This window comes from Zea mays, chromosome 9, assembly GCF_902167145.1.
Source record: "Zea mays cultivar B73 chromosome 9, Zm-B73-REFERENCE-NAM-5.0, whole genome shotgun sequence".
In the NCBI taxonomy this organism is placed as follows: domain Eukaryota; kingdom Viridiplantae; phylum Streptophyta; class Magnoliopsida; order Poales; family Poaceae; genus Zea; species Zea mays.
In genome coordinates, this window is record NC_050104.1 from 35,120,956 (window position 1) to 35,191,947 (window position 70,992).

Genomic DNA, 70,992 nt, shown 5'->3' on the forward strand with positions numbered 1-70,992 from the left:
ATGGAAAATATATATTTTATACTATGTAGATTCTAAACGATAGAGATTACTCATACTTATCTACAGATACATGGTCCATTGGACCACTTGGCCATACTAGGTTGATTGACTTCTAGATAAAAATTGAGCCCGTCGGCTAGCTTTTTGTTGCACCAATTCGGTCAGGATTTGGCGGCAACACATACCTCGAGCACTTCGTTTCTTATTAATCAATGACGCGAGGGGTCTCGACTCTCAAGGACTTGTACTAATAGGTGCCCTAGGCTACAAGGTGTCTTTAGAACTTATTTATACCACTATATAATCCACCACTTTAAATAAATCTAGAGCCACACCAACAAACGCACCCAAAAACCAACACATTAAAAATAAACGGACAAGATCCTACCTAGACTTCTCCTTTCTCTTACTCACTCACATCCAATGGACGATATTCTTCGGATCATCACTCATCCCACCCTCCGACCCCACAAGCACCGCATGGATATGATAGTTTTTTCTTTCTTTATTTTCTCTTTCTTTCCTTTATTTTCTGTCTTTCCTTTCTTTCTTTCTTTCCTTTATTTTCTTTACTTTCTTTCTTCTCCGCCTTCAATCATGTAGACGACGTCAACTATATACATTTTTTCTTTATTTTCACTTTCTTTCCTTTATTTTTTGTGGTTTTTTCTTCTTTGATTTCATTATATTTTAAAAATTTTATTTAATTCTCTTATTTTATTTTTTATCGACATGTTGTCATTAGTTGTCATGCTTCATAGGAATGTAAATGGTATGAATATTATCAGTACATATCAAAATTCGATCCATCTAAAAGGCTAAGATCCTATCTGTATCCGAGTCCTAGCATTTAGTAACCGATTTGTATCCAATTTATATTTATGTCCATATAATCAAATTTAGGCATTTAAGATGTCGATATCCATTCAAATCTTATCCGACACAATTTAATAATATTTGTATCTGATATAAAGAGTAAAAAAGAAACAAAAATGGTACGAGAAATATCCGTCCATATTTGATTCGATTACAACCCTATTGTTGTGTATGGTGTGTAATGTGGGTGGAGCTGGTGCAGGTTCGATCGGTTCGACTGGGGTGCTTGGTTTTCCTAACTAAAATTTAGTATGTATCACATCGAACATTTGAATGTCAAATATGGGGTTTAAATATAGTCTAATTATAAAACTAATTACTGAGATAGACTAAACGACGGGCAATATTCTAACAAATTCTTTTGTTTAGCCGTCTGTTGGCATATATAACTATCCTATCAGCTATGAGACAAAATCGCATGTGTAATGCTGCTACTCTGACAGAAAAGGTATAATTCATGTAAAGTTATAGCTGATAATCTAAAATACCTTGATTAAAAAATTGTTATTCTATTTTGTTACTTTAGCTAACAATAATATCAGTGCCACAGGTGGAAATACGCTGCCATGTCTCACGATTTTTTGCGCCCTTGTTATCCTTATCATTTTTGTCATGGTTCTTAATATGCCTTCACTTCAATATCTTTTAGATTTTTCGTATCATTAGCACACCTTACTAGTACTAACAGGTAGGGATGAAAACGGACGGAAAAAAGTCTCTCTTGTTTCCGTATCCGTATTTTATCATCGAAAAGGAGCAGAAATAGGAGCGGGATAAACGAAATTGCGAAAACGAACGGAAACAGAAATACTAACAGAAACTCATAATTTAATACAGATAGAAATGATATTTTTGTTTGACTAGTGATTGATTGGCAGAAAAATAATATAAAATAAATAGATATATAGAGGCAACGTTCTATTGTTGTTTGGTTGCTAATAGTGTATATTTAGCTACATTAGATGTTGTTTAATACTTTAGACCACTTGTCATTAAAAAGAGCCGACGGTTACAATGACCATTTATGCTATAATTTATCACTTAAAGATAAGAGGCTTTAGTTTATATACTAATGCATATTAGGCCCGTCCCATATTTATCAGATACGGAATAAATACGGGTTCAATCCGGATAAAAACATGATCCCGCAAAAATAGACGGAATAAATCATCGCCCGTTTCCGTTGTATTTCTATATTTTTCGTAGAAAACGATCGGAGCAAATATAGAAATTTCGTAAATACGGAAACGATCAGATCAAATATAGAAAACGGTATGGATGGGTAACAACCCGTCCGTTTTCAACCTGTTGGGCACCAAATTGAGCACCGGACGGTTCGGCCCTGAGGCCGGACGGTCTGCGGTCCGGACGGTCCGCGCCTATGGGCCAGACGGTCCGCGCAAGCGCAGAATAGATTAGGGTTCCGAGTTTTGTGCTACGGTTGTTAGCTAGATTCGCGGGATTCGCTCGGAAATCAGTTTGCAAAGGGTCCAGCCCCCCTCCTCTATAAATAGAGAGGTATACGACCGATTTGTAATCATCAATCGAATCAATAACATTTCTATTTCGCATTTATTTCTAGTACAATTAGGAGTAGTTCTAGTCTAGTTCTAGTTTAGCCTCTCGATCCCCGAATTCTCCGCTTCTCTTCGACTCTACGTCGATTAGAGGAGTCTAGGTCGGCCTGCCCGAGCCTAGACAACTCCTAGGATCTCTCCTCCCCGACAGGGTCCCTCCCGGGAGCGAGATCCAGGCGTCGCCGGTGATCTTCCACCGCCCCTGCGCACGCGTGGACCATCCGGCCCCAGGGCGCGGACCGTCCGGCCGTCAGGCAGGGAACCCTAGCCTCGTGCCAGTCCGCGGACCGTCCGCCCATGTGCAGAGAGCACCGCCACTGGTTCGCGTTGAGTGATTGGCGCCCTAAAAAGGTGTCAACATACTTTTTGGCGACTCCGCTGGGACAACACATCTAGACCTATCAAATTGGCCCTCAATGGCCGGTTCAAGGGAAAGTTCTGAAGTCTCTCCCAGCAACATTATAAAGTCGACTTGGGAAACCTTGCCGGCCGACGAACAGCTCCAGTTTGAGGAGCACAAGGAGCAGCTGATCTAGGAGGCGAAAGCAAAGTTCTTGGCCAACTTTAAATAGGAACAACAAGGTCATCCGACAACGGGCGACGGATCTGGCTTCCACTATACCACGGAGGATTTTTACCGACCTTTGTTAGCTACCAAAGGTTGGTCGGTAAAAACAGCCGACACATGGTTGGTTGGTAATACCAGTTTTTGCAACGGCGGGACGGTCGGTAAATCTCTTATATTTAGCGTTGGGAGATCCGTCGGTAAAAATGGTAAAGACATCGCTCGTTCGGTCGGTAAATATATTGGCGCAACCCAACCGCGTGCCGCCAAATTATTACGCGCGTTCCTCCCAACCAAATCGCCGCGACGGCCCCCTCCAAAATCCAGCCGCCCGCCCCCTTCTCCTAACTCCCACCGCGCCGCCCGCACGCCCCCTCCACAGCGCCGCCCGCGCGTCCCCTCCATAGCGCCGCCCGCACGCCCCCTCCACAGCGCCGCCCGCGCGTCCCCTCCATAGCGCCGCCCGCACGCCCCCTCCACAGCGCCGAGCGCCGCCCGCGCGTCCCCTCCATAGCGCCGCCTGCGCGCCACAAAATCCCGCCGCCATCGTCCATCCTGCCACCCCCTCCATAGATCTGCCTGCCTCAATAATCCCGCCGCCACCTCCATCGTGTCGCGCCCCTCCATCACGCTGCCCCCTTTGGTGTCATTTGCCTGTGGAATCGTGATTTCCCTTCCTGTTTTTTGGTAAACTTTGGGGGAATTTCTGTTCGTAGGATTTGAGTGTGATTGAAGAAATTTTCCTTGGGGGAATTCATGCTGGAGCATCACTGAACTCGTCTATGGCTATTCCCTAGCGATTTCCTCTCTCAAATTTGTGTTTATCTTGGAGCATTGATTTAACATTTTTGTTCTTTCTTATCTGCAGGATTTAAAGGTTGTTCTAGGTCCTTGCAGGATTAAGCCTAACAAAACAGAGATTTGTGTGAGTCCACAACAAACTTTATTCCCTTCCTGTAGTTATGTAGCAATTACTCTGATCTTTTTATCTTGCTGATCTACTAACATAGGAAGAGTCTGCACAACTTAAATGTTAGGCTTCTTAAATAGTTTTCTTCTTTTTGTAATTCAACATTTTGCTTGATGCCTTATGGGCATAATCTGTTTTAAAATGCAAAACTGCTACCTTAAGAAACAAGCTTCATCTTTATGGCAGTACGTGTTCTAAGCTTAGTCTGAGCCAAAGCCAAGAAGGCTGTGCGTTGCACTTCCACCTGACCTGAGGATTTCATATATCGCCTAGAGAGATGGACATTGTCCTGGCCTTCAGCCTTCATGGTCTTAGAACTGAACCAGCATGGACAGGCAATGAACCAGACTACCAGACGTTGAACACTAATGTAATTTCTTGCAGTGAGTATAAGTTCCAGTAGGTCATGCTTATTAGTTTCATGTTTGCCACTACTGGTTGGTAGTGTTAAAGTACTGAGCACGCACTACTGGTTTTGATTGCCACTGATGCAACACGAAATGTAAGGCAGTGATTGAAGGATCATGAGGATAGTTGCATATGTTCTTCCTTAAGCTTAATGATGATAGCATGAGCAAGATTACTGATGCACTACTGGCTGTATTTTTCCCTCTAGTCTAGCTTGTAACCTTCAGTTCATGATGGTACCAGGATCAATGTATGTGTTGGTGACTACATTTTTTCTCTAGCTTATAACCTTCAGTTCATGCTGGCTGCATTTTTTTTCTCTAGCTTGCAACATTTTTTTCTCTAGCATGTATTCAACATTTTTGTTCTTTCTTGCATGCAGGATTAAAAGTTGGTTCAAGGTTCTTGCAATATTAAGCCTAGCAAAACAGATTCGTGTGAGTTCACTGCAAACTTGTTTTTTCCTTCTTCTTGTTATGTAGCTGATATGTTAGCATAAGAATAGCTGATAATAAACACAAGATCCTACAAATCTTTGGTACGGCAGGGGCAGCAAGGAAAGGAAGGTGTTGTAGTTCAGAAAATCCAAAAACAACTAGGAGATTGTCGAGCTCTAGTGTAAGGTAAGTTCAACTAATTTACCTTGTTTCCGGTTCAATTGTGTGTTTGTTCATTATCTTTGAGTGTATGCAGCAAAGTTTTTATGCTTGTTATATGTTCTTAGAAGCTCTATCATATCCGTAATAACACACATGGATAAATCGTGGATCGACAATGTGGCTAGGTACAATACAACTTTTTTTCACAATAACTAAAAAAATGTGCTACGTGGTTATCTTGATATTTAACATAGAAATTGCATGTAGGGAGACAAAGGCCTATACACAAGGGGTGAATAGTTTTCTAGCTTTTGCATTAAAAAATTCAGCGGTAGGAAGCAAGATTTTATGCCCTTGTAGGAAGTGTGTCAACTCATTTTGGCGGGAGGCTATTGAAGTTCGAGAACACTTGATTTGTGATGGATTTTTAAAAGGGTATAGAACATGGACCTTACATGGAGAAGCTAGTTCCTCTGTATTGAACAATGAAAATGGTGATGTCCCTGAGTTCATTGAGGTGCATGACGAAGAAGATGACATATCTGAGTTGATTAAGGATTTAGCATGTGGTTTAGATGATAGAGGAGATATGGAAGATGATGGGTCTTTTGATCCATTTGATAAAGATGTAGCTACCATTCGTAGGCTAGCAGCAGACAACAGTCAAGAATTGTACCCAGGTTGCAATAAGTACTCAAAGCTACGCTTTCTAGTTCGTTTACTTCACATAAAACTTCTTGGAGGATGGACGGATAGAAGTTTTAATTTGTTGGTTGATCTACTTGTTGATGCGTTGCCTAAGGGTTCAGCACTTCCTAGAAACTTTCATGAAGCTAAGAAATTAGTGAAATCAGTGGGAGTTGGGTACACTTCTATCCATGCATGCGAGAACGATTGCATTCTTTACTGGAAGGAGCATGAAAACTCTAATTCATGTCCGAAATGTAATGTTTCACGCTGGAAATCAGAAAAGATGAGTTTGGACGGAAAGCGTGAGTACAAAATTCCTAAGAAAGTTCTTCGTTACTTTCCTATCAAGAAAAGACTTCAAAGATTATTTGTGTCCTCCAAAACTGCAAGTCTCACAAGGTGGCATGATGAACACCGAATAAATGATGGTTTGCTTAGGCATCCTGCAGATTCCCCCCTATGGAAGGATTTTGATAAAAAACATCCCGAATTTGCTGCTGATAGCCGAAATATCCGTCTAGCATTTGCTACCGATGGTTTCAATCCCTATAGGACTATGAAACTTAGTTATAGTATTTGGCCAGGCATTCTGATTCCATTCAACTTTCCACCTTCAATGTGCATGAAGGATACAAATTTTATCTTGTCTGTGCTGATTCCTGGCCGATCTTCTGCTGGAAGTGATATGGATGTATATTTTCAGCCACTTGTTTATGACCTGCTTGATTTGTTTGTTAATGGTGTGAGAACTTATGATGCTTCGAAGGGTGAATACTTTCAATTGCGTGCTGCAATACTTTGGACCATCACTGATTTCCCTGGTCTAGGTAGTGTATCCGGATTTGTCACATCTGGTGAAGCAGCGTGTCCCGACTGCCACTCCTTGCTCTATTCCCTTAGACTTGGAAATGGTTGCAAGTCTTGTTACATGGGACACCGCAGGTTCTTGCATCCAGAACACCCATTTAGGTTTGATGTTGATTCATTTGGTGGCGAAGAGCTAAGTCCGACACCTGTTCCTCTTTTAGGAGAGGAAATTTTGGAATGCACCAAAGATCTAAAAACAGTTTATGGCAAGGACCCATCTCGTAAGCCCACAAAATATCAGAAACGTAAGGACGGTGAACCATTAGTCTTTTTGAAAAGGAGAACTATTTGGTTCATCCTTCCATATTGGAAGGATTTGATGGTCCGATATAATTTTGATGCCATGCACATAGAGAAGAATGTATGTGACAACATAATTAACACTTTATTGGACATTGCTGGAAAATCTAAGGATGATTTGAATGCTCGCTTGGATCTTCAAGAATTAGGAATTAGAAGTGATCTTCATCCAGTTGAACTAGAACATAACCAATTTTATTTACCTCCTGCACCCTACTCAATGAGTCATGCTGAGAAGAAATTATTTTGTCAAGTATTAAAAGGGGTCAAGTTTCCCGATGGCTATGCAGCTGATATACGACGTAATGTTTTTGTTAACGAGAAAAAGATAATTGGTCTTAACAGCCATGGTAGCCACGTTCTTCTACAAGACTTACTGCCACTTGCTGTGAGGAGAGTTCTCCCTAATGAAGTCAGTGCTGTTTTGATTCGTTTAAGCAACTTCTTTAAGAAATTGTACTCCCCTATCATTCGAATAAGCGACATGCAAAAGCTACAGTCTGAAATAGCTGAGATCTTGAGCCTTCTAGAGACTATTTTCCCTCCATCATTTTTTACTATTAATGTACATTTGATGGTACATCTTCCTGCCCAAGCGATGGTGGCAGGTCCAATTCACTTTCGCAGCATGTGGCCTGTTGAGAGGTAATTTTCTTATGAATATTGCAACATAGAAAACAACTGCCTATATATTTAATTATTTGATGAGTGTTGTTGTATATATGTATAGGTTTCTTAAAAAATGTAAGGGCCATGTTCATACAAAATGTCACCCGGAAGGATCAATTATGGAGGGTTATATGTTTGATGAGGCTCTCACATTTTGTTCTCGGTATTTACAAGATGAGGCTCAATTTAACCATAGAGTTAGAAATCATGTTAGGCTCCAAACAAAGAATGTTGTTACAACTCCTTTCTTTGAAAATATTGGTCGAGGATTGGCAGGCAAGTGTATTGTCAATCTTGATTACAAGACATGGCTGCAAGCACATAGATATGTCCTGTTCAACTATGCTAATATAGAACCATACTTAGAGTAAGTTTTCTCTCCTCAAGGACATAATTATGTCCTTTTTCAAATATGCTAATGTGTCCTTTCCAACTATGTCCTTTTCAGCAAACATGCTCTTTATCTCTCCTCAATTGGTGTTAGAAACAAACGTGAGATCAACCGCATGCAGCATAAAACATTTCATGACTGGTTTAGGTTGCATGTAAGTAGTAAGCAAACCTGTACATTTAGAATATGATAGAAGAAAGCTTTTACTCTATTAAAGTACTAATAATCTCAGGTTGAAGAAATATGTGAGGAAGCTCCAGAAGAGATCAAAATTTTAGCTAAGGGACCAATGATGATTGCACATCAGTATAACAGCTACACAGTAAATGGGTTTGCCTTCCATACACAGTCCTATGATGAAAATAGGCCTGTCCAAAGTAGTGGTGTAGCTCTAGTTGCAGATACAACATGTTTTGAAAGAGGAAATAATGACAATCAAATAGTAGATAAAATCATCTACTATGGTATCATAAAAGAAATTCTGGAATTGAACTATCACCACAACGGAAATGTTATGCTTTTCAAGTGTGATTGGGTTGATAATCGTGTGCACAACAAATGGGTTAGAACAGATCAATTTGGGATCACCACAGTTAATTTCAAACATTTATTCAATACTGGTCAAAACATATCAGATGAACCTTTCATATTAGCATCACAAGCAGCTCAAGTTTACTATGTTGCTGATCCTATTGAGACTGAATGGGTTGCTGTTGTTCAGCCAAAATCTCGAGATTTGTATGGAAGTCAAGATGCTGAAAATGAAATTCTAGGTCATGTTAATGATGTTGCAGAGGTAGTGGCTGATCTAAACCCAAATGTGTGTGTAAGTGTGGTTGCTGGACGAGTTCCATGTGCTAGAACAGATATAGATGGTGTAATTGTTAGTGGAATAAAACAGGGAAATAAGTCTAGAAAGTAAGTTTGTTATTACTGCCTTTATGCTTATTTTATCATTTTGCTTATTTTATCATTTTGACGAAACTTAGATGGTGACTGATCTCATTCTCAATTTCTCAGGAAACAAAATGTCAAGCGCAAGAGGAAACAATAATTCTATCTCATGCAATGCTTATGCACAGCAAAGGATTGAAAATATTGAAAAAAACAAAAGGAAGTTGGCAGCTCTAAACATCCCTATAATGGCACAGCAAGTTCAGCCTAGGAAAAAACAAAAGGTATGTTGCAAGAATCTTAGTAATGGCAGCCTAGGAAGTTGGCAGCTCTAAACATCCCTATAATGGCAGCTCTAAACATCCCTATAATGGCACAACAAGTTCTTAGTAATACCGTTTGCTTGCAGAAAATTCATGACACAAATACTGCAAGAATTGAAGGACCAAACTTGCGCCCAAGACCTGAACGAAATAGGGCTCAGATTGAGGAGGAAAGAGTGTTTGATGATTTGCATCTAGATGGAGACTTGCTCAATAACTCTGGAGGTAATTGTTTTCATTTTACTTTAATAGTAGTACTTATATATAATGGGCTATAGACTTAAATCAATTACTGCTTCAGGTCATCAAAACAGTAATGTAAACAATGGTACAAAGAATAGGAAAGGAAGGGGCATAACTAAGAAGGATGACATATTCTCAAGGACACCTGACATGCCAAAACTAAAAATTTTACTCAATGGTTATGGTCAACCTATTGGTGAAAATGCTAGGCAACTTTCTAGTGTTATTGGCTGTCAAGTTAGAAAGAAAATATCAATTGCTTGCAAGGATTGGAGGCTTATTGATGTTGAGAAGAAATATGAGTTGTGGGATGATATAAAGTCATATTTTGATATTGATCCTGCTGCCTTAAACTGGGTTATGCGTACTGCTGGGAGAAAATGGAAAGAATTCAAGTCAACCATAAAGGAGTTGTATTTTGATCCTGATTTGTCTCTAGATGAAATTGAAGAATGTCCAGATAAAAGGGTTAGTGACGCTGATTGGAAATTTCTCTATGAATATTGGTTGACTTCTGAATTTCAGGTAACAAACATCTTTATATGTGCAAAGTGTAGCTGTCAACATGTATATTTTCAGTTCTTAAACACTTCTGCTATGTCCTAGGCTCGTTCGAAAGCTGGAAAAGTAAGCCGGCAAAAGGTACAATTGCTCCATACATCTGGTAGTGTGAGCTTTGCATGTTCAGAGCATAAATTGGTATGTTTAATCTGTCTTACTAATTATTGTACTCATATTTTTGGTAATTATCGAACTCCGATTTTTTTGCAATATGTCCAGTAGTACTAATTATCGAACTCCGATTTTTTGATATGAGCAATCTATCTAGTACTACTCAGACTTTTGTCTTAACCATTTCTAGGCTATGAAACTAGGACGCCCCCCACGAAGAGATGAAACCTTTATCAAAACCCATACAAGAAAAAATGGTGTTCCTTCAATTCAGGCAGAGCCAATTATCGTAAGTCTTTTTCCTAAGTGTTAGTAATACTATTTAGACAGAATAAATAACATGTGTTTATTTCATAGAATAAACTTAAAGATGTTGTCCAAGTATATCCAGAGTTAAAGGAGAAAACAATTCAGGAAGGTGATGTATTTGCTCTTGTTTGTGGAGAGAAAGAGCCAAAAGGATATATCCGTGCTGTGGGTTTAGGCCCAACTCCTCAAGATATTGGCACCCCTGGGTTGAAGGGTTATGCACCAACAAGACTACAAATGGAGATTCTGGCTCGTACCAAAGCTGAAAAGGACAAGGCTGCTCTAGAAAAACGCATACTTCAATTGCAGGCAGAAATTGAGGAAAGGGCACAACTAGACAGGGCAAGTGAAGGGCCCATGTCACAGCATGGTTCCACATCACGTCAAAATGTGGTATAAATTTTCTTTGTTGTTACACAAAGTAATGTTTATCTTCCGATTTACTCATAATTCACCAAATGTTTGTAACAGAATTCAAGGTTAGAACATGGTGATGAAGATAATGCATATGGAGATGACGATTGTAATGATGAGGACACAATTGCACCAAGCACTGCACCAGGCACTAATGATGCTTCTCATTCTAAACATAATTCTTTGGTAATACTTTCATCCTTCTAACCAGTATTATCCTTATCATGCTTCTAATTTTGTGTTTATCGCTTGTATCAGGTTGGAAGAGAAGCCATATTATATGCTTTGTTGAGATCGGATCAACCTGTGGCCAAAGGAATAATAGTTTCAACTAATCCGAGTACCATAGTTGCAGATCTGCCCATTGGAAGGCAATTTTGTGAAGTTGTTGTGACTTGTGTCCTGAAAAGAGATGCAGTGTTGGCTCGTCCCTACGATGATATGCAAACTATGGCTACTGCTCACATGATGTCGCTTGCATGGCCATACAAGAAAGTAATAAACGAAACTTTGATATCTTTCTTTTTTGATTAATGAGTACCTACTGACAGATCCTAACTTTGACAGCTGAAGGTCATCAACAAGGCATCAGCAACACCTAACACATCACCTAACATTTCAGGTATTTGACTCTACTACTACTCTTAATGGCCCTAGCTTGGTGACTTATTTGCTGTTTTTAACCATATCTGTTTGGCATTTTCTTTCCTGATATAGTGTAGAACCGGATCTTTGACTCTACTACTACTAACCATATCTCCATGGTTTTTTCTTTGCTGACTTATTTGCTAAGCTTATTTGAACGCCAAACGGATATAGGCAGATATGGTTTGGCGTTTTCAAAATAGTAGTACAGTAATGGATTTGGTGTGTGACTGTGTGAGTGTGACTGTGTGTTATGCAATGCTGGTGAATTGGTGATCTGGTGTGCTGTCTGGTGGATAAGACAGGTGATCTGGCGTGTGAGTGTGTGTGTGTGTGTGTTATGCAGTGTGAGACTGTGAGTGTGTGTGTGTTATGCAGAATGGCGTGTGAGTGTGGACAGGACAGGTGATCTGAACTTCTGAAGGTCTGATTGCTGAGTGCAGACTGAACTGAAGTGCTGAGTGTGTGTGTGCAGCAAGATAGCAAGCTTATGGTCTTTATACTCTTATGGCTATGGTCTTATGGAGTTATGGACTTATGGTTCTGTGTGTGTGTGCTGTGCAACAAGCTATAATGTTTATGGATGATTGATGCTGCCTGCTGGATGTTTTTTTTTTGAATTATGAGCTACACTTTTGGTATTATATCATGCTCTATCCTCTATGGCTGTGTACTGCTACTATGCTGCAAGCTATAATTTCAGTTTATAGTTATGGTGTGTGTGCTGTGCAGCAAGCTATAATTTCATTTTATAGTTATGAACTTTCAAATTTTATCATGGGCTATGGTTGCTGCATTTTTTATTTCATTTGGAGTTCAGTTTTTTGGTTACTGCAATGTACCAGTACCTCTTGTTCCCGGCAATTGATTCATAAGTTTCTTACACATGGTTATATTTTTTCAGGAAATGGACAATGTTAGTATCAGATCATGTTACAACCAACCGTGGACATGGTTCTTCGGTCTTGCATTTCTTTTGGAGCTTTTGTTGCGTATGTTGCGTACAACAACGTGAAGGAATTGAGTTATTGTAATACCGTGGACTAGCTTTTGAGTTATGTAATGTGATATTGCAACCTATGGACTAGTTCGATGTATTGCAAACATTATGTTACTAATGATGTTAATATATGATCGATGGATATTGAAAGACCATTAATTTGTGTGCAACATGTGCAATATGTTACCTCATGAAAGATTAGTGAAGTGTATGAGCATTAAGTGTCCTTATAATAATCTATTTGTATGAATGCAATGGATTGTTGGTTGGTAATATCTGCGGCAACGAATTGTTGGTCGGTAATCTACACAATTAGTGACTCTTAGAGAGTCGGTAATACTATTATTACCAACTGATGAAGCGTCCGTAAATCGTGGCAGCTGCAACTCTTAGAGAGTCGGTAATACTATTATTACCAAATGATGAAGCGTCGGTAAAACTTCTCTTTTAGCGACGGAAGATAAGTCGGTAAAACAACGGTCGGTCGGTAAAAGTTTTACCGACACAGCTTGCAACGACGTTCGTGGTCCGTCGGTAAAGGTCTTTACCGACCTATAGTTCGTCGGTAAAACTGATTTTACCGACAGACCATAAGTTGCAAATAATGTTCCGTGGTATAGTGTTCGCTTTGACCCACACCAGATATCTCCAATGTAAGTAATACAAATGAGCTACAATATCTTAAGAATTATGTAGATGAACAGCGAGAACAAATGCAAAATATCATAGGGGGTATGCAAAACGATTATAGGAGACTAGTATGTGCATTTGATAAATCTAGTATTACAAATTTTCCTTCGCACGAGGTTGAATTAGGGGATAACCACTATACCACGGAGGATTTTTACCGACCTTTGTTAGCTACCAAAGGTTGGTCGGTAAAAACAGCCGACACATGGTTGGTTGGTAATACCAGTTTTTGCAACGGCGGGACGGTCGGTAAATCTCTTATATTTAGCGTTGGGAGATCCGTCGGTAAAAATGGTAAAGACATCGCTCGTTCGGTCGGTAAATATATTGGCGCAACCCAACCGCGTGCCGCCAAATTATTACGCGCGTTCCTCCCAACCAAATCGCCGCGACGGCCCCCTCCAAAATCCAGCCGCCCGCCCCCTTCTCCTAACTCCCACCGCGCCGCCCGCACGCCCCCTCCACAGCGCCGCCCGCGCGTCCCCTCCATAGCGCCGCCCGCACGCCCCCTCCACAGCGCCGCCCGCGCGTCCCCTCCATAGCGCCGCCCGCACGCCCCCTCCACAGCGCCGAGCGCCGCCCGCGCGTCCCCTCCATAGCGCCGCCTGCGCGCCACAAAATCCCGCCGCCATCGTCCATCCTGCCACCCCCTCCATAGATCTGCCTGCCTCAATAATCCCGCCGCCACCTCCATCGTGTCGCGCCCCTCCATCACGCTGCCCCCTTTGGTGTCATTTGCCTGTGGAATCGTGATTTCCCTTCCTGTTTTTTGGTAAACTTTGGGGGAATTTCTGTTCGTAGGATTTGAGTGTGATTGAAGAAATTTTCCTTGGGGGAATTCATGCTGGAGCATCACTGAACTCGTCTATGGCTATTCCCTAGCGATTTCCTCTCTCAAATTTGTGTTTATCTTGGAGCATTGATTTAACATTTTTGTTCTTTCTTATCTGCAGGATTTAAAGGTTGTTCTAGGTCCTTGCAGGATTAAGCCTAACAAAACAGAGATTTGTGTGAGTCCACAACAAACTTTATTCCCTTCCTGTAGTTATGTAGCAATTACTCTGATCTTTTTATCTTGCTGATCTACTAACATAGGAAGAGTCTGCACAACTTAAATGTTAGGCTTCTTAAATAGTTTTCTTCTTTTTGTAATTCAACATTTTGCTTGATGCCTTATGGGCATAATCTGTTTTAAAATGCAAAACTGCTACCTTAAGAAACAAGCTTCATCTTTATGGCAGTACGTGTTCTAAGCTTAGTCTGAGCCAAAGCCAAGAAGGCTGTGCGTTGCACTTCCACCTGACCTGAGGATTTCATATATCGCCTAGAGAGATGGACATTGTCCTGGCCTTCAGCCTTCATGGTCTTAGAACTGAACCAGCATGGACAGGCAATGAACCAGACTACCAGACGTTGAACACTAATGTAATTTCTTGCAGTGAGTATAAGTTCCAGTAGGTCATGCTTATTAGTTTCATGTTTGCCACTACTGGTTGGTAGTGTTAAAGTACTGAGCACGCACTACTGGTTTTGATTGCCACTGATGCAACACGAAATGTAAGGCAGTGATTGAAGGATCATGAGGATAGTTGCATATGTTCTTCCTTAAGCTTAATGATGATAGCATGAGCAAGATTACTGATGCACTACTGGCTGTATTTTTCCCTCTAGTCTAGCTTGTAACCTTCAGTTCATGATGGTACCAGGATCAATGTATGTGTTGGTGACTACATTTTTTCTCTAGCTTATAACCTTCAGTTCATGCTGGCTGCATTTTTTTTCTCTAGCTTGCAACATTTTTTTCTCTAGCATGTATTCAACATTTTTGTTCTTTCTTGCATGCAGGATTAAAAGTTGGTTCAAGGTTCTTGCAATATTAAGCCTAGCAAAACAGATTCGTGTGAGTTCACTGCAAACTTGTTTTTTCCTTCTTCTTGTTATGTAGCTGATATGTTAGCATAAGAATAGCTGATAATAAACACAAGATCCTACAAATCTTTGGTACGGCAGGGGCAGCAAGGAAAGGAAGGTGTTGTAGTTCAGAAAATCCAAAAACAACTAGGAGATTGTCGAGCTCTAGTGTAAGGTAAGTTCAACTAATTTACCTTGTTTCCGGTTCAATTGTGTGTTTGTTCATTATCTTTGAGTGTATGCAGCAAAGTTTTTATGCTTGTTATATGTTCTTAGAAGCTCTATCATATCCGTAATAACACACATGGATAAATCGTGGATCGACAATGTGGCTAGGTACAATACAACTTTTTTTCACAATAACTAAAAAAATGTGCTACGTGGTTATCTTGATATTTAACATAGAAATTGCATGTAGGGAGACAAAGGCCTATACACAAGGGGTGAATAGTTTTCTAGCTTTTGCATTAAAAAATTCAGCGGTAGGAAGCAAGATTTTATGCCCTTGTAGGAAGTGTGTCAACTCATTTTGGCGGGAGGCTATTGAAGTTCGAGAACACTTGATTTGTGATGGATTTTTAAAAGGGTATAGAACATGGACCTTACATGGAGAAGCTAGTTCCTCTGTATTGAACAATGAAAATGGTGATGTCCCTGAGTTCATTGAGGTGCATGACGAAGAAGATGACATATCTGAGTTGATTAAGGATTTAGCATGTGGTTTAGATGATAGAGGAGATATGGAAGATGATGGGTCTTTTGATCCATTTGATAAAGATGTAGCTACCATTCGTAGGCTAGCAGCAGACAACAGTCAAGAATTGTACCCAGGTTGCAATAAGTACTCAAAGCTACGCTTTCTAGTTCGTTTACTTCACATAAAACTTCTTGGAGGATGGACGGATAGAAGTTTTAATTTGTTGGTTGATCTACTTGTTGATGCGTTGCCTAAGGGTTCAGCACTTCCTAGAAACTTTCATGAAGCTAAGAAATTAGTGAAATCAGTGGGAGTTGGGTACACTTCTATCCATGCATGCGAGAACGATTGCATTCTTTACTGGAAGGAGCATGAAAACTCTAATTCATGTCCGAAATGTAATGTTTCACGCTGGAAATCAGAAAAGATGAGTTTGGACGGAAAGCGTGAGTACAAAATTCCTAAGAAAGTTCTTCGTTACTTTCCTATCAAGAAAAGACTTCAAAGATTATTTGTGTCCTCCAAAACTGCAAGTCTCACAAGGTGGCATGATGAACACCGAATAAATGATGGTTTGCTTAGGCATCCTGCAGATTCCCCCCTATGGAAGGATTTTGATAAAAAACATCCCGAATTTGCTGCTGATAGCCGAAATATCCGTCTAGCATTTGCTACCGATGGTTTCAATCCCTATAGGACTATGAAACTTAGTTATAGTATTTGGCCAGGCATTCTGATTCCATTCAACTTTCCACCTTCAATGTGCATGAAGGATACAAATTTTATCTTGTCTGTGCTGATTCCTGGCCGATCTTCTGCTGGAAGTGATATGGATGTATATTTTCAGCCACTTGTTTATGACCTGCTTGATTTGTTTGTTAATGGTGTGAGAACTTATGATGCTTCGAAGGGTGAATACTTTCAATTGCGTGCTGCAATACTTTGGACCATCACTGATTTCCCTGGTCTAGGTAGTGTATCCGGATTTGTCACATCTGGTGAAGCAGCGTGTCCCGACTGCCACTCCTTGCTCTATTCCCTTAGACTTGGAAATGGTTGCAAGTCTTGTTACATGGGACACCGCAGGTTCTTGCATCCAGAACACCCATTTAGGTTTGATGTTGATTCATTTGGTGGCGAAGAGCTAAGTCCGACACCTGTTCCTCTTTTAGGAGAGGAAATTTTGGAATGCACCAAAGATCTAAAAACAGTTTATGGCAAGGACCCATCTCGTAAGCCCACAAAATATCAGAAACGTAAGGACGGTGAACCATTAGTCTTTTTGAAAAGGAGAACTATTTGGTTCATCCTTCCATATTGGAAGGATTTGATGGTCCGATATAATTTTGATGCCATGCACATAGAGAAGAATGTATGTGACAACATAATTAACACTTTATTGGACATTGCTGGAAAATCTAAGGATGATTTGAATGCTCGCTTGGATCTTCAAGAATTAGGAATTAGAAGTGATCTTCATCCAGTTGAACTAGAACATAACCAATTTTATTTACCTCCTGCACCCTACTCAATGAGTCATGCTGAGAAGAAATTATTTTGTCAAGTATTAAAAGGGGTCAAGTTTCCCGATGGCTATGCAGCTGATATACGACGTAATGTTTTTGTTAACGAGAAAAAGATAATTGGTCTTAACAGCCATGGTAGCCACGTTCTTCTACAAGACTTACTGCCACTTGCTGTGAGGAGAGTTCTCCCTAATGAAGTCAGTGCTGTTTTGATTCGTTTAAGCAACTTCTTTAAGAAATTGTACTCCCCTATCATTCGAATAAGCGACATGCAAAAGCTACAGTCTGAAATAGCTGAGATCTTGAGCCTTCTAGAGACTATTTTCCCTCCATCATTTTTTACTATTAATGTACATTTGATGGTACATCTTCCTGCCCAAGCGATGGTGGCAGGTCCAATTCACTTTCGCAGCATGTGGCCTGTTGAGAGGTAATTTTCTTATGAATATTGCAACATAGAAAACAACTGCCTATATATTTAATTATTTGATGAGTGTTGTTGTATATATGTATAGGTTTCTTAAAAAATGTAAGGGCCATGTTCATACAAAATGTCACCCGGAAGGATCAATTATGGAGGGTTATATGTTTGATGAGGCTCTCACATTTTGTTCTCGGTATTTACAAGATGAGGCTCAATTTAACCATAGAGTTAGAAATCATGTTAGGCTCCAAACAAAGAATGTTGTTACAACTCCTTTCTTTGAAAATATTGGTCGAGGATTGGCAGGCAAGTGTATTGTCAATCTTGATTACAAGACATGGCTGCAAGCACATAGATATGTCCTGTTCAACTATGCTAATATAGAACCATACTTAGAGTAAGTTTTCTCTCCTCAAGGACATAATTATGTCCTTTTTCAAATATGCTAATGTGTCCTTTCCAACTATGTCCTTTTCAGCAAACATGCTCTTTATCTCTCCTCAATTGGTGTTAGAAACAAACGTGAGATCAACCGCATGCAGCATAAAACATTTCATGACTGGTTTAGGTTGCATGTAAGTAGTAAGCAAACCTGTACATTTAGAATATGATAGAAGAAAGCTTTTACTCTATTAAAGTACTAATAATCTCAGGTTGAAGAAATATGTGAGGAAGCTCCAGAAGAGATCAAAATTTTAGCTAAGGGACCAATGATGATTGCACATCAGTATAACAGCTACACAGTAAATGGGTTTGCCTTCCATACACAGTCCTATGATGAAAATAGGCCTGTCCAAAGTAGTGGTGTAGCTCTAGTTGCAGATACAACATGTTTTGAAAGAGGAAATAATGACAATCAAATAGTAGATAAAATCATCTACTATGGTATCATAAAAGAAATTCTGGAATTGAACTATCACCACAACGGAAATGTTATGCTTTTCAAGTGTGATTGGGTTGATAATCGTGTGCACAACAAATGGGTTAGAACAGATCAATTTGGGATCACCACAGTTAATTTCAAACATTTATTCAATACTGGTCAAAACATATCAGATGAACCTTTCATATTAGCATCACAAGCAGCTCAAGTTTACTATGTTGCTGATCCTATTGAGACTGAATGGGTTGCTGTTGTTCAGCCAAAATCTCGAGATTTGTATGGAAGTCAAGATGCTGAAAATGAAATTCTAGGTCATGTTAATGATGTTGCAGAGGTAGTGGCTGATCTAAACCCAAATGTGTGTGTAAGTGTGGTTGCTGGACGAGTTCCATGTGCTAGAACAGATATAGATGGTGTAATTGTTAGTGGAATAAAACAGGGAAATAAGTCTAGAAAGTAAGTTTGTTATTACTGCCTTTATGCTTATTTTATCATTTTGCTTATTTTATCATTTTGACGAAACTTAGATGGTGACTGATCTCATTCTCAATTTCTCAGGAAACAAAATGTCAAGCGCAAGAGGAAACAATAATTCTATCTCATGCAATGCTTATGCACAGCAAAGGATTGAAAATATTGAAAAAAACAAAAGGAAGTTGGCAGCTCTAAACATCCCTATAATGGCACAGCAAGTTCAGCCTAGGAAAAAACAAAAGGTATGTTGCAAGAATCTTAGTAATGGCAGCCTAGGAAGTTGGCAGCTCTAAACATCCCTATAATGGCAGCTCTAAACATCCCTATAATGGCACAACAAGTTCTTAGTAATACCGTTTGCTTGCAGAAAATTCATGACACAAATACTGCAAGAATTGAAGGACCAAACTTGCGCCCAAGACCTGAACGAAATAGGGCTCAGATTGAGGAGGAAAGAGTGTTTGATGATTTGCATCTAGATGGAGACTTGCTCAATAACTCTGGAGGTAATTGTTTTCATTTTACTTTAATAGTAGTACTTATATATAATGGGCTATAGACTTAAATCAATTACTGCTTCAGGTCATCAAAACAGTAATGTAAACAATGGTACAAAGAATAGGAAAGGAAGGGGCATAACTAAGAAGGATGACATATTCTCAAGGACACCTGACATGCCAAAACTAAAAATTTTACTCAATGGTTATGGTCAACCTATTGGTGAAAATGCTAGGCAACTTTCTAGTGTTATTGGCTGTCAAGTTAGAAAGAAAATATCAATTGCTTGCAAGGATTGGAGGCTTATTGATGTTGAGAAGAAATATGAGTTGTGGGATGATATAAAGTCATATTTTGATATTGATCCTGCTGCCTTAAACTGGGTTATGCGTACTGCTGGGAGAAAATGGAAAGAATTCAAGTCAACCATAAAGGAGTTGTATTTTGATCCTGATTTGTCTCTAGATGAAATTGAAGAATGTCCAGATAAAAGGGTTAGTGACGCTGATTGGAAATTTCTCTATGAATATTGGTTGACTTCTGAATTTCAGGTAACAAACATCTTTATATGTGCAAAGTGTAGCTGTCAACATGTATATTTTCAGTTCTTAAACACTTCTGCTATGTCCTAGGCTCGTTCGAAAGCTGGAAAAGTAAGCCGGCAAAAGGTACAATTGCTCCATACATCTGGTAGTGTGAGCTTTGCATGTTCAGAGCATAAATTGGTATGTTTAATCTGTCTTACTAATTATTGTACTCATATTTTTGGTAATTATCGAACTCCGATTTTTTTGCAATATGTCCAGTAGTACTAATTATCGAACTCCGATTTTTTGATATGAGCAATCTATCTAGTACTACTCAGACTTTTGTCTTAACCATTTCTAGGCTATGAAACTAGGACGCCCCCCACGAAGAGATGAAACCTTTATCAAAACCCATACAAGAAAAAATGGTGTTCCTTCAATTCAGGCAGAGCCAATTATCGTAAGTCTTTTTCCTAAGTGTTAGTAATACTATTTAGACAGAATAAATAACATGTGTTTATTTCATAGAATAAACTTAAAGATGTTGTCCAAGTATATCCAGAGTTAAAGGAGAAAACAATTCAGGAAGGTGATGTATTTGCTCTTGTTTGTGGAGAGAAAGAGCCAAAAGGATATATCCGTGCTGTGGGTTTAGGCCCAACTCCTCAAGATATTGGCACCCCTGGGTTGAAGGGTTATGCACCAACAAGACTACAAATGGAGATTCTGGCTCGTACCAAAGCTGAAAAGGACAAGGCTGCTCTAGAAAAACGCATACTTCAATTGCAGGCAGAAATTGAGGAAAGGGCACAACTAGACAGGGCAAGTGAAGGGCCCATGTCACAGCATGGTTCCACATCACGTCAAAATGTGGTATAAATTTTCTTTGTTGTTACACAAAGTAATGTTTATCTTCCGATTTACTCATAATTCACCAAATGTTTGTAACAGAATTCAAGGTTAGAACATGGTGATGAAGATAATGCATATGGAGATGACGATTGTAATGATGAGGACACAATTGCACCAAGCACTGCACCAGGCACTAATGATGCTTCTCATTCTAAACATAATTCTTTGGTAATACTTTCATCCTTCTAACCAGTATTATCCTTATCATGCTTCTAATTTTGTGTTTATCGCTTGTATCAGGTTGGAAGAGAAGCCATATTATATGCTTTGTTGAGATCGGATCAACCTGTGGCCAAAGGAATAATAGTTTCAACTAATCCGAGTACCATAGTTGCAGATCTGCCCATTGGAAGGCAATTTTGTGAAGTTGTTGTGACTTGTGTCCTGAAAAGAGATGCAGTGTTGGCTCGTCCCTACGATGATATGCAAACTATGGCTACTGCTCACATGATGTCGCTTGCATGGCCATACAAGAAAGTAATAAACGAAACTTTGATATCTTTCTTTTTTGATTAATGAGTACCTACTGACAGATCCTAACTTTGACAGCTGAAGGTCATCAACAAGGCATCAGCAACACCTAACACATCACCTAACATTTCAGGTATTTGACTCTACTACTACTCTTAATGGCCCTAGCTTGGTGACTTATTTGCTGTTTTTAACCATATCTGTTTGGCATTTTCTTTCCTGATATAGTGTAGAACCGGATCTTTGACTCTACTACTACTAACCATATCTCCATGGTTTTTTCTTTGCTGACTTATTTGCTAAGCTTATTTGAACGCCAAACGGATATAGGCAGATATGGTTTGGCGTTTTCAAAATAGTAGTACAGTAATGGATTTGGTGTGTGACTGTGTGAGTGTGACTGTGTGTTATGCAATGCTGGTGAATTGGTGATCTGGTGTGCTGTCTGGTGGATAAGACAGGTGATCTGGCGTGTGAGTGTGTGTGTGTGTGTGTTATGCAGTGTGAGACTGTGAGTGTGTGTGTTATGCAGAATGGCGTGTGAGTGTGGACAGGACAGGTGATCTGAACTTCTGAAGGTCTGATTGCTGAGTGCAGACTGAACTGAAGTGCTGAGTGTGTGTGTGCAGCAAGATAGCAAGCTTATGGTCTTTATACTCTTATGGCTATGGTCTTATGGAGTTATGGACTTATGGTTCTGTGTGTGTGTGCTGTGCAACAAGCTATAATGTTTATGGATGATTGATGCTGCCTGCTGGATGTTTTTTTTTTGAATTATGAGCTACACTTTTGGTATTATATCATGCTCTATCCTCTATGGCTGTGTACTGCTACTATGCTGCAAGCTATAATTTCAGTTTATAGTTATGGTGTGTGTGCTGTGCAGCAAGCTATAATTTCATTTTATAGTTATGAACTTTCAAATTTTATCATGGGCTATGGTTGCTGCATTTTTTATTTCATTTGGAGTTCAGTTTTTTGGTTACTGCAATGTACCAGTACCTCTTGTTCCCGGCAATTGATTCATAAGTTTCTTACACATGGTTATATTTTTTCAGGAAATGGACAATGTTAGTATCAGATCATGTTACAACCAACCGTGGACATGGTTCTTCGGTCTTGCATTTCTTTTGGAGCTTTTGTTGCGTATGTTGCGTACAACAACGTGAAGGAATTGAGTTATTGTAATACCGTGGACTAGCTTTTGAGTTATGTAATGTGATATTGCAACCTATGGACTAGTTCGATGTATTGCAAACATTATGTTACTAATGATGTTAATATATGATCGATGGATATTGAAAGACCATTAATTTGTGTGCAACATGTGCAATATGTTACCTCATGAAAGATTAGTGAAGTGTATGAGCATTAAGTGTCCTTATAATAATCTATTTGTATGAATGCAATGGATTGTTGGTTGGTAATATCTGCGGCAACGAATTGTTGGTCGGTAATCTACACAATTAGTGACTCTTAGAGAGTCGGTAATACTATTATTACCAACTGATGAAGCGTCCGTAAATCGTGGCAGCTGCAACTCTTAGAGAGTCGGTAATACTATTATTACCAAATGATGAAGCGTCGGTAAAACTTCTCTTTTAGCGACGGAAGATAAGTCGGTAAAACAACGGTCGGTCGGTAAAAGTTTTACCGACACAGCTTGCAACGACGTTCGTGGTCCGTCGGTAAAGGTCTTTACCGACCTATAGTTCGTCGGTAAAACTGATTTTACCGACAGACCATAAGTTGCAAATAATGTTCCGTGGTATAGTGAACATGCGTAATACATCGGCTATAGGTTGTCACGACCAGTCACAACCCCTTTATGGGATGCCGATGGACACATACCCTGAGAAACCGCAAATCGGCAATAAATCAGCCGATCTGCACATGCTCGGACCGTCCACACGTGAGCGCGGACCGTCCGAGCCAGCCACGGTCGGGCCCATTTTTAATGAGTTACCCCGACATGCACCCGAGCCACAACATACGACACATAATTTAAACTACCCAGTCGGACCGTCCGCATACAACAACAGACGGTCCACATATAATCACGGACGGTCCGGGTCAATGTCCTAACAGTCCGCACATGACTTATTTGAGGAGGATTGTTACCTGAATCCTCACCCGTCCCAGCAACATTTCCCATCACACTATGCAATGCATCAGCCCATTAATACAAAATCCAGAGCCCAGGAAAACTTTCCGGCCGCGCCTAGAAGGCCGGAAAGGAACGATCAATCCTATGAGCCATATAGGGCAAATGGCAATGCACCACATAGCTCAAACCAATGGGGGGAAGACAATATGCCAATATCCATCCGACCCCACCTATGTTTGACCAGAGAGCTGGTGGTCTTGCACCGGCTGCCATTGATATAGTAAGGGAAGAAATAGCTGGAGGGTTCCGAGATAAGCTCGGAGTAAGCATGGTCCCTAGGGGGCAATCATATCGGAAACCTTATGACAGCCGATTTGATCACCAGCCATACCCACAGGGAACCAGGATACCCGAATTTGCAAAATTTTTGGGTGACCAAGGAAAAAACACACGCGAACACATAGGCCTGTTTTTAGCACAATTAGGAGAATTGGCCAACACGGAAGCATTTAGCGTGCGTTTATTTTCATTATCTTTAACAGGAACCAAGTTCGCATGGTACGCTACATTACCTCCTAATTCTATTTTGTCATGGGGGGATTTAGAACAAAAATTCCATGATCACTTTTTCTCCGGTGACTATGAGTTAGATTTAGTAGACTTAGTGGCTTTGCGACAAGCAAAAGATGAATCAGTTAATGATTACATCCGGAGATTCCGGGATACAAGAAATCGATGCTTCCAAATTCATTTAGCAGAAAAACAACTAGCGGGATTAGCCTTTAATGGTCTGCGATATTATTTAAAAGAAAGATTAGAAGGCATCCATTTTTTTACGCTAGCACAATTACACCAAAGGGCTTTGGCCTGTGAAAACCGAAGCAAAGAAACTGCTAAAACAATTCGTCACAATGTCCATATTGTAGAATGCGACCAAAGTAGCTCGGACGACGAATCAACAGAAGTGTTACTGCTGAAATGATTTGGCCAAAGCAGGCTAAATCTTCGACTTGTTCCTCCTTGCAGCCGGTTCAAAAGAAACGACAAGAGGAGGTTAAGTTTACATTTAATGTTGGTAAATGTGATAAAATTTTTGATGAATTACTCAAAAATGGCAACATTAAGATAAATCATACTGTTCTATCCGCCGACGAGCTAAAACGTCGGGCATACTGCAAGTGGCATAACTCATTTTCTCATGCCACTAATGATTGTAATGTATTCCGTCGACAGATTCAATCGGCCATTAACGAAGGACGATTGAAATTTCAGGAAATGCAGGTGGACACGGAGCCCTTTCCGATGAACATGATCAACTTTGAGGGCAAGAAGGTCCTGGTTCGGCCAAACACAGTTGATAAAGGCAAAGGCAAAGAGATAGTCATCAGCAATACAAGAGAGGCCGATGAGAATCATAAAATTTCTTGCAGGAAAGTAGTGGCCGAGAAGACTCCCGATGGAGTGGAGACTCTTAAAGTGACCATCACGACCTCCGGCACTAGGGGGCAAGTACGGGCCAAGGAGCAGGAACCCATGCTACGCATCCCAGACGGTCCGACACACAGGCGCGGACGGTCCGGGACCACGCCGGACGGTTCGGATAATTCCAGCGGACGGTCCGGCCCTACTCAAGACTCGCAACGGCCACGTACCTTCAAACCACGACGACCAGACATAGGTACGTGGAAAACAAATACATTCAAGGCAGCTGGTCGGTTGGTCAAAACCGGCCCGACTTTCGATCAATTATTGTCTAAATACGTGAAAAAGAAGGCCGGTCCCAGTGACCGGCCAGCAAAGCGACCCCGCTCACCCATTCATGAGCAACGTCAGGTCAGGCCGATTGGACCACCCCACCAATCGGAAGAAATGAAAGGTCATACTGTACAAGTGAGACCTAACATACCTACATGGACACCTCCACCCCCTTATCCGCCTATGCCATATCCATACACATATTTACCTCCACCATATGTCCCAAATCAAAAGTGGGGCATGCCACCATATCCATTTGGGATGCCACAGTACCCCGCTTGGGGGGCACCCTAAACATATGTATTCGACAGGTTGGCACCTCCAGTACAAGACCGATTGAGCGCCGCTCAATCCGGTCATCAGGCATAGGCCCAACAAGAGTGTCGGAGTACTCGGCCTCAAAGGCCGACCAATCCGGTAGGGGGGCATATACCTGCAGCGACCGAAAGAACAACAAAAAAAGGACATCATCAAAATAGGTACTGCAGATGTTGTCATACAGGAAGATAATAAAGGGCCGATGATTTTTGGTGAATCGGCCAGCACAACCAAAAAAGAAGATACGGCTCCCATCAAAACAACCGATCCAAAATACTCCATGCCTCGATGGTGCCCAGCGGGATTGACACGGTCCCAAAAGCGGAAATTACAGCGCCTAAGAGTGAAGGAGAGCCAGGAGAAGGAGGCGGAAAAGATATTCAATGACACACATCCACAGTACCCGCCACCGCAAAAGAAATGGAGACCAAAGACCGTTGAGGAAAAACAGACAGCCACAAAAATAGAAAATAAAACAGCACTTGTGCAGCACCCTGCAGGTATGGCAGATAGCCTGGCCAATAAGGCCGGACAATCTGCATCAGGCGCGGACCGTCCGCCCCCAGAGTCCGAACCGTCCGCACCACACCAGGAAGCCTCCAACGGCATGCCAACATCAATGGAAGAGGACAACCTACTGGGAGAAGACCTGGTCGAGTATGAAGCTTCTCCAGAGCGCCCAGGCATGGATGTAAATGTTATTACATTTTCTGCCGACTGTACTATTGTCGACGACGATGAACCTATTGTTGCCCAGTTTGATTTTGGTCCTAAAGAAGTCGCCTTTACTAGACCAAAGGAACCGGTAATTCATTTAAAGTCGCTCTTCGTGCGCGGTCACATTGATGGGATACCGATTGCTAAAATGTTGGTAGATGGAGGGGTGGCTGTAAATCTAATGCCTTATTCATTATACAGAAAATTAGGTAAACAAGATGACGAACTTGTCAAGACCAACATGACCCTTAGCGGTGTTGGAACTGATAGTTCGATCAAAGACAGGGGAGTCACGTCCGTTGAATTAACCATCGAGACTAAGACCCTTGCTACTGCATTCTTCGTCGCTAATGTAGAAGGAAATTACAGTTTAATCCTAGGCAGAGATTGGATTCATTCCAATCAATGTATACCTTCTACATTACATCAAATGTCAATACAATGGGTAGGCGATGATGTAGAACAAGTACATGCTGATGTATCGGCCTGTATCGCTGTGGCTGATGCCCCTGTACTCTAGATTTATGAGACTACTACATGTCTCACATGAGTAGATTTTTCTGATTATCAGTTCATAAGTATAGATAAGAAGGGTTTCATTCCTATAATGCTAGAGCCGATGGAGAATCGGCTAAATCCTAAATAAAGTTTAAATGATGAGTACACACAAAGTTCATGAGTCTTTGGTCACTAACAGTTCGGCTTCTAAGGCTGGATGGTCTGGTCTTTCGCAAAACAGTTCGGACTTTAAGACTGAACATCTACCGCAGCGTAAAGACAGTGTTACGGATGATCCAGTCCCCGAGACCGGAAAGTCCGCCATCACACAAAGATCATCTGATTCCTCTGTGGGGGACATGATAGAGAAATTCAGAGATCTTGATAAACTAGGACAGGGGTTTACATCGGCTGATCCTTTGGAGGAGATTGACATAGGAGATGGTAAAACTCCAAGGCTGACTTTTGTAAACAAGAGCCTGGAGACCGATCCTAGAAATGAGATGATCGGTCTATTGAAGGAATATTCAGATTGCTTTGCTTGGAATTACACTGAGGTGCCTGGATTAAGCCGAGAGATCATAGAGCATCGGCTGCCTATTAAGTCCGGTTTCAGACCTTTCAAGCAGAAAGCTAGAACATTTCGTCCAGATCTTCTCCCACGAATCAATGACGAAATCCACCGGCTGCTAGAAGCTAATTTTATTAGACCTTGCAGATACGCAGAATGGGTCTCCAATATTGTGCCGGTGGAGAAGAAGTAGTCAGGTAAGCTTAGAGTATGCATTGATTTTCGCAATTTAAATAGAGCAACTCCTAAAGATGAGTATCCCATGCCAATAGCCGACACATTAATCAATAATGCATCAGAAAATAGAATTATTAGTTTTCTTGATGGTAATGTCGGATATAACCAGATCTTCATGGCCGAAGAGGATACGTCTAAAACAACCTTTATATGTCCAGGCTTCATTGGTTTATTTGAATGGGTTGTCATGACATTTGGTCTTAAAAATGCTGGTGCTACTTATCAGAGGGCTATGAATTTGATCTTCCATGAGTTGTTAGGAAATACTGTGGAAGTCTACATTGATGATATTGTAGTCAAATCGGCTGAGTTTAGTTCTCATATAGCTGATTTTCTCAAAGCCTTTGTTAAAATGCGTCAGTATGGTTTGAAAATGAACCCACGTAAATGTGCTTTTGGAGTGTCGGCTGGTAAGATTTTAGGATTTGTCATCCATGAATATGGTATAGAGATAGACCCTGACCGAATCAAGTCTATTCGGAATGTGGGACCTCCGACCTGTAAAGTCGAAGTGCAGAAGTTTCTCGGCAAGGTGAATTATTTATGAAGGTTTATTTCTAACCTAGCTGGAAAGATTGATGCCTTCACCCCTATCCTTCGGCTTAAGAATGATGCCGAATTCACTTGGGGGCAGAGCAGTAGGAAGCATTTGATCTCATTAAAAAATACTTGTCTTCGGCTCCTATATTAAAAGCACCACAAGCAGGAGTACCATTCCGATTATACATTGCAGCTGGAGATAAGGTCATTGGGGCTGTTCTAACACAAGAAACTGAAGGAAAGGAGCATGTGGTGACGTATCTAAGTCGGAGGTTGGTGGATGCTGAAACGAGGTACACTTTTATTGAGAAGTTATGCTTATGCTTGTTTTATGCATGCACCAAGTGTAGATATTATTTACTGTCTAGTCATTGCACTGTTTCTGGTCAAGCCAATGTGATCAAATACATGTTGCATAACCCAATTATGAGTGGTAGAATTAGTAAGTGGGCTTATGCACTCATAGAATATGACTTGGCCTATGAACCATTGAAATCTATGAAAGGTCAAGTCGTAGCGGATTTTATTGTAGAACATCGGATTAATGATATTCATAAACTAGACATGTCATACCTCACTATTACTCCTTGGACTTTATATTTTGATGGATCGGTTTGCAATGAAGGGCAAGAAATTGACATCGTACTTGTTTCACCAAGTAATGTCTCCTTCGACTTCTCTAGCCAATTGAAAACTTATTGCACTAATAATCAAGCCGAATATGAGGCCCTTTTATTCGGCTTGGAACTTTTAAATTGTATGGGAGTAAAACATGTGAAGGCATTTGGTGATTCTCAGCTGGTTGTCCAATAGGTGTTAGAAGAATATCAATGTTTTGATGGTACTCTAAATAGTTACCTTGAAAAATGTTGGAGCATAATCCATTCCTTTGACGAATTCAGTATTCGACATTTCTCTAGAGTTGAGAACCATAGAGCTAACAATTTGACACAAGAGGCATCAAGTTATCGGATAAAGCGGGGGAGATTTTACAACACTGAAAATCTGATAACCGATGTAGGGCCAATTCCCCAGGTCGCGGACCGTCCGCGTGAAGACGCCGGACCGTCCGGGGTTACCAGGAAAGTTCTCCTAATCGATTCGGCTGATAATGAAGTCGATGCATGTGATTGGAGGACACCCATAACTAATTATTTACGAAATCCCAATGTCAGGACATATAAGAACATTCGGCATACAACTTTCAAGTATGTTTTGATGAGTGATGAACTCTACCGCCGAACAGTCAACGACGTCCTGCTTAAGTGCTTGGGCCCAAATGATGCTATATTAGCCATGGTCGAAGTAAATGAAGGAATTTGTGGTACCCATCAATCGGCTCCAAAGATGAAGTGGCTGTTGCGAAGGTCTGGTTTTTATTAGCCTAACATGATAGCTGATTGTTTCAAGTACTACAAGGGTTGCCAAGTGTGTCAAAAATTTGGCGACCTACAGTTGGTCCCTGCAGCCGAATTACATCCTATCATCAAGCCTTGGCCTTTCAGAGGATGAGGATTAGACTTTATTGGAGAAATTCATCCTTCATCGTTAAAGGGGCATCGGTTCGTGTTGGTTGTCACTGACTACTTTACCAAATGGACTGAAGCCGTTGCTTTGAAGAACATGACACACAAGGAGGTAATTGAGTTCATAACTGAGCATATTATTCATAGATTCGGCATTCCCCAGACCTTGACTACAGATCAAGGAACTTCTTTTATGTCAAAGGAGGTACGTGAATTTGCTGAATTATAGAGTTAAGTTGTTTAATTTATCTCCATATTATGCTCAGGCCAATGGACAGGCCGAGTCTAGTAATAGGACATTGATTAACTTGATAAAAAAGAAGATATCCGATAATCCTAAGCATTGGTATAAGATTTTGTCCGAAGCTTTATGAGCTCATAGAATATCTAAACATAGTGCTACTAAAGTATCTCCTTTTGAGCTTGTCTATGGGCAGGAAGCAGCGTTGCCTGTGGAAATAAGTTTGAATGCTGTCAGGTTCGCCAGACAAAATGATCTAACTGTCCTAATTATTATAATTCAATGATGGATAATATTGATGAGGTGACCGACAAGATGGTGATAGCTTTGGGAGCAATAGAAAAGGACAAGATCATGGTAGCCAGGGCCTACAATAAGAAGGTCAAAGCAAAATCATTTCAGATAGGAGACCTGGTGTGGAAGATCATCCTGCCTCTAAGGAATAAAGACCAGAAGTTTGGGAAATGGTCGCCAAGCTGGGAGGGTCCTTACAAAGTAAAACAGGTAATGTCTGGTAACACCTATTTACTACAAACATTACAAGGCAAGGATTTACCCAAGGCTTTGAACAGGTGTTTTCTCCAGCAGTACCATCCTAGTATGTGGCAAGATGCTTAAGGAAACCGATGTAATCATATCGAGTTAAAATGCTTTTATTTTGCTCAGCTCCACCAAAAGGCAGGGGGGCATATGTTGGGCACTAAATTGAGCACCGGACGATCCGGCCCTGAGGCCGAATGGTCCGTGGTCCGGACGGTTCGCGCCTATGGGCCGGACGATCCGCGCAAGCGCAGAACAGATTAGGGTTCCGAGTTTTGTGCTACGGTTGTTTACTAGATTCGCGGGATTCGCTCGGAAATCAGTTTGTAAAGGGTCCAGTCCCCCTCCTCTATAAATAGAGAGGTATACGGTCGATTTGTAATCATCAATCGAATCAATAACACTTCTATTTCGCATTTATTTCCAGTACAATTAGGAGTAGTTCTAGTTTAGCCTCTCGATCCCCAAATTCTCCGCTTCTCTTCGACTCTACGTCGATTAGAGGAGTCAAGGTCGGCCTGCCCGAGCCTAGACAACTCTTAGGATCTCTCCTCCTCGACGGGGTCTCTCCCGGGAGCGAGATCCAGGCGCCGCCGGCGATCTTCCGCCGCCCCTGCACACGCGCGGACCGTCCGGCCGTCAGGCAGAAAATCCTAGCCTCGTGCAAGGCCGCGGACCGTCCAGCCTCTAGCCGTGGACCGTCGGCCCCTGTGCAGTCCGCCCCTGTGCAGAGAGCACCGCCGCTGGTTCGTGTTGAGTGATTGACGCCCTAAAAAGGTGTAAACACAACCCTATGCTCTAGGATGCGCACAACAACAAAGGCTTTATACCAATCAATGCCCGAAAAATTAACTATTTGTCATTATTCAGGAGGCGGGTGGTAAATAATTTGCTATGTGAGTAACTCATGTGTTAGTAACCCATGATTAAGAAGATTCCGTAAGGTAGGCAAACAGTTAAAAGCCTCTATCTTGGAGGCGTAGTGGTAGTGGGCCAGTGACATGATAAAAAGTTTATCTAGTTTATATATAGAAGCTGATGAATGTAATGACATGCCCCACTAATCGCGCGGGATGTTCCTCATCAATCCGGGGGTAGCTTTAGTTGATTGACTCGTACCAGTGGAGGGTGGAGCACATGACATGCCACCCTACCTAGTAATCCTCACTCTGCCGAGTGGCTCACAGGAGAGCATGGAGATCTGGCTGGTAGCATTCCAGATTAAGCAACGGGCGGACACTAGCATTATACTAGTAATAAAATGCCAAGCCTAGGGGGTGGTCGAAGATGAACAACACGTTCCAGATTCGGAGAAGGGGGGACAATGGCGGACGGGAGCTGCGGTGGATCTTCTAGGGGCACTTGGGCCCTCCTTCCTTGGTTTTCCAGTTGTTGTAGCAGGGGCAGGCGCCCTTGTTGCCGTAGAACCCCGGTGGCACGCAGAGGCACTTGGCGCAGCACTTGTTGCATAAGGTGAGGCAGGCCTTCCTGTACTGCGTCTTGGAGCACCGCGACCCGCACTTGGGCGAGCACTCCCAGGGATTCAGGTTGCCGCCTCCGCTTCCGCTAACACTGCCTCCGCCTCCGCCTTCACCGCCGCCGCCCTTCTTCACCTGCTGCCGCAGAGCAGACTGATCGAGGAGCAAATCGTCCGATTAGTTGTACGTACAGGAATGCAGAATGCCTAGATTTAGCTCTTGAGGTTGAGGAAAGTGAGGCTAGCGCTAGCGCATCGATCTTACCACGGGAAAAGCGACGGCGAGGAGCACGGATGCGAGCACCAGGAAGCAGATGACCTTGGTCACCATCGCTCGTCCTTGTTGGCCGCCTCCTTTGCCTGACCAAAGGTCGGGAGAAGCTCAGGGGAGGTGGGGAGAGATATTTGGGAGCGAGGGACGTCCGGTTCCACCCCGCCGTGCTTATATGGCAGACGAGGCAGGCAAGGAGGAGGAGATATTTGGGACTGGGGAGCGGCAGGCAGTGGATGACTGGAGACGGTGGTGTGGGTGGGTGGCACCGTAGCACGGTAGGACGGTGGGAGGTGAGGGCAGTTATGGCCCGGCATGTGCGGCGCCAGCGGGTGCGCAGGGCAAAGGCTGCCGAGCCATGCCAGCACGCTGGCACCTCCGCTTTACTGCCGCCCCTGCGTGCGTGGTTGGGCTCATGTCCACCTTTACTTGCTCAGCGTTCCCTTCAGACAGGTTGTTTAAACTGAAGTAGCATATAGACAAAAATATTGTAAAAGTAGTAGAATTTGGTATAGATTAAATCTAAGTTTATTTAGGGACAGATGCGGTTAGCATTTGATTTAGATATAGATGTTAAATAGACATATTTGTATTTGTTTTTACATAATAATTCTCTAAAATAGGGAAAAATTAATATTAGCAATGCTTACAAAATATACATTGTTCTAAAATCATCTAGATCTTATAATTGTAACTAATTAACTGTTATTCATAAAATATACGGCATGTATCATTATTTAAAATGTTCAATAAATTTAGTTTTAATATAACCGATGGTATTTAAATCTTAAGTTTGAGTAATATTAATAAGACTCATCATATTAATTAGTATTTAATTTTATTTATATGCTTCTAGGATTTATTTCATTTTTGTATTTCGTATCTATAATTTTATTATACTTTCTATATTTAATTATTAACACATTAATTAAAAAATTTACCTTGGTAGTTTTTACATTATATTATAGGTTTCTTCATCCGTAGTGATTTTATTATATTATAAAAAACTACCGATAAGGAAATAGATATATGTAAGTAGATATTTGAATTGAATCTAAAATTGAGATATATGTTTTATAGTAATATTTAATGTCATTCATATTTGTACTCAAGTCAGAATTAAAATATACTTCCTCCCGAGTGGATGATAGTACAGCATGGGTTGGATTCTTTTCACGATGAGGCCGCCTTGTAGATCGCGGGGCTCCCAGGGGCACATGGCCCGGCCCCGGGACCGCCAGACACCTATTTCGTTTTCTACTAGAACCGGCAGCAAACATGCGGTAGGTACCCTAGATCTCCGTTCTCGGGAGGGGGTCGGCAGGCTATTGATTTATTGTATCCGGTCTGCTTGCTAAAGCTAGTGCCTAGTACTGTTTGTTTGTGTTTAGCTATCTCGAGCAGTATGCACATCCTTAGGCTGGCTGCAGCGGTTGCCGCCAGCAGCTCCTCTTCCCTTGCATGACGTCTGCAGGGGGCCCTCCACGCGCGCAGCGCTGCCCCATGCCGAGCCCTATACCGCGTGGTCCTCTTCTCTCTCCCCCTCAATCTAGATGATCACTATTCATCCCTTACATCACTGTGTTGTGGGGCCACGAGTAATTGTTATTAGATAAAAAATTGATAGTTAATATAAAAAAATAATATTTTATAGTTGTAGTGGAGTATAGGGGGAGTATTTAGGGGAAACCGCTGCGGGAGATGAAAAAATAGGGAGAAAAATAGGGGAAAAATTTAAAGGTAACGGTTACGGATAGCCTTATACTTAGATTTTAAAGTTCACTTTATAAACGGCAAAAACTCTATTCCACGAACAGACGGTGCACAAAACAATGTAAGGCTGGCTCCAACAAGACCCTCTAAAGGGTCCTGTACCCCAAATTTAGAGGACGAGGACGTCCTCTACTCCCTCCAGCAACGTCTCTAAACGGTTCTCTAATTTTAGAGAACGTTGCTGGATCCTCTATTTGTAGAGTTTCTCTAAACGGTTCTCTATTTATTTGAATATTTTAAACAACCGGTTTAATAAAACTAAAATATGTAAAATACATTTGAGAGTATGACAAATACGTATGTATAAAAATTAAAAAATTAAAAATGTCTTTAATATATGTATTTACATATAGAGGACGTGATTTAGAGTATGTTGTTGGAGAGAAAGTAGATATAGAAGATGGAATCTTTTAGAGAAAACTGTAAATGACAGATACAGAGGAGATAGTCTAACAAAACAGAGTAGAGTGCCGCCGGAGGGTGCAAATTGCAATTCAAGTAGCTCGAGTCGTAGAGTAGTACTAGTACGAAACAAAGGGGCAAGGCCACTAGGGTCTACAGCAGTAGTACTGCATATCGTCATGGCTGTCGCTTACGTTTGGAGCAAAGCTCTGAAATTTGTGTTCAACTTGCAGCAGGCAACAATGGTGGCTCGGCAACGCCAGGCGCCTCGACGTTGTTTCAGTACTTTGCTTTCCGCTGCTCGATCTAAGCTCCAAGAAGCTACTAGATTGCTAGAATGGTAGAATTGACAAAACTGTGGACCAGAGCACACTGCGCCTGCGCAATGCTAGCCCGTTTCGCCGCGGCAGATCGCGCTAGCCCAACGCGCGGCGCCGGTGTAAACGTATCCTCGGAAGGCACCTGCTCCAACACGTTGCAGCTCTTGCTCCTGCCTCTCCATGTGACCGGTCGGCGTCGTCGTCCCCGATCCGGCGGTACCGGTCCGGTACCCATTGCCTTCAGCTTTTACCAGTACGAGTACTCTTCAGCGGCATTCGCATGTGAGCACCGCTGCGATGCTGCGCCTCGCACATGGCAACCACAGGGGCACAGGGCCCTCTCTGATTTCAAGGGCCTCTACAAAGTACTACACGTTATAGACTCTTTATACTATCGTTTTTTTAAAATTTATCGCGTGATTGAGAAGATAATAGTATTAATCTTTGCTACTATATAAGACAGTAGTGTAGACGTCCACAATACATATGGTGCACGATTCTGCCAGGAGTCGAGGGGACGCCAGGGCCCACCCGTCACAAGGTGAACTCGAGGCCGCTCCGCCACCTCACCACATTTCCCAAGCGTGCAGGGGACACCGCCCGTCATTCGCGCGCTGAGGATCTCCTACCCCGCCATCAACACCCTCCTCCATCAACGGAAGATGGTCGAGGATCCGCCCCACCCTCCTCCCCACGCCGTCGTCGATGGAAGGTGCGATCTCCTACCCCTCTGCTCCACCATCAATGCCCTCCTCCATCCCCTTCCATTGTTGCCGCTCCGCCACCACACCACGTTTCCCAAACGCGCAGATTCGAGAATCCGCCATCAACGCCGCGCCCACCCTCCTCCCCCTCTGCTCCACGATGACAGGGATATGAGGCCGCCATCAACGCCCTCCTCCCCACGCCGTCGATGGCGCGCGCAGATCCAGTCTCCTTCAGGCAACACCGCGCCATCAGCGGAATCTCCTTCCGCCATCAGCAGAAGGTGCCGAGGATCTTGGGCAAGCAGGAGAGGGGGAGAGGAGGCCAAGGACACAATCCGGCCCCTTCTGCCGGCCGCACCTCGACGGCTTCACCGTGCCCCCGCCAAATCGCGACCATGGCAAAGGAGCAGGCTGGCTAGCCCTCGGTCCGCCTCAGCCCACCGCCAGGAGAGATAAGGTAAGCCACCCACAACCGCCGCCGCCGCTGCCCTACTCCCGCCCCATCTCTCCCCCGTCCGGCCGTCGTGCTCTTAGCATTCAGAATCGGATGCTCTTCTTTGTTGGGTAGCCAGCTCGGTCGGTATGGTGAAGAGCCCGGATCTGCTCTGTCATGAGGTCTTTCGGCGGGTGTTGTCTCCCTCCTCTGCTTTCCCATAGCTGTTGTTGTAGTGGGGGTCGTGATGGGGCCGACGGCTTGGATCGGGAGGGGCTCTCCTAGATCTGCGCAGAGGAGGGACAACAATGCGTGCCTCTTCTTCGATTTGATTCGTTCCCAGTGTTCTTATGCGACCATTTTCTCTTAAATCGCCATTTCACCTACCCAGTGACCACACTAGGCTATATGGTCTGTGGATAACTGCTGCTCTAAGCTGTAGTGCTGTACTTTGTGGGTTGCTATCTCGTATTGTATGTTTCTTTACCAGAAGTTATCGCGATGTGATGTATCGACCAGCCACACGGACGACTGTGGCAATCTTGACATCTTGTCATGCTTGTTCATAGTGATTACACGAACGCTTTAATCTGTACAGGTGGTTTGTCTCGGTGCTACCTTTCCTTACTAATTTTATGTTTGCTTCCTTCCACCCTCACAGATACGCATAGCGAAGCTGGAAGCCCTGCTGTACAACAAAGGTAATTTCATAAGTTTTCACCATTCCAAGCACGCCCTTGTTCATGAGAGGCCAGGGCAGTGGCTAATTTATTCTTTTACATGATTAATTTGCTAGATGGTCCGAGCAGTGGATCCGAGGCAACTTCCTCTGCCGTGAAGGATCTCCAGTCGAAGCTAGATGTGGTTACTGCAGAATGCTTGACTGAAAAGGAGAAGGTAATCGATCACTTGGCTTTTGAAACCGTCACAGCCATACAACCGTGGGTACCTGCCTCGTATATACATAACCACAACTCGGCTCATGAACCTTGCAGAACAAGAAGCTGACCATGGAGAACGAGAAGCTCCAGTACCGCATGACCCATCTGATCCGTGCGATAAAAGAGGCGTAATCGAGATAGGAGCAGCCCGGCGAGGCCGATTCAAAGCCTGATGTCGAAGTGTTCCCCACCCGCCTTGCTGATCCTTCACGTTGTTCCTGCATCAACCTCAAGCTATCATTGTGATCTTGAGTTAGAGCTTGGTCACAAGTCAAGACTGTATTATCAAACTGTCGATTGAAAATGATGATGTGTGCACAACTTTCTGTCTTCACCTGACCCCATCTCGAAGGGCACATTGGAACACAAAATGTTATCTGAAATGGCAGTTCATATTTTGAAACATTTTGCCCCACTTCATTTATGCATAGGGGCATGTTGGTGATCTACTCAGCTGATAATGGAGCCGGCTGGTTGAACGCTTGGAGCAAAGGAAAGAAAAAAGAAAGCGGGAGACAATTTTTTACTGGGGGAAGCACGCAGCTCTCATGATTTCGTTCATCATGGCTTGTTGATGCTAAGAGAGCACCGTGCAAATCTTGGCACTTCACTTGTGTCTCACATTGCCTCCTTCTGTTGATAATCACAGATGCAAATTCCACTAGAAAATAGTTATCCTCTTGGATCATCTTAGTCAGTTATTCGGCAATCAAACAGGTGCATATATATGGCAGTGGGTTTGAACAAGTCTATCCTATGTCTTATGAACTCAAACATACTTGCATCAAATGTTATCTTTTGAAGTACAAGATACAGGTATAGAACCAGTTGTATCAGGTTGGCATGGTAAGCACTATTTATGCCTTTTCATCTATCCCACTTCCTATGTTGTGCTTCTTGTTCTTTAAGCTTCAGGGGTGGACAATATGCTTTACAAGAACTATATCTTTATGCTCTAAAACACATTTGCATTGACGACTTTATGATTGTGTCGAAGTTATTACCAGAAGTTGTCTATTGCATGCTATGCCATATAAATCTTTACATAATAGAAAGTTACAAAATATCTAAGTTAAACTTCAGTTTAGTATGTAGCAGTTGTTCCTTTAATATAGTTCTTTGCAGAATGTAACCTGGGAAAAACATCTATGCTATTATGCTATTAATTTTTGGATGATTATTTTGAAGACACTTCTTAGCATCATCCTTGGTTCATAATACAGAAAATGCATCTTATATATTTTTTTCTTGCTCCCTTCCCTTGTCTTCTTTCAGGGAATATACCATGTTTAAAGATTTTCCACCTATATTTTTCATACACTTGTGTAATTCTCTCATGTTTCGTATATCATGTACAGGTCAAGATTATAAATTGTCTTGTGGAAAACATTATTGTTGACATCTTATTTAATCAAGTCGTTGGATTATGCACACTATGTTTTCTTGAGGAGGTGTATTCTTACTTTCCAAAACCATCTTAATTTGTATATGCAATAATACAGAGCACATGCTCAAAACTTTTACCATTTATGATTCAAGTGTTTAAATATGATTGATTTTCTGCCTATATTTGTTTAATGATTGCATTTTAATAGATTGACAACTTGATCAGCCAAGACCATTTATTCTAGAGGAGTATCATATTGATAAAGGCAGGGTGTTTCTATGAGAGTCGTATTCTTGGAGCTCACCATGGTCTTATATCTACTTACGATTGGAGATGCTTGTTCTATACATATTCCATATATTTAACAACTATTTCATCGGACGTCTTGGAAGTGACAGACATCACTCGATGTTGGCCTCTTGGAGATGCTTGTTCTATGCACAATATGGCAAGCTGTGGAGTTCAGGTAGTGCTCCGACAGATCTAGCAGGCAACCATAGGAAGTTAGTAGATATAAGATGACTGATTTTTCATGTGTGAAGGGCTACATCCTGTTTTGTTCAGATTTCCTTTGTGTCGCTTAGGAATAGTTTGTTTGCTAGATTGCCATTGGTGGGGAAAATGTAACAGGAATAAGCCCGAACACTGGGTATAATACTCCAGATCACCATTGCTTGTTTTTGTCATTGATAAATCAGTACAACTTGATGCCACTAAGGCAGGGTATTCAACTATTCATCAGTTTCTCAGTTATGCAAAATAATTCTCAGCTATGTAAAATTATTATTGTCTTCTCTGACTTTCGTATGTCATGTGTACTTGGAATCTTAGGTGGACTTGTATAGCCGGTCATTGAAAGCTAAAATCTGTTAGATGGCACAACACTTGGATTAATTCATATTCTTAGTGATGCAATTTGTCCGATTTTGTTGTTCAATGAAGTTGCACAACTTATGGTGCTGGTTGTTTCATTGCTACGGTTAGCTACTGATGGTAATTTATCTGATATTTTATCAAATGACAGACTTAGGCACCAATGCCTAGCTGTTCACAGTTTGAATCAGCTCACTCTTTTACTTTCCTCTTGGTACTTTGTTTTCTTGATGACCAAGATGTTCACAGTTTGAATCGGTTCACCCTTTTGCTTTTCTCTTGGTACTTTGTTTTCCTGATGACCAAGGTTGTATGCCCAAATTTCCTTTGTGTGGCTAATCTTACAATAACTGCTTAACCAAAAAATGGAGAAGTGCTATCAAAGTTGTATGCACGAGGTTCCGTCGCAGCGTACGAGTACTTAACTATGATATGATATGTTTCCATTGCAACGCACGGGCACTCACCTAGTTATATATTAACTTTAGAAAACATAGCACAAACTGAAGCGCCCCGTAATATACCTTTTTTCCCGGCTGAGCCGATTCTAGATACAAGTTTATTAGGCTGCCTCCAGCGGCAGTCGCGCGGTGCCTCCTCCCCTTTTGCATACGTTGGGGGCCTCTATACACGCAAGGGCGGCCTCCAAATGGCCTCCTACGTGCTACAGCGCAAGTGGAGGCAACTATCGTCCTCCATATCATGGGAAGCACCGTAACGTCTTCTTATACAGTGCTCATCTATTTAATAATTGAAAAAATAAAAAAATAAATATAATTAGATAATAATATTTTATAGTTGTAGTATCATATAAGGAGAGAATATAGGGGAATTGCTGCGGTAGATGAAAAATAGATGATAAAATGTAGACGGTATGACAAAAAAATAATATAAAAAGAAAAATTTAAAGATAATCACTACGGATATATACATGCAAAATCCGCCCCCACTCCCCCGCGGCTAGAGCCCCACTGGTCTAGGCCCAGAGCCAGGCCTGCTGCCTACCGAGCTTAGAACGCTGTGGTGCTTGTAGCCTCGCAGGCTAGCTAGAGATGTAATACATCTTACCACTCGTTTTATTTATATTTTTAAGTTGTTTAAATATATATCGACATCTTAATATCTAAATTTAACTATATAAATATATACAGATCAAATATAGATCAGATACTTAATATCTAAACTCGATACAGATCGAACCTCAACTCTCTTAAACGGATTAAATTCGAATATATATAGATAATATTAGTACCATCCCTACATCTAGTTGTGGCCATATATGTGGCATGTTTGTTTCGGTTTTTTTCTAATCAGTTTTTTTCTAACAAACTTTCTCTGAGAATCTATCTGTGTGGAGAAACTGAGTATCGTCGGGATTACGTGCAAAATAAGATGAAGAGGTCTATATGGTTTAGGTTCTAGAAAGTGACAGATTCCTACTATCACGACGACTCGACTGATTTTATGTCCAATTTAATTTTAAACGGTTTTTATCAAAACAATTCTTATAAAAATAGACTAAAAAGCTAGACATTTGGCAGTCCGCAACAACTTCAACATATCTTATTTGACGGATCAAGCTTTATTACAAATACAAAGTAACCGTAACACATTCTTTTGGTGTAATCTGCGAATGATGCGGCATGGTAGCTTATTTTATTACTAGCCAGTTGCTCATACTTTGCTACGGTTTATATATATTATATATGTCGGTGGGAAGAATTCCACCGGCCGGGTGGCGGAACGCACCCGCCCTAAATCCTAAGATGAGGAGGGGCCTAAGCGGTTTGCCTGTCTCTTGGAAGGTGGAAGAACACACAAGTACACGAGGGTTTAGAGTGATTCAGGCCGCCGGAGCGTAATACCCTACCTCCACTGTGTGTATGTTGTATTGAGAGCTTGAGAGTCTGACAGCTTGTGTGAACTTGTCCTTTGTAATGTTGTGTGCTTTCCCTTTTATAGTTTAAGGGAGGCACATACAAGGATGCTGAGCCCCGACATGTAGGCCCAGGAACATAAAAGAATATATTATGTGAGTAACTAATGCTAGTAATGCCTGAGCAATCACCGGGAGTCTTGATGACTGCAGTCCATGCAGCATTGATAGCCGAAACGTACGAGTAATGGTGAATAACTGCACGGCCCGCGTATCGTGGACTGTGCATCCCACCTGTCAGTGGAATGGACAGGCGCACACGTTATCTGTAATAAAGGCGCGCGTAGCCCAGAGGCGTCACGCCGGGTTCCACTCGTTGGCTTATGTCGCGTGCAGTATGCCACGTGGCAGCATCGGGGTTCCGCCTGAGCGGGGAGCAGGAGTGTAAGCGGATAGGTCTGGAGCACACCAGAGCAGGTCTGGACACGTGTCAGCTCCGGACCCCCGCCTAGGCCTTAAGTAAGGTCTTGGGACCCCACTGTGGGCGGTCCGGACCCCATTCGGAGGGGTCCGGATCCCATTCTAGGGGTCCGGTCCGTACACGTGGGGGTCCTGGACCATCTTGGAGGTCCGGACTGTATATCCAGGGGTCCGACACTTTCCCATGGGGGTCCGGACTCACTTTCGATGCCCTGGAGTATATCACTTTCTCTGGCCACGTGGCGGCCCTGGAGCCTCCCACGTGGTGGGGTTAGGTGCTGTTGCTGGCCTAGAGTAGTCGTCTGAGGCTGGGGCGAGTCATGGTCTGGTCCCGCGTAGAGCTCCTTTACCACGCGACTAAAGATAGCCGCGTGGGTACTGGGTCTTCACACAGTAGTAAGGGGTACCCTACTTTTAGGGTACCGACAGTGGCCTCCAGGCCCACCTCAGGGGAGGATGCGAGCCTGCAGGTGCAGCCAAAGCTTGTACTTTGCCTCAACATGGCCTGACTGGTGATTGGCGAGCCGTTTCCGTGCATCTACTGACGTACTCACTGTCAATCCGCCTTCGGTCACGCCAACTGCCATATCTGTCCCCGCGGCTGACTGACCCGTGGCCCCCACTCCTGGTGGTTTCGTTGGGCCACACGCGGAGCGCCTCGATACCGCTACATTGGTTTTAAAAAATTACCTTATTTGTCTTCTGTCGCGGCCCCGAGGAGGCGCACTACCGGCGTGTGCGGCAGTTCGCTCTTTCTGCACCCGGGAACCGGCACTCAAGGAGTATGACCCGTGGGCCTGGGCCCCCGTGTCATAGACTGGGCTATTGTCTTTTGCGGCGGAAATGAAGAGGCGTGCTACCGTGTGCGGTGGTTCGCTCTTCAAGCGCGTGCGGCGGTTCGTTCCTTCTTCACTCGAAATCCGACTCGCAAAGTGTATGACTTGTGGTCCCAGGCCCCTGTGTCATAGACTGGGCTGCCTGGATCTAGGTGCCCGTCGCGCGTGATCTCTTGCGGTGATTGAGGGGTGCGTGGAAGGGTTTCCTTGAGCGAGAACTCTGGTTTCCTTGAAAAAGGGTTCGCCCCCGCGTGTAGTAGTTACCCTTTCACATTCTATTCAAATCGATTGCGCCCTTTCGCCTTTGTGCTCCTTCGTTCCACGCCCGCACCACCAGATGTGCCCTTTTGCCTTCGCGCTCCTCAGTTCCACACCCGCGCCACCGTGCACGCTATGGCTTCACTTGGCCACCCCGACCGCTTCCAGTCTGAGGCGACGCTCAACCTGGTGCGCGGCCTGCTTGGGTGGAGCGCGCCAGCGTACGCCGCAAGGATCCGTGCCAGCGCCGCTCCCCTCGGTGATCTCGCCTTCGGGGAGTTTGTTCTGTTCGTCTCCTACGTCTCCTGCGGGTTGGCTCTGCCGATCTTGCCTTTCTTCCTGCTGCTGTTGGAGGAGTTTGGGCTCCAGCTTCAGCACCTTACGGCCCTGTTTGTTTCAGCTTCTGGTAGCTTCTGGCCACCAAAAGCTGCTGCGGACTGCCAAACGCTCAGCTTTTCAGCCAGCTTCTATAAAATTCGTTTGGGCAAAAACCATCCAAAATCAACGTAAACACATAATCGGTTGAATCGTTGTAATAGTAGGAATCCGCCACTTTCTAGATCCTGAGCCCTATGAACAACTTTATCTTCCTCCACACGTAATCGTAATGATACTTAGATTCTTCCCACAGCCAGATTCTCCCCACAGCTAGATTTTCAGAAAAGCTGGTCAGAAAAAAGCTGAACCAAACAGGCCCTACGTCCCACTCCATCCTCCAAGCGACCATCTTTGTCCACCTCTGCGAGATGTTCGTTGGGGTGGCCCCCTGCACTTCCCTCTTTCGCCATTTCTTCGTGCTGGTCAAGTCTGGGAAGGCTAGGGACCATCTTGGTGCCTACTACTTTCAGACGAGGCCGGCTTCGGCCGTAGCCTACATCTCCACCTTTGGCGGCGCGAGGTGGGAAAACTAGCACGCCGACTGGGCGATCGCCAGCGCCGAAGCCAATGACCGCCTCGTCCTGCCGAGCAACGGGCCATCCCTCGACCGCAAGCACTGGAGAACCAAGCCATCGCTATCGCCAGAGCTCCTGCCCGTACTGGATAGGATCAAGACCTTGGCAACCGGTGGTCTGACCTCCATGCATGGGGTCGGCGACTTCCTGAAGCGCCGGGTCATGCCGCTGCAGAGGAGGCTGCGCCTGTGCTGTTGGTTCACTGGCCCGAATGATATCGGCAGGATCCAGCGTGGCCCGGGCACAGATCTGTCCTGGGAGGAGCTGGAACTCCTGGTGAAGGGGATTAGGGGTGAGTTCTTTATCCCTGAATCCTTGATACTCCCCCAGGACATCCCGACGCTCTATGATGATCCAGGACTACGAACGGCGGTGCTGGCCACGCTACCGACCCTTGATGAGAGCGGCGTGGCGGTTCGCCAGACCGGCGGTCGGGACCCCTCCACGGGATCCAGATCCCTAGTGTACCGGCTGGGGGTCCTCAACCTGCCAGTGGGGCTCCTAGTGCCGGTCCCACCGTGGCCCCCAGCTCCATGGACAGGGGCAAGGGACCTGCAAGCAGCTCCTCCACCCTAGGTGGTACCGGGGGGTCGGAGGAAGAGAGGCGACGCCGGCTGCGTCGAGCTGACGGGTCGCTTGTTTCGGACCCCCTAGAAGTGTCAGAGGACTGCTGGTGGGGCCGAGGAGGCCGGCTCCCAGGCCCAGGGCGCGCAGAGGCACGTTATTCCTCCGCCACCACCACCATCGGTCCCGCCGCCACCACCACCACATGGGGGTGATCTCCCCTAGGGGCACCAGCAGCAGCAACAACAACAGCAGCAACAGCAAGAGCGGCGGTCGTCCTGCTTCCAGGGTCGCTGGAAAGTCCAGGGCCCTAAGTGAGTGTAGCCCCTTTTTCCATTAGTCTATTTATCATGCCGACAGGTCTTAACCCATCCTTTGCTTGTCAGGGCTTCCTCCCCCTTTGCTCCCAAGGTCGCGCCTCCTCCGCTAGATACCGTGTCCGCTGGCGGGTCTAGCTCTCAGCAGCAGGCATTTGCTGGGAGTGGTGCCGGCGATCCACCCCCGGCTGCTACCGCCGAGACAGCGCCACCGGGCTCCCATGCTCCAGCTGGGGGTCCAACAGTAGCGGCGCCAACGTCAAGCGACGTTGTAGCGACGGAGGAGGTCTTAACTGCGTCGATGGCTACCGCAGCCTCAACGATGGCGATGTCGTCGAGTACACCATCGGCAGCGGCAGAAGAGGTCCCAACGCCAACCCCGCCATCGAGGGTGACGCGGGGGGGGGGGCATCCAGCTCCATCCCGCCGCTCACTCTGGAGGAGACAGAGGTGGTTTTTGGGCGACGGCTCCGGTCTGGAGCCGAGCCAGAAGCAGCGCCAGTTTCCCTCCCCCGGGTGCTGTCTCGTGCCCATCAGGCTCTTCATGAGACTGAGGCGGTGATCCTACGGGAGTGGGAGGCGCTTGAGGCCGAGCACCAGCGCCTCAGCGACTGGCGCACCCAGCTAGAGGAGCGCACCAAGGCGACGTCCCACCAGTTTGCTTCCAAGAGGTCCAAGCTCGAGCAGGACCGCAAGGATTACAAAAGGGATCTCTAGAAGGTGTACGCCCGAGAGCTGGAGGCGTCCTAGAGGGAGAAGAAGTTGGCCAGGAGGGAGGAGGCCGTGTCTCAGCGTGAGGCCCTCGCAACAGAGCTCCGGGCCAAGCTGAGTGCCCTGGACAAGATCCTGGAAGAGCAGCAGATCCAGCAGACCAAGGCTGTGGAGAGGCTGCAAAAGTTGCAGCAAGAGCTCGAGGGCAAGGCCAGCGATGCCGCCCTCGCCGAGGAGAAAATCAAGGCAAAGGAGCAGTCCCTGAGTAGGCGGGAGACAGACCTCGCCAGGCGGGAGACGGCTCTCTCTAGGCGGGAGACGGATCTCACCTTCCAGGAAGAAATGCTGACCCGGCAAGGCGAGATGCTGGCCGAGCACGAGCCCGAGGCGGAGAAGAAGGAAAAGGAGCTGGAGCAGCGGATCCGGCAGTTCCAGGCGGCGCAGGTGGCACCGGGCCCCTAGGCGGTGGAGGCCACCAGGAAGGCTCTTGAAGACCTTCAGGCGGAGCATCGCGCCGGGGTCCAGCACATCGCTGCATGGGCCGGCGAGGCGAGCACGACACTGGTGCCGCTAGGGATGAGTCCCATCCCGGTGTCGGAGATGCCGGTGTCTATCTCCGATGCGCTCCCAGTGCTGGACTCCGCCACCGACCGTCTCCGACGCCTGTACCAGATTCTTGGTGCCCGCCTGGAGGCCGAGGGCGGCAGGCTCTGCCGGGTGGTAATCGAGTATATCTTGACGTGCTTCCGGAGCCATGACCCAGCCATATCCTTGGAGCCGGTGATCGCTGATCCGGTGGCCGACACTGAAGACGCCGCCCGGGAGGGCGTACAAGACACCGTGGAGCTGGTGGCCGAGCGCTTCCAGCGGGATCCTGCTAATGACGAGTAATCTAATCTGAAGAGACAAAACAAGGGTTCCGTTGGAGAGCGGCTTGTAATAATTTTTGGGTTTGTAAGATACTTCTGAGCCAGCCTTGAGATGAAGTGGCTAAGGGCAGCTAGGAACCCCGCAAGCTTCTAGACGTCCTTGATGCGTGCCTGAGGCCTCATTGCCTCAATTGCCTTGATCTTCTCTAGGTTTGCTTCAATGCCCCGGTGTGAAACCAGGAACCCCAGCAACTTCCCTGCAGAGACACCAAAGACGCACTTGTCCGGGTTTAGCTTTGTGCGAGTTGCACGTAGCCTGTCGAAGACCAGGGTCAAGTCTTCCACTAAGGTCGACCCTCTCTTAGTCTTGACCACAATGTCATCAACGTACACCTCCACCCTGTCCCTAATCAGGTCCCCAAAAGTCTTACTCATCGCCCGTACAAATGTTGGCAAGGCGTTTTTCAGACCGTAAGGCATTACAACATAACAGTAAAGCCCATCCACTGTTACAAAAGCAGTATGTTTCCTATCCTGTCTAGACATCTGGATCTGGTGGAAACCAGAGTAAGCATCTAGAAAAGACAGGAGGTCGCACCGGAGGTGGAATCCACGATTTGATCTATTCGTGGAAGTGGATATGGGTCCTTGGGACAGGCCTTATTGAGGCTGGTGTAGTCGATGGACATCCGAAGCTTTCCGTTTGCCTTGGGGACGATGACTGGATTGGCCAGCCACACTGGGTGATGGACCTCTTCGATGAAGCCAGCGTCCAGCGGTTTCCGGACCTCCTTACGGATGAAGTCCTGCCGCTCAACGGACTATCTCCGAGGCTTCTAACTCACTGGCCTGGCATTAGGGTTGATCTTCAGATGGTGCTCGATCACCTCCTTGGGGATCCCAGGCATCTGCGATGGTTCCCATGCGAACACGTCGGCATTCGCCTGGAGGAAGGCGATGAGCGCGAGTTCCTATTTTTCCTCCAGGTCACCCGCGATGCGAGTGGTCTGGGGGGAATCCGCGCTGAGCTGGATGGTCTTGGTGGGGACGCCGTCTGCCCCCGATGGCTGCACCTTAGGCACCTTGGCAGGCGTCTTGGTACAGGAAGTCGAGGGGTCCCTTCCCCCGTCATCCGGGCGAGCAGCTTCTGCCGCCAGGGCGTGCAACTTCTCAACGGCGGCGAGCGTAGTAGGGCGGTTGCCTCGCATGGTAAGGACCCCAACAGGGGACGACATCTTGAGGACCAAATACCCATAATGGGCAATGGCCATGAACCGGTACAGGGCCGGCCTGCTAATGATGGCATTAAAAGGGAGGTTAACCTTTGCAACGTCGAACTGGACGTTCTCTGTGCGGAAGTTTTCCTCGTTCCCGAATGTAACTGGGAGTGCGATGCTCCCAAGGGGATACACTGGTTGTGGGCCCACTCTGGAGAATGGACGAGAGGGTCCCAGTCGGGACCCTTGGATCTACAGCTACTTGAATGCAACATGGCTGATGACGTTGAGCCCAGCCCCACCGTCAATCAGAACATGGTGCAACCGCATGTTGGTGATGACAGGGGCGGTGATGAGCGGTAGTATACGAGCCCCTGCCATGTTTTCAGGGCAGTCGGATGCCCCGAAGGAGATAGTGGTGCTCCTCCACCGCTGATGGGGAGCTGCCTTCGGGACCCCTGGGCTCGCCGAAAGGACCTCACGACGTAGGGACTTCACGTTCCTACGCGAGTAAAGCTCCCAGCTTCCGCCGTACATAACGTACAACTTCTTGCGGCGGTCGTCGTCATCACCAGAGTCGGAGTCTCCAGTGACGATGTCCTTGAGGACCTGCTCGGGGGTCTGATACCCGAGATCCCGTTCACCCGCGGCCAGGTCACCTTCGTCGACCTTCTCCTTGCCAGGCCGACGACGAGGTGGCGAGCCATCTCTGGAGGCCTGCTCGTGCCGCTCACTGATGCGCTTCGCGGGCTTCTGGATCTCCTAGCACTCCGAGGCGCTATGGTGAGCGTTGGGGTGGACAGGGCATGACCCACTGTCACCTCCCTGTTGCCGGGGACGCTTGTTGCGCTCGTCTCGGCCCCCAGCCATAGCTACGACGACTGGAGCTCCAGATTGCGGCCTATCATGGCTGCAGTTCTTCTTCTTCTTCTTCTTGCCACCAGCCTGGGTGGTGGCACCTAAGCCACCCGTCCGAGTAACTCCGGTTTGCGGCACCGAGTGCCATGCACGGCCCTCAGCTACTCTGGCACACTTATCGGCTAGAGTGAAGAGCGTGGTGACGGTCTCCACGTCATGCGTCGCCAGCTTCTCCAACATCTTCTTATCACGGACCCCCTGTCGGAAAGCAGTGATAATAGAAGTATCGGAGATGCAAGGTATGGTCCCCCGTACCTTGGAGAAACGGGAGATGAAAGCCCGAAGAGTCTCTCCGGGTTTTTGCCTCACTACATGGAGATGAGCTTCCACGCCATGCTGCTGGTAAGCACTGGCGAAGTTCGCTGTGAACCGCACACAGAGCTCTTCCTAGGAGTACACCGACCCTGGGGTAAGGTTCATGAGCTAGGTCCAGGCCGGCCCGGTCAAGGCTACATGGAAGTAGCTCGCCATCACGACAGTGTTTCCACCAGCTGCCGTAATAGCGGTGACGTAGACCTACAGGAATTCCGACGGGTTTGATGTCCCGTCGTACTTCTCTGGCAGGTGTGGCCGGAACTTGGGTGGCAAAGTTGTCGCGAGGAGATGATCCGCAAGTGCGACGTAGCCAACACCGACCAATGGGACACCCTTCTGGATTTGGGCTTCCCTTGGAGTTTGTGGCGAAACTAGACCGAAGTCCTGGTCGAGGTTGTGACCCTCGAAGTTTTGCCGGCGCTCACGCGCCCTCTCCAGAGAGATCCGAGCATCCTCACCCGCACGCCGGCGGTTGAGCTCTGCTCGTAAGTTGTTATCCCTCTCCAGAGAGATTCGGGCATCCTCACCCGCACGCCTACGGTTGAGCTTTGCCCGCAGGTCATTAGTCCGCGCACCCCTCACTGAGGGTGAGTGCACAGATGTCGACGCCTCGCGCTGACGCTGGAATGACCGAGGCCTGGGCCTGGCCGAGCCAGAATGCGCCATGCCGAGGAGACGGTCGACATCCTCACGCCACTGCTTCATGGCCCCCGGCGAGGCCATGGAACTTGGGGGATTGCACAGCAATTCCCTGGCTGCAGACAAGGCCCCAGGCGCAGCCCTTGACGCTCTGGATGTCTGCACATGCGTGTGCTGCTGCGCAGCGTGCATAGCAGCAGCACCGGTGGCAGGGCGGTTGGAGCTTCGTGGCATGGAGGATACTGCCTCTTCCCCCATCGAGAAGTCCTCGAGAATGAAGTCACGGTGCTCGACGATTTGAACCATCGTGTCGAGCAGGAAAACTGACGAAGAACCTAAAGCCAAAGCCCCTACCTAGCGTGCCAAATGTCGGGAGGAAGAATTCCACCGGTTGGGTGGCGGAACGCACCCGCCCTAAATCCTAAGATGAGGAGGGGCCTAAGCGGTTTGCCTGTCTGTTGGAAGGTGAAAGAACACACGAGGACACAAGGGTTTAGAGTGGTTCAGGCCGCCGGAGCGTAATACCCTACCTCCACTGTGTGTATGCTGTATTGAGAGCTTTAGTGTCTGAGAGCTTGTGTGAACTTGTCCTTTGTAACGTTGTGTGCCTTCCCTTTTATAGTTTAAGGGAGGCACATACAAGGATACTAAGCCCCGACATGTGGGCCCAGGAACATAAAAGAATATATTATGTGAGTAACTAATGCTAGTAACGCCTGAGCAATCACCAGGAGTCTTGATGACCGTAGTCCATGCAGCATTGATAGCCGAAACGTACGAGTAATGGTGAATAACTGCATGGCCCGCGTATTGTGGACTGTGCATGCCACATGTCAGTGGAATGGACTGGCACACGCGTTATCCGTAATAAAGGCGCGCGTAGCCCAGAGGCGTCACGCCTGGTTCCGCCCGTTGGCTTATGCCGCGCGCAGTATGCCACGTGGTAGCATCGGGGTTCCGCCTGAGCGGGGAGCAGGAGTGTAAGCGGATAGGTCCGGAGCACACCAGAGCAGGTCTGGACACGTGTCAGCTCCGGACCCCCACCTAGCCTTAAGTAAGGTCTTGGGACCCCACTATGGGCGGTCCAGACCCCATATGGAGGGGTCTTGATCCCATTCTAGGGGTCCGGTCCGTACACGTGGGGGTCCTGGACCATCTTGGAGGTCCGTACTATATATCCAGGGTCCGGCACTTTCCCATGGGGTCCGGACTCACTGTTGACACCCTGGAGTATATCACTTTCTCTGGCCACATGGTGGCCCCGGAGCCGCCCACGTGGTGGGGTCAGGCGCTGTTGCTGGCCCAGAGTAGTTGCCTGAGGCTGGTGCGAGTCATGGTCTGGTCCCGCTTAGAGCTCCTTTACCACGTGGCTAAAGATAGTCGCGTGATTACTGGGTCTTCATACTGTAGTAAAGGGTACCCTAGTTTCAGGGTACCGACAATATAAATACTTATTAAGATATTTATTAAATATAATTATTGTTTATTTTTAAACAGTAAGGTACATATGGTATGGTAGTTAGCCCGAAATGGGGTGTGGGTTCAATATTTATTCAATAATTACACTACTCTATTAAGAATCTAATGGGGGCACTAAGGTATGTGAGGTTTGGTGGTGTTGGTCACTTGTTCTCAAATGCTATAAATCAAGAATAAGGCAACACAATTGTTAATGGTTAAAGACCTTCGTCCTTCGAAGCATTATTTCCTCTCGGATATAATAATCTTCAAATGAAGGTCATGAAGGACACACCTTCATCATTTCAACATATAAACGTGAATGCAAATAAGAAAGTGAAGGAATATGAAAGAATAAATATAATAATTGTTATGTATCAATGATCCATTTATTCTTATATTCCATAAACTTGAATAAACATCAACAATATTCATACTACATTGGTACCTTCGGCTTGCCAAAAGGTGAGAGAATGAGGATGGCGCGAGAGTGATTACAATCCAGCGTGAACAGTACTAGGGTACTGTTCATCTATTTATAGTCACGGGACGCAGCCCAGGTAAACTTACATCCATGCCCTTGAACTCTTGTTTACAAGTAACTAAAATCAATAAGGCGTATCTAGTCCTTTTCCTTCCTTGTTCTGGCTGAGGCCATTGAGCTTCGGCATCTTGCATTGTCGCCTCTATAAAGAGTCTTCGTCTTGAGGAGCTAAATCAAGGCTGAAGGTGGCTTCGGTGATCCTTTGTATCATTTTGCCGGAGGTGTTTTTTCCTTGAGGACCTTCGATGGAGAAGAAGACCCCCAACAGTAGCCCCTTCACGGTGCTAGATCGTTTTTCGTAACGAGCTCGATCCGCGAAAACACGAAGGCTTCGGAGTGCCGAAGGTCCAAAAAACACCTTCCCTAAGCTTGTTGTCGAAAAACGATTAAAATATTCCGCACGTCGAACGGTCCACCGCTCAGCCAGTGTAGGTGGTGTGGCGGTTCGACTTCTTCCCCTGCAACACTATATAAACAAACATGTTGGTGAGGAGTGTTAGGAAAATGGACCCCAGGCCATTTGGCTAATTGAGTTTTGGTGTTTGATGATTAACACAATCTATGGACTAATATGTTTGCTAGTGTTTATAATCATAGTTCACAGGATGCGAAGAGGATTGGACCTAGGCAATGAGGATACAACACTTGAAAAGAAGACATAAAAAGATGCATAGAAGTCCAAGACTCAAGAACAAAAGAAGCCCGAAGGAATCAGCGAAGAAACCCTAGAAGAGGGCTATCAGCCAGTGCCTGGTGGCGCACCGGACAGTGAACAGTACCTGTCCGGTGCGCACCGGACTGTCCGGTGCGACGGTCGTAGACAGGTGCCCTCGGGCTGTAGCACCGGACTGTCAGGTGTGCACCGGACAGACGGTAACAGACGGATCCAATGGTCGACTGCTATAGACGCCAACGGTCAGCTGACGTGGCGTGCACTGGACACTGCATAGTGCCTGTTCGGTGGTGCACCGGACTGTTCGGTGCGCCCGACGACAGAGAGCTGCTGCTTTCTGTCCAACGGTTAGTTTGGGGGTTGGGGGCTATAAATACCTCCCCAACCGACCATTCTCAAGTGTGAGAGCCCAAGCAACATACCAAGGCATATAGTGCATATTTCCAAGAGCTCAAACACCCAAGTGCTTAATAGAATCACTCGATGATTAGCATAAGTGCTTTGCGAAGTGCTTAGGTTAGTTAGACCGCTTTAGCGCTTGCTCTAGGTGAATCCTAGTTAGTTGAGTGAGTTTGGATAAACCACCAACCCCTCGGCTCTTGCGCGAGCCATTATTGTACCGAGTGGGGCTAAAGTCTTGTGAGACCGTGACAACCGCGTTTGTGTCACGTCCGCCACCGTGTACCGGAGGGAACGAGGCCCACGGCGTTTCGGCTGGAAGCTCGATAGTGGAGACGGCGGGGAGCGTCCGAGAGGAGCCGGAAACGGAGCACCACTTGTGCATGGAGAAGGCCCGCGACTCTCTACGGAGTTACTCAACCGAGGTGCTTGGCCCTCGCGTGGGCTTCCCTTTGCGTAGGGGCACCAACGAGGATTAGTCGGGACCTTGCGCGGTTCCAGATACCTCGGTAAAAATACCGGCGTCATCCACGAGAGTTTGCATCTCTACCTTGCCCTTTAAGTTTCCACATTTATATTAAGCATTTAAGTTTCAATCTTGTATTCATACTTATATAGTGTAGATTGAAACTTAGGTATTGCGGTAGAGATAGCAACACTTAGACAAAACCTAGTTCGCACATTCTAGTTTGATTATTTGCATAGGTTTTGCTCTAGGGATTTATTTGTGGCCTAGTTTAGTGAAAGTTTTTCAAGTCCTAATTCACCCCCCTCTTAGGCGTCACCCATTTCTTACAAGTGGTATCAGAGGCTGGTTTGGCCCATTTGAAACGTTTTTAGCTTCATCGCTAAAAGAGCCGACGCTTTTTAGAGGAAGGGATGGATACCCATAGGCCACCACACTTCGACGGCACTAACTTTCCATATTATAGTGCTAGAATGGCATGTTACCTAGAGGCCGTTGATCTAGGTGTTTGGAGAGTCACTCGTGACGGGATGAAACCCCCCAAGAATCCCAACAAACCCACCACGAGTGAGGAAAAAGAAATCCATTTAAATGCTAGAGCGAAAAATTGCTTGTATGAATCTCTTAGCATGGATATTTTTAATCAAGTATTTACCTTGAAAACTGCTAATGAGATTTGGCTAAAATTGCATGAGCTCCATGACGGCACATCCAATGTCCGTGAGCAAAAACATTGCCTAGTCTTAAATGAGAATAATACTTTTGCTATGAAAGATGATGAGCTTGTTAGAGACATGTATTCTCGTTTAAATCTAATTATCAATGAGCTCAATTCTATTGGCATTAATAAGCTAGGTGATGCGGACATTGTGAGGAAGATTATCTCTCTGCTACCACAACAAAGATATGGGAGCATCATCACCATTCTTCACAACATGGAGGACTTGAGTGCCATGACCCCGACCATTGTGATTGGAAAATCGTGGCTTTTGAGATGTCGCGAAAAATGTGTCGGGGAGAAGAGCCAACTTCCTCAAGGCCATATGCTTTTGCATGTGATGAAAGGAAGGGTAAAAAGAAGGCTCCCACTCCAAGTTCCTCAAGTGAAGAAGAGGAGGAAGAAGAAAGGGATGATGATGAAGATAATCAACCATGCACATCATCATCCGAGGACGAAGAAACAATCCGACGCGTCAGAAAGGTAATGGGGATGATCCGCAAGATTAATCTAATGGGTATGCCCCTGCAGGTCGAGGATCTTCTCTTTAACATTGACAGGAAAAAGCAAAGAAAGAGAGGATGCTTCGCATGTGGGGAGAAGGGCCACTTCAGGGACAACTGTCCATTTATGGCCGAACCCAAAAAGGAGAGGAGCAAAGGCAAGGCGCTAACAAGTGTCAAGACTTGGGATGATTCTTCAAGTGAAGATGAACCTCCAAGGACGCGCAGCCACCGGTCCTCATCACGCTCATCACGATCATCACGCAAATGCCTTATGGCAAGAGGTAAAATGAGCATTCCATCCTCTAGTGATGAAAGTAGTAGTGATGATGAAGGTGAGGGAAAGCCCTCCATAGATGAGCTTGCGGAAGCCGTTAAATTTTTCTAGGATGTTTGCACTAAGCAAAAAGCTCAACTTAAAACTTTGAAAAATAAGTTGATTAGCTCCCAAAATGACTATAAAGGTTAGCTAGAAAAATTTGAAACTTTTGCAAACTTAAATAGTGAGTTGTCAACTAAAATTGAGCTATTAGAATCTAGTGCTCCATCCACTGCTACCGATGAAGGCCTTATTAAAAAGAATGAAAAACTTAAGGCTAAGTTAGCTAGCTCCCAAGAAGCTATTGAAAATTTGCTAGAGAAAATGGAAATTCTTAGCATACATAATAATGAGCTAACTACTAAGCTAGAAAACATTGGTAGCACTCCAGAAGTATCTTTGGTTAAAATACATGAAATAATTAAGAAAGATGCTTCTACTTCCTGCTTTGATTTAATTGGTGATTCTAACCCCCGCAACCAAGTTCTTGTTAAGAATATTGTTGTAGAAACATGTTCGAATGAGGTTGCAAAGGAGAATGAGCAATGAAGGCAAGAAGTGGCTCGCCTTGGCAAGGCTTTATATGACAAGAAAGGCAAAGCCAAATAAATCCGACCTCCACAGGATAACACCACTGCGGGAGTGAACAAGCCTATGGAGGGTGAAACTGTGATTTGTAGGTTATGCCACAAGGAAGGCCACAAGTCTTTCCAATGCAAGGCGATGACCGGGGACAAGCAAAAGCAAAAGCTCAAACAAAAGCCATCAAGCAAAATCTCCAACACCTACATCAAAAAGGTGGACAAAAAGGCTACTACACCATATTTGATCAAGAAGAAAAAGAATGGAAAGGTGATAGCAATCAAGGCCAACAAGCAAGCCAACAAAGGAAAGGGGGCCAAACGCATCTGGGTGCCAAAGGAAATAATTTCAACCATGAAAAGCACCAAGAAGGTTTGGACCCCGAAAGGAAAGTGAGTAGACCGAAGGTCTACGGGAAATTTGGAGACTTGGCAAAATTAGGATGTATATCATGGGATACATCATATTGGATCAAGTTTATTGCCAAGTGGGTTAGTAAAAATATTGCACCCAAATTTCCCACCCATGACTAAGGTAACTAGTTTTATTGTATTTCTTATTTTTAGATATGCGTATCTATTTACCTTGCATCTAGTTTACCTTTCATGCCTAGTATTACAATTAATATTTACTTTTGTTTAAATGCATGCATACTAGGTAAATCACATGGTAGGATTGCTTGCTTTCAATTCACACACTTAAGCAAACCTACATGGTTTAAAATGTTTGTTTAAGCACGACACATAGCTTCTTAATCACTCCATAATAAATGATACATCAATTGATATGTTCAATGCTACAAGTGCTAACACTCATATTCTTCAATTTGTCTCATTTAACTTATATGTGCCAAAGTTCGGATTATAGATAATCTGCCCCTTTTTGATATCAAATCAAAATGCATGTCTCCTACAAGTATTCAAAACTTGTATGCACACTTTCAGGGGGAGGTTACTCTATAATCTAAAACTTTGAGACTAATACCTTTTTCAAGTCTATTTCATGTGATAGTCTCATTGTAAGGAAAATGAAGTCCCCGGAGAAAGACAACAATCTTCCACTGCAAATCTACAAGAACTCTTCATTTTACATCATTTACATGTCTTCTCCAACATTTGGTTGGACTATATTTCATATCTTATACTTCCTTGTTGCTATACATGCATAAGTGGTTAAATCATATTCTGTTACCTATGCATAGGGAAGTTGGTCTAATCAAATCATGTCTTGCACCTCTAGTTTTCACATGCTTTTTCCTAAGTAGAAGATCTTTGTCAGGGGAGTATTTTTTCGTCTCTTAAAAGGGAAGAAATTTCTTTCTAAAGAGAACACTCATTTAGGGGGAGTAATTATTTGATGGTCCAACTGGCACCCTACTTGTGAATTTAGTATTCCAATTCATCTGATAATATCTTTATGAGGGCAAGTCTTATTTATTTCCTACATGCTTTTAATGTCTCCTTTTCGGTGGTTGATGCCAAAGGGGGAGAAGTTTAGGGACCAAAGAAATGAAAAACGTATCAAACACCAAACACCACCAATTTAAAATTTTAATTCTTCAAGTGGCTTTTCAAATGGTTTTGGTTCTTTGGTCCAAAATAGGAAGTAAGTGAATTATGGAGTTAGGGGGAGGCTTAAGTCCATAATATCACATTTTGGGAAAAAACATGCATCCTAGCAAGTAGAGTGCATATTTTCATTCAGATGTTCGTATTATTTTGCTTGCTTTGGTTGTGTTGTCATCAATCACCAAAAAGGGGGAGATTGTAAGGAAAATGGACCCCGGGCCATTTGGCTAATTGAGTTTTTGTGTTTGATGATTAACACAATCTATGGACTAATATGTTTGCTAGTGTTTATTGAAAGTCGCCAAGAGGGGGGTGGATAGGCTGTGGGGGATAGATATCCCCCGGGTCCACTAAAGGAGTAAAAGACCTCACGAAAGGCCCAAGGGCCCAATAAATCGTAAGGTCATTCTTTCGTGGGCCTGGGGAGAAACAACCAACAAAGCAGAGCGACGTGAGACCGGATTGGTGCAAACCCGGACGGCCCACAACGTCGGGCGAGTAAATCGCAACAGAGACCCGACTTTCCCGTGCTGAAGCCCCCATGCAACGGAGCCATGCGAGGATAAGTCGACGAGGGTTACGTAGGGATAAACTCAAGAGGTTCACTACCTTTTAGCTACTTGTTGTTATCATATCCACATGTACTGCCCCACGGTCGAGTATATAAGGCCTAGGGGGCACCCCTTCAGAACGATCGACCCTATCTTACTTAGCCACTCACATCAACTCTCTGTGTCTTCAATCCAGAGAGCCCTCTTGTAACCACGCTCACCAAGCATACTCACCAGGACGTAGGGTGTTACGCATCTCTAAGCGGCCCGAACCTGTAAATCTTGTCCACTGTCCCTCTTGCAATCGGCACGAACCATTTTGCTACAGTCGTCGACACCGTCCTACTCCTAGAAACACCTTGAGGGGCAACCCCGGGTGTGCGGTCGGGCCCAAAACACCGACAGCTGGCGCGCCAGGTAGGGGGTGTGTCGACGATCCAAGCTAGCTCAATGGCCGTCACCTTCTACAGTAAGATCACCATGCGTCCCGGATCCGTATTCTGCTTCGGGACAATCTCATCTGTAGCAGATGAAGAGGGAATTCTGCACCGTATCGTGGATCCGCCGGAAAAGAAGTCTCCTCCAACGAACTCCGAAAATGCCGGAGAGGCGCCACCTCCAGCTCTTCGGGAAAAGATCGTCTCCGGAAAGTCGGGGGCCGAGGGCTCGCTGACCCGGAAGACTCCACTGTCTACTTCCCCGACAAAAGAATGGACACGGATCGCGAGGAAGAAGGAGACCAGGGAAAAGCAAGTCGTTCTTTCCGTTCCTCCGGCCTCAAAGGAGAACGGAAAGAAAGTCGCCACGACAGCAACTCCATTCTACCCCGACATCCTCTTCATCGGGAGAGTGGAATCGCCTACCGTCTCCGACGACGAGCTGACCGCACCCGGAGAAGAACCGCCTGAGCGAGAATCCCGCCGACGGAGGAATCGGCGCAGGAACGTTCGACGACATCACGCGGCCGGAGAACGGGATCCGGAGCAGCCTGTCTCGCGAGACGAGGTCTCGGAGATAGGAGAAACTCCGGAAGAACGCGTCTTCAGAGAACGAAGGAACTCCCGACGACGTGATCGCCGACGGGCTCAGGAACAAGCTGAGCAAGACACAAGACAACGCCGGGAGAATCCGCTCTTCGGGCGCAACCTGAATCCCGACTTTGCCCGAGCTATGAACACGCCAAGCGAAGTCGGAGGGGTACTAGCTCGGATAGCTGATGGACTTCCTCGGACTCCCGACGCTGAGGGATACCGACGCCTGTTCACCCAGGCAGCCAACCATCTTCTACCGCTCGCTCACCCGCCGAACGATCTACGACACGCCATCAACAGTCGCCGAGACGCGCGAAGCTCCATCAATGCTTCGCGCGAACGGCGGCATGAGAACGAGATTCGCCATCGGGAGGAGTACGACCGGGATCATGGCATCCCGACTCAGAGCCAGGCCACCAGGACTGAGTCGGCAATGGCCTCAACTGGCGGTACCACTCGGGGACGGTCGAGGAACCACAATCACAACTCCCCTCCCCGGGACAGACATCGTCCCCGACGACAGGAGGACACGTGCGGAGTGTCCGCTCTTACTCCGCGCCTTAGGGCCATCCAATGGCCTCCCAACTTCAAGGTATCCAATGTCGACAAATATGAACCTAAGCAGGATCCAGGGAGTTGGCTAGCCGTCTACACCACCGCTGCTCGAGCTGCCGGGGCATCTGAGGATGTTATGACCGCGTATTTGCCCATCGTCCTTGGGCAAGATGCGCTACAGTGGCTACGACATCTACCCCAACACTGCATCGACGACTGGGGAGACTTCAGTCGACGTTTCACCGCCAACTTCCAGTCCCTCTCCGACAAGCCAGCGCAACCGTGGGACCTCAAATCCATCAAGCGCCGGGAGGATGAGACTCTCCGGTCGTACCTCAAAAGGTTCCAGACCATGAGAAATCGCATCCGCGAGGTCACGGAGGCGGTCGTGATCGAGGACTTCTACAGAGGATCCAACGACTCGGCTTTTGTCCGAGCCATACTACAGAAAGCGCCGACTACTTCCGAGGAGCTGTTCCGAGAAGCCGACCTCTACATCACCACCGACGAGCGAGCTCAGGACCTCATCGGAGGAGCAAAGCCTGCACCGGCAGCACCACGACGCGACGCGAACCAGCCACCCGACAAACGCTGGGAGAAGAGGCCTCGCGAAGAAGTACACGCCGCCGGACCACCTGCCTCTCGCGCCCGAGGAGGACCTCGCGGAGGCGAGCGCACGCTGGACGACATCCTCGACGCCCAGTGCCCGTACCACAAGGACATGCGCCACACTCTTCGCAACTGCCGGGACTTCAAGCATTCCGTTGGGCATGGCCGACCCTTCCAACCTCTACCTCCTCCTCCGCCGAGGGGAGGACCGGATGAACCACGACAACCTCATCAGCCGGAGGAGGGAGGAGGAGGAGCTTTCCCACGCGTCGACAGGGAGGTCAACGTCATCTTCGGCGGACATGGGTCGCAGGAGAACAAGAGACAACAAAAGCTCAACGACCGCCAGATACTGGTGGCGACCACCGGTCCTCCTGCCCCATACCGGTGGTCAGAACACCCGATCACCTTCACTTGGGAGGATCAATGGCTCAACTTCGACCATCCGGGCAAATACCCGCTCCTCGTCGATCCGGTGATCCGAGAGAGCCGGGTGAAGAAGGTGCTAGTGGACGGGGGGAGCAGCATCAACGTCACCTTCCCCCGGACACTCCAAGGCTTGGGGGCTCACCTCAAAGAGCTCCACAAGTCGGACACTCCTTTCTTCGACATCGTGCCGACGGAGAGGGAATACCCGCTGGGCCACATCTACATGCCGGTCACCTTCGGAACTCCGGAGAACTACAGAACCGAGTTCCTGAGGTTTGAAGTGGCGAACTTCGACTGCGGGTACAACGCCATCATCGAAAGGCCGGGATTGGCCAAATTCATGGCCATTCCGCACTATACATACATGATACTGAAGATGCCAGGACCGCAAGGGATCATAACTGTGCGCGCCGACTTCCAAGGCGCCGCAGAATGTTTCCGAGTGGCCATCCAAGTAGCCCTCACCACCAAGCCGTCAATGGTCCCTTCTACACTGGCGAACTCTAAGCCTGAGGAGGACCTCACAGTACCGGCAAACGAAGCTCAGGCCGCGACCTCTATGCGGCCGACTGAAAAACCAAGCGAATCAACCTGGGGTTCGCTGATGAGCGCAAGACAGCCATCATCAGCTCCAGCTTGAACGACAAATAGGAAAGCGCGCTCGTCCAGTTCCTGCAAGATAACCGAGATGTATTCGCATGGCAACCTGCGGATATGCCGGGAGTCCCAAGAGAACTGGCCGAGCACAAGTTGAAGGTTTATCCCCAGGCGAGGCCGATCCGGCAAAAGCTACGTCGTTTCACGCCCGACAAGAGAGAGGCCATTCGCGCCGAGTTAGCTTGCTTGGTTGCGGCTGGATTTATTAGAGAAGTATTACACCCCGAGTGGTTAGCCAACCCTGTTCTTGTACTCAAAAAGAATAAAGTGGATTGGCGCATGTGCGTCGACTATACTGATCTCAACAAACATTGTCTGAAGGATCCCTTCGGGCTCCCGAGAATAGATCAAGTGGTGGACTCTACCGCTGGATGTTCTGTGCTGTCTTTCTTAGATTGCTATTCCGGGTATCATCAGATTAGTTTGGCAAAAGAAGACGAGGAAAAACGGCGTTCATCACTCCGTTTGGTTCTTTCTATTATACCTCCATGCCGTTCGGCCTCAAAAACGCTGGAGTGACTTATCAGAGAGCCATTCAAACATGCCTAGCCGATCACTGGGGCAAGCGTGTGGAGACCTACGTAGATGATGTGGTAATCAAAACAGAGGATTCGGAAAACTTCATCGAAGATTTACAGCTGGTTTTCAACAGCCTGAGAAGATATAGATGGAAGCTCAATCCCGAAAAATGTGTTTTCGGGGTACCAGCAGGAAAGTTGCTCGGGTTTATCGTCAGCCACCGGGGAATTGAGGCTAATCCAGATAAGATTGAAGCTATCATGAAGATGGAAGCTCCTCGATCACAAAAGAAGGTTCAGCGACTTACTGGATGTATGGCAGCTCTGAGCAGATTTATATCCAGGCTGGGAGAAAAAGGTTTGCCATTTTACAAGCTACTCAAGAAGGTGGATAAGTTTCAATGGACTTCAGAAGCACAAGAAGCTCTAGATACACTGAAGAAATTCTTGACAACACCACCAGTACTGAAACCACCCCGACGAGCTACATCGACTCAACCGGCTGAAGATTTGCTACTGTATATCTCTTGCACGACTCACGTGGTAAGCACCGCGTTGGTAGTCGAGCGAGTAGAAGAAGGACATGCCTATCCAGTACAACATCCTGTTTACTTCATCAGTGAAGTTCTAGGCCCCTCGAAGAAAAAGTATCCTCAGGTTCAGAAGTTATTATACGCAGTACTTCTAACTGCCCGCAAGCTGCGTCACTACTTTGACGACCACAAAGTCATAGTAGTCACTGGTTTTCCAATAGGGGATATTCTTCACAACAAGGAAGCCATTGGCCGAATAGCCAAGTGGGCTTGCGAGCTGGGATCCCACGACATCGAGTTCCGACCTCGCACTGCCATCAAAACTCAAGCACTGGTTGATTTCGTATCAGAGTGGACAGAACAGCAAGTACCGGATAATCCAGAAACTGCAGAAGTATGGCGAATGTATTTTGATGGCTCGCTGAAGCTGCAGGGAGCAGGAGCAGGGATTCTCTTCACCGCACCTGGAGGCGAACACCTCAAGTACGCCCTCCAGTTGCTATTCCCGGCCTCTAACAATGCAGCCGAGTATGAAGCTTTGATACACGGATTGAACATCGCCATATCACTAGGCGTCAAGAGATTGATGGTATACGGAGATTCTCTGGTAGTCATCAGCCAGATAAACAAGGAATGGGATTGTTCAAGCGATTCAATGGGAAAATACTGCGCTGCCATCCGAAAGCTGGAAGATAAATTCGAGGGTCTGGAATTTCATCATATAGAAAGAGATCGGAACACAGCCGCCGATGTACTGTCCAAGCTCGGATCCAGTCGAACTCAGGTCCCACCCGGAGTCTTCGTGCAAGAAATTCTGCAGCCGAGTATCTCAATGGATCAAACAGAAGAGTGCAACATCATAGATCAACCCGAGTCAGACTCTGATGACTGGAGAAGGCTGATTATTAAGTATATAAAGAATGAAGAAGAACCAGACGACAAGAACTCGGCAGAGCGCATTGCCAGGCAGTCGGCTCACTATACACTCATTGGGGAGATATTATACAGAAGGGGCGCATCAGGCATCCTCATGAAGTGCGTTCTCCCGTCCACTGGGAAGCAACTTCTGGAGGAGGTCCATGCAGGGCAATGTGGAATACATGCAGCATCCAGAACACTAGTCGGGAAGGTTTTCAGGTCAGGATTCTATTGGCCGACAGCGAAGAACGATGTCGCCGAGTTAGTTCAGAGGTGCAAAGCTTGCCAATACTTGTCAAAGCAACAGCACATGCCAGCACAGCAACTACAGACCATACCAGTAACCTGGCCTTTTGCTTGCTGGGGACTGGATATGATTGGACCTTTCAAGAAAGCTCAAGGGGGATATACTCATGTATTGGTGGCGATTGACAAATTCACTAAATGGATAGAGTTCAAGCCCATTGCTTCTTTAACCTCTGCTAAGGACGTGGAATTCATACAAGACATAATATTCAGGTTCGGGATACCAAACAGCATCATCACTGACTTAGGATCCAACTTCACCAGTTCAGAATTCTTCGACTTCTGCGAGCAAAAGAGCATTCAGATCAAGTACGCATCTGTAGCACATCCAAGAACCAACAGGCAGGTTGAGCGAGCCAACGGAATGATATTGGAGGCACTCAGGAAAAAGGTCTTCGATAAGAATGAAAAATTCGCAGGAAAGTGGATAAGAGAATTGCCTTATGTTGTTTGGAGCCTAAGAACCCAACCTAGCCGAGCCCTGCATGGAAACACTCCTTTCTTCGTGGTCTATGGGTCGGAGGCAGTGCTACCTGCTGATCTCAAGTTTGGGGCGCCAAGGTTGATCTTCGAAAGCATAGCAGAAGCTGAGGCCACCAGGCTGGAGGACATTGATGTACTTGAGGAAGAACGGCTGAATGCGGTAATCCAATCAGCACGGTACCAGCAGACTCTAAGGCGCTATCACGATAAGGCTGTGCGACAACGGTTCTTTTCAGTAGGAGACCTTGTCCTCCGCCGAATTCTAACGGGGGAGGGACGACACAAGTTATCACCCTTATGGGAAGGACCCTTCATAGTAGCAGAAGTCACTCGGCCCGGATCGTATTGCCTCACTCAGATGGATGGCACAGAAGTTGGGAACTCCTGGAACATAGAGCACCTCAGAAAGTTTTATCCCAAGCTGTATTTCAAAACTGTTGGGGCGACAATGTATTCTGTAAAGTGGAAATATGTCATCAATAAAGAGAGATTTCAAAGATACTCAGCTCGTTTACGATTGACTTGCATTCTTACTTAACTCGGGGTGACCACTATGCCCTACAAACGGAGCAATCGACTTAAGTCGACAACGACTTAAGGCGGTGCAACATGCTCACGCTTACTTAACTCGGGGTGACCACTATGCCCTACAAACGGAGCAATCGACTTAAGTCGACAACGACTTAAGGCGGTGCAACATGCTCACGCTTACTTAACTCGGGGTGACCACTAAGCCCTACAAACGGAGCAATTGACTTAAGTCGGCAACGACTTAAGGCGGTGCAACATGCTCACGCTTACTTAACTCGGGGTGACCACTAAGCCCTACAAACAGAGCAATCGACTTAAGTCGGCAACGACTTAAGGCGGTGCAACATGCTCACGCTTACTTAACTTGGGGTGACCACTATGCCCTACAAACGGAGCAATCGACTTAAGTCGGCAACGACTTAAGGCGGTGCAACATGCTCACGCTTACTTAACTTGGGGTGACCACTATGCCCTACAAACAGAGCAATCGACTTAAGTCGGCAACGACTTAAGGCGGTGCAACATGCTCACGCTTACTTAACTTGGGGTGACCACTATGCCCTACAAACGGAGCAATCGACTTAAGTCGGCAACGACTTAAGGCGGTGCAACTTGCTCACGCTTACTTAACTCGGGGTGACCACTATACCCTACTAACGGAGCTATCGGCTAAAGTCAGTGGCGACTTAAGCCGGTGCAACATACTTGCGCCTATGTAATTCAGGGGATGATTTCCATATCCCGCAAACAAATCTCATAATCATCATGCGTCATTTCATTACCGCAAATTTACGAACCAATAAATTCTGATACAATAAGAGAGTAATTATGTCATTCGAATGATAAACTGATATCCTCTAACAAATACTCGATCATGCTAACCGCACGCTCAGAGCATGCAAAATGTTTCTCTATTTCGCAATGTCTTTCTCAGGAGCGACCGACGAAGAAGGGCGACTCGAGGAATCAGGGGCAGCATTCACGTCAGCCTTTATGTCTTCAGGAACAACCACGCCGGGTCTCCTCATTAAGATTCGTCCCGCCCGAATAGCCTTGTCCATGGCTTTATCGCGCTGGGCTTTGAGAGTAGCAGCAGTTTCTTCGGCAACTTTAGCAGCCAGTCGAGCAGCCTCTAACTCCTGGGCAATGGATTTCTTGGAAGCTCGGAGTTCTTTGATGGTGGCATCCTTTGCTGATATCAATTGCTTAAGGCGGGTCACTTTGTCCGCAGATTCCTGCAGCTTACAACGTTGATTGTCCAGTTCCTCCATTGTAAAACGGTGACTCCTCTCCAAGATTGACAGCGAGTTGCTAGAATCACGATACAATCTGTCAAGATTGTCACGAGAAGCAGCAAGGATACGCTTTTCCTCCTGCAAACAAAAATCAACTCCTTCAGAAACCAAGCAAGTAATAGGAACATAGCAAGGCAAGGCACAGTTTTGTAAGTTACCTTTTCAGAGTCAAGCCAAGCATGAAGAGAAGAACTCAGGGCATTGGCGTCATCCAAGGCAGCGGAGACCTGATTTAGTTCAGTTTGGCTCTGAGAGTACTTCTCCTCGAAGTCAGTGCACCGTTGAACCATTTCAGCCTGATCTTGGGAATGTTTTTCCTCAAGAATTGCAATCTGCCGAGTCATTCCTAGCGAGAGGTAATCAAACAAAACGAGGTCAGAAGGTAAAACAGTCCACAACAAAGGCGAAGAGAAGAAAAAGGGCACTAACCAGCGTTAGTTGCCTCCAACTCGGATACACGACGATGAAGCGACACTGGATTCCAACACGCAAGAGACGAAGCCACTTCTGGGACGGAAGCACCCTACAATCTCAGCTGGCTGGCCATCCCGTCCACCAAAGCCTGATGAGAAGAACAGATGAACATAATGACAAAAGTTCATGCAATGTAAAGATCAAGCTAAGATACAGCACAGTACCTGGAGGTTGGAAAAGAACGAAGGGATCCCCAAATCAGGAGAAATCAGCTGATAACCAGGCGCAAGGCCACAACCCGAAGCAGCTTGCAACGGACCAGTAGGAATCAGCTCAGTGCCTTCAACAGAGCCAAACGCCCGATCAGCGGGGACGCTGCCCTCTAAAGCGACTCCCTGGTCCAAAGTTTGGGCTACCACCATGCAGCCAGAGTGTGGAGGTGATCCCGCATGAACGTCCATGGAAGTGCAAGAAGGAGACCCTGCTTGGGCACCCTTAGGGGCTGGGTCATAGTTGGCACTGCCCACTTGAGCCGGATCATCCCCGGCAGCACCCTCGGGGGCTGGGCAGTGGCTTACACTCTTCACCCGAGCTAAGTCATCCCCGGCGACATCCTCGGGGGCTGGGCATGTGTCAGCACTATTCTTGAGGTCCAGGCTCTCCGCAGTAACTGAAAGGGAAATGTGCCCTTGGGCCATTTCTAAGTATTTTGGTGATTGAGTGCAAACACAAGTGCTTAAATGTGAAAATATGCCCATTGATGAACAAAGTGCAAATCACAAGTAAAGGTATGTTTCTAAGCCTTAGTACATTAGTTTTGTGTACTAACATCTTGTCTAAGTGTTAGAAACAGGAGAAAGAAGAAAAGAAAAGAAGTGGAGAGCGGCTGTGTACAGTCAAAGGCTGCTTCGGACTGGGGCACCGGACTGTCCGGTGTGCACCGGACAGTGTCCGGTGCGCCAGACCACCACAGAGCAAACCAGCCGCTCTCGGGTTTTTCTCCGGCGACTTCGGCTAAAATTCACCGGACTGTCCGGTGTGCACCGGACTGTCCGGTGAGCCAACGGTCGGCCGGGCCAACGGTTGGCCGCGCGATCGGCGCGCGACACGTGGCCGAGCCAACGGTCGGAAAGGTACACCGGACTGTCCGGTGTGCACCGGACATGTCCGGTGCGCCAACTGTGCGCAGATCTGCATCAGAAAGCAACGGTCGGATGAGCGTTTTATGGAAACAAATCGGGCACCGTACAGTGTCCGGTGTGCACCGGACTGTCCGGTGCGCCCGACGACAGAAGGCAAGGATAGCCTTCCAGATGTGTTCTCAACGGCTCCTAGCTGCCTTGGGGCTATAAAAGGGACCCCTAGGCGCATGGAGGACAACACCAAGCATTCCTACAACCTTTCTAAGCACCAAGACATTGATCTAGCGCATTCGATTCATTGTGATAGCATATAGAGCTCTTGTGGAGTTGTGTACTCTTTGAGTTGTGTTGCGAGCTCTTATTGCTGCTTGTGTGCGTGTTGCTCTGATTTTTTGAGGTCTTGTGTGCGTTGCTCATTCCCTCCCTTGCTCCGTGATTCTCTGTGAACATCTTTTGTAAGGGCGAGAGGCTCCAAGTTGTGGAGATTCCTCGCAAACGGGATTGAGAAAAGAAAAGCAAGAACACCGTGGTATTCAAGTTGATCATTGGATCACTTGAGAGGAGTTGAGTGCAACTCTCGTCCGTTGGGACGCCACAACGTGGAGTAGGCAAGTTTTGTACTTGGCCGAACCACGGGATAACCACCGTGTCATCTCTGTGATTGATTTCTTGTGGTTATTGTGTTTTGACTCCTCTCTAGCCACTTGGCCATATTTGTGCTAACACTTAACAAGTTTTTGTGGCTTAAGTTTTGAAGTTTTACAGGATCACCTATTCACCCCCCCTCTAGGTGCTCTCAATTGGTATCGGAGCCGTTCTCTTCACAAAGGGACTTACCGCCCGAAGAGATGGATCCTAAGGGGAAGGGAATTGTGATCAACGACAAGGAGAAGGAGTCCTTCGTGAACGAGCCAAGGGATGACAAGTCCAACGACTCGGGCTCGGGCCACAGGCACAAAGATGGGAAGAAGAAGAAGACAAGGCGCATCAAGGAGATCGTCTACTACGACAGCGACGAGTCCTCTTCTTCTCAAAAGGACAACGACGACCACGACAAACAAAAGACGGTTAACTCAAACTTTTCTTTTGATTATTCGCGCATTCCACATAGCTCAAATGCTCATTTGCTCCCCATTCCACTTGGCAAGCCTCCTCACTTTGATGGAGAGGACTACGGATTTTGGAGTCACAAAATGCGTACTCACCTATTTTCTCTCCATCCAAGCATTTGGGAGATTGTAGAAAGTGGAATGAAATTTGATAGCTCGGATAGCCCTTCATTTATTAATGAACAGATCCATAAAAATGCACAAGCTACTACTGTGTTGCTAGCCTCTCTGTGCAGGGATGAGTATCACAAGGTGAGCGGCTTGGACAATGCCAAGCAGATTTGGGACACCCTCAAGATCTCTCATGAGGGGAATGATGTCACCCTACTCACCAAGATGGAGTTGGTGGAGGGCGAGCTCGGGCGATTCGCGATGATAAGGGGCGAGGAGCCAACGCAAACATACAACCGGCTCAAGAACCTTATCAACAAAATAAGGAGCTACGGAAGCACGCGATGGACGGATCACGACGTCGTCCGCCTAATGCTAAGGTCATTTACCGTTCTTGATCCTCATCTCGTGAACAATATTCGTGAGAATCCCAGGTACACGAAGATGACGCCCGAGGAGGTACTCGGAAAATTCGTAAGCGGGCGGATGATGATCAAGGAGGCAAGATACGTCGACGATGCCTTGAATGGTCCGATCAACGAGCCTCAACCCATTGCTCTCAAGGCAACAAGGAGCAAGGAGGCGCTACCCAGCAAGGTGGCACAAATTGAGGCTGCCGGTCTTAATGATGAAGAGATGGCCCTCATCATTAAAAGATTCAAGACGGCGCTAAAAGGTCGAAAGGGACAGCCAAGCAAGGCTAAGACCAAGGGAAAGCGATCATGCTTCAAATGCGGTAAGCTTGGTCATTTCATTGCTAACTGTCCCGACAATGATAGTGATCAGGATCAAGGGAACAAGAGGGAAAAGAAGAAGAACTATAAGAAGGCAAAGGGCGAGGCGCATCTAGGCAAGGAGTGGGATTCGGACTGCTCCTCTTCCGACTCCGACAATGAAGGACTCGCCGCCACCGCCTTCAACAAGTCATCCCTCTTCCCCAACGAACGTCACACTTGCCTCATGGCAAGAGAGAAGAAGGTAATCACTCGTAATGATGTCACTTATGATTCTTCTAGTGACGTTGAGTCTAGTGATGATGAAGTAGATTATTCATGTTTGTTCAAGGGCTTAGATAGATCTAAGATAGACAAAATTAATGAATTAATTGATGCCTTGAATGAAAAGAATATACTTTTAGAAAAGCAAGAGGATTTGTTGTATGAAGAACATGATAAGTTTGTAGAGGCTCAAAAATCCCTTGCATTAGAAATTAAGAGGAATGAAATGCTTGCCTGTGAAGTGTCAACATGCCATGATTCTATTTCTAACTTAAAGAGCATAAACGATGATTTAAATGCTAAACTAGTAAAAGCACAAAAATCCAACACTTGTGTTGAACATGTTGAAATTTGCACTAGGTGTAAGGATGTTGATATTAATGCCTGTAGTGAACACTTAGTTTCCATTTCAAAATTGAGTGATGAAGTGGCTAGTCTTAATGCTCAACTTAAGACTAGCAAAAGTGATTTTGAAAAACTAAAATTTGCTAGGGATGCCTACACGGTTGGTAGACACCCCTCAATTAAGGATGGACTTGGCTTCAAGAGGGAAGCCAAGAACTTAACAAGCCATAAGGCTCCCATTCCCGCCAAGGAGAAAGGGAAGGCCCCTATGGCTTCTAGTGCTAAAAGGAACCATGCCTTTTTGTATCATGATAAAAGACAAACTAGAAATAGAAGTTATGATGCTTTTGATTCATATGTTTATGATTCTCATGCCATGTTTGCTCCTAGTTCTTCTTATGTGTATGATAGAAATGTTACTAGGAGAAATGTTGTTCCTAAAAGAGATGTTGCAAATGTTCATAGAAAAGTAGTGAATGAACCCTCTACAATTTATTGTGCTTTGAATGCTTCATTTGCAATTTGTAGAAAGGATAGAAAAGTAATTGCTAGGAAGTTAGGGGCAAAATGCAAAGGTGATAAAACTTGCATTTGGGTCCCTAAGGAAATTGTGACTAACCTTGTAGGACCCAACAAGAGTTGGGTACCTAAGTCCCAAGCCTAAATTTGCCTTGCAGGTTTATGCATCCGGGGGTTCAAGCTGGATTATTGATAGCGGATGCACAAACCATATGACGGGGGAGAAAAAGATGTTCACTTCCTACGTCAAGAATAAGGATTCCCAAGATTCAATTATATTCGGTGATGGGAATCAAGGCAAGGTAAAAGGGTTAGGTAAAATTGCGATTTCTAATGAGCATTCTATCTCTAATGTATTTTTAGTAGAGAGTCTTGGATATAATTTGCTATCTGTTAGTCAATTATGCAATATGGGATATAACTGTCTATTTACAAATGTAGATATGTCTGTCTTTAGAAGAAGTGATGGTTCACTAGCTTTTAAGGGTGTATTAGACGGCAAACTTTATTTAGTTGATTTTGCAAAAGAAGAGGCCGGTCTAGATGCATGCTTAATAGCTAAGACTAGCATGGGCTGGCTGTGGCATCGCCGCTTAGCACATGTGGGGATGAAGAACCTTCACAAGCTTCTAAAGGGAGAACACGTGATAGGTCTAACTAATGTTCAATTCGAAAAAGATAGACCTTGTGCAGCTTGTCAAGCAGGGAAACAGGTGGGAGGCTCTCATCACACCAAAAATGTGATGACGACATCAAGACCCTTGGAGATGCTGCATATGGACCTTTTTGGACCCGTCGCCTATCTGAGCATAGGAGGAAGTAAGTATGGTCTAGTTATTGTTGATGACTTTTCCCGCTTCACTTGGGTGTTCTTTTTGCAGGATAAGTCTGAAACCCAAGGGACCCTCAAGCGCTTCCTCAGGAGAGCTCAAAATGAGTTTGAGCTCAAGGTGAAGAAGATAAGGAGCGACAACGGGTCCGAATTCAAGAACCTTCAAGTGGAGGAATTTCTTGAGGAGGAAGGGATCAAGCACGAGTTCTCCGCTCCCTACACACCACAGCAAAATGGTGTGGTAGAGAGGAAGAACAGGACACTAATCGACATGGCGAGGACTATGCTTGGAGAGTTCAAGACCCCCGAGCGTTTTTGGTCGGAAGCCGTGAACACGGCTTGCCACGCCATCAACAGGGTCTACCTTCACCGCCTCCTCAAGAAGACGTCGTATGAACTTCTAACCGGTAACAAACCCAATGTATCGTACTTTCGTGTATTTGGGAGCAAGTGCTACATTCTAGTGAAGAAGGGTAGAAATTCTAAGTTTACTCCCAAAGCTGTAGAAGGGTTTTTATTAGGTTATGACTCAAATACAAAGGCGTATAGAGTCTTCAACAAATCATCGGGTTTGGTTGAAGTCTCTAGCGACGTTGTATTTGATGAGACTAATGGCTCTCCAAGAGAGCAAGTTGTTGATTGTGATGATGTAGATGAAGAAGATGTTCCGACGGCCGCTATACGGACCATGGCGATTGGAGAAGTACGGCCACAGGAACAAGATGAACGAGATCAACCTTCTTCCTCAACTACGGTGCATCCCCCAACCGAAGATGACGAACAGGTACCTCAAGTGGAGGCGCTTGATCAAGGGGGAACACAAGATGATCAAGTAATGGAGGAAGAAGCGCAACCGGCACCTCC

General features: G+C 45.6%; 5 protein-coding genes and 1 long non-coding RNA gene across 6 annotated transcripts; 5 read left to right on the forward strand and 1 right to left on the reverse strand.

Annotated features, from left to right (window-relative positions):
- The first annotated feature begins 3,550 nt into the window (after positions 1–3,550).
- LOC109942499 (uncharacterized) lies at positions 3,551–7,509 on the forward strand. Its single transcript, XM_020544561.3, has 3 exons — positions 3,551–3,943; positions 4,779–4,833; positions 4,944–7,509. The coding sequence occupies exon 3, from the start codon at positions 5,171–5,173 to the stop codon at positions 7,499–7,501; it is 2,331 nt and encodes a 776-aa protein (XP_020400150.2). The 5' UTR covers positions 3,551–3,943; positions 4,779–4,833; positions 4,944–5,170; the 3' UTR covers positions 7,502–7,509.
- Positions 7,510–8,938: 1,429 nt separating this feature from the next.
- Positions 8,939–12,582, forward strand: LOC109942364 (uncharacterized). The gene is made up of 10 exons (XM_020544304.2): positions 8,939–9,090; positions 9,216–9,354; positions 9,431–9,897; positions 9,979–10,071; positions 10,235–10,333; positions 10,402–10,746; positions 10,825–10,953; positions 11,026–11,262; positions 11,335–11,389; positions 12,317–12,582. Exons 1-10 carry the CDS (start codon positions 8,941–8,943, stop codon positions 12,331–12,333), a joined length of 1,731 nt encoding a protein of 576 aa, XP_020399893.1. The 5' UTR covers positions 8,939–8,940; the 3' UTR covers positions 12,334–12,582.
- A 1,137-nt stretch (positions 12,583–13,719) lies between these two features.
- LOC109942500 (uncharacterized) lies at positions 13,720–17,678 on the forward strand. Its single transcript, XM_020544562.3, has 3 exons — positions 13,720–14,112; positions 14,948–15,002; positions 15,113–17,678. Exon 3 carries the CDS (start codon positions 15,340–15,342, stop codon positions 17,668–17,670), a length of 2,331 nt encoding a protein of 776 aa, XP_020400151.2. The 5' UTR covers positions 13,720–14,112; positions 14,948–15,002; positions 15,113–15,339; the 3' UTR covers positions 17,671–17,678.
- Positions 17,679–19,107: 1,429 nt separating this feature from the next.
- Positions 19,108–22,734, forward strand: LOC103638237 (uncharacterized). Its single transcript, XM_020544301.2, has 10 exons — positions 19,108–19,259; positions 19,385–19,523; positions 19,600–20,066; positions 20,148–20,240; positions 20,404–20,502; positions 20,571–20,915; positions 20,994–21,122; positions 21,195–21,431; positions 21,504–21,558; positions 22,484–22,734. Exons 1-10 carry the CDS (start codon positions 19,110–19,112, stop codon positions 22,498–22,500), a joined length of 1,731 nt encoding a protein of 576 aa, XP_020399890.1. The 5' UTR covers positions 19,108–19,109; the 3' UTR covers positions 22,501–22,734.
- Positions 22,735–31,477: 8,743 nt separating this feature from the next.
- Positions 31,478–32,329, reverse strand: LOC100282417 (uncharacterized). The gene is made up of 2 exons (NM_001155328.2): positions 32,218–32,329; positions 31,478–32,106 (listed from the first exon to the last, which is right to left on the reverse strand). Exons 1-2 carry the CDS (start codon positions 32,281–32,283, stop codon positions 31,828–31,830), a joined length of 345 nt encoding a protein of 114 aa, NP_001148800.2. The 5' UTR covers positions 32,284–32,329; the 3' UTR covers positions 31,478–31,827.
- Positions 32,330–36,638: 4,309 nt separating this feature from the next.
- Positions 36,639–37,202, forward strand: LOC103638238 (uncharacterized). The gene is made up of 2 exons (XR_558637.3): positions 36,639–36,755; positions 36,854–37,202. It is a non-coding gene; the product is annotated as an uncharacterized lncRNA (long non-coding RNA).
- Positions 37,203–70,992: the final 33,790 nt, after the last annotated feature.

Coding starts and splice junctions, on each gene's coding strand:
- LOC109942364 (XM_020544304.2), top strand. CDS start 8,941: ATGTCAAGCGCAAGAGGAAACAATAATTCTATCTCATGCAATGCTTAT. Junction 9,355..9,430: donor CTTGCTCAATAACTCTGGAG/GTAATTGTTTTC, acceptor TTACTGCTTCAG/GTCATCAAAACAGTAATGTA. Junction 10,072..10,234: donor CATGTTCAGAGCATAAATTG/GTATGTTTAATC, acceptor AACCATTTCTAG/GCTATGAAACTAGGACGCCC.
- LOC100282417 (NM_001155328.2), bottom strand. CDS start 32,283: ATGGTGACCAAGGTCATCTGCTTCCTGGTGCTCGCATCCGTGCTCCTC. Junction 32,107..32,217: donor TCGCCGTCGCTTTTCCCGTG/GTAAGATCGATG, acceptor CTCCTCGATCAG/TCTGCTCTGCGGCAGCAGGT.
- LOC109942500 (XM_020544562.3), top strand. CDS start 15,340: ATGTGGCTAGGTACAATACAACTTTTTTTCACAATAACTAAAAAAATG.
- LOC103638237 (XM_020544301.2), top strand. CDS start 19,110: ATGTCAAGCGCAAGAGGAAACAATAATTCTATCTCATGCAATGCTTAT. Junction 20,503..20,570: donor TTCAGGCAGAGCCAATTATC/GTAAGTCTTTTT, acceptor TTTATTTCATAG/AATAAACTTAAAGATGTTGT. Junction 20,916..20,993: donor CCACATCACGTCAAAATGTG/GTATAAATTTTC, acceptor TGTTTGTAACAG/AATTCAAGGTTAGAACATGG.
- LOC109942499 (XM_020544561.3), top strand. CDS start 5,171: ATGTGGCTAGGTACAATACAACTTTTTTTCACAATAACTAAAAAAATG.